The 72,089-nt window shown below is 34.6% G+C and overlaps 1 pseudogene; it reads right to left on the bottom strand.

The window, feature by feature from the left end:
- Positions 1 to 39,478: 39,478 nt before the first annotated feature.
- Positions 39,479 to 39,659, bottom strand: LOC148121137 (Nuclear RNase P; annotated as a pseudogene).
- Between the last annotated feature and the right edge of the window lie 32,430 nt (positions 39,660 to 72,089).

Genomic DNA, 72,089 nt, shown 5'->3' with positions numbered 1-72,089 from the left:
CTATGGAACTTTTACAAGTTGGAATACTTTGAATTATGGTATTGTTATCAGCATTGGTGATAAACAAAAAGGAAAGTTTATAAATTAATAACTGGTATGCTTGTATGCTATATTGACAAGGGATTAAATATGGTGACTATATTTTGTCAATTTTGCACAAATTCACCTGTAGACAGGACTGTGGGGTAATTTCTCGGTTAATAGATATATTAACACATAACATAATAGTGTGGAAGTATACCCTGGGCAGTACCACCGTTATGTTGGTGCTCCTGGATGGTATAAAAGGCAGATTGTGAAATCCACGAAAACAAGCCAATAAGCAACAGTTCTTGATAACTTTGACTTCAGTTCCTGGTTCTGTGTTCTGCCTTGAGTCCATGCCCTGGCTTCCCTACATCCAAGGATCAGAACAACTCTTTCCTCCTCAACTTGCTTTTGGTCTTGTTTCAGCACAGCAACAAAAACCCTTATTAAGATATTGTTCAAACACATCATTTTATTCAGAGTGATAATCAAGGGCTCAGGGGAAAAGTAATAAAGATGAATTATAGTTTAAAGTGTTATTAATGAGAAGTAGATGAAGCCAGGTGGCTGTGGCATACGCCTTTCATCCCAGCACTTGGGAGGCAGAGACAGGCAGACCTCTGTGAGTTCAAGGCCAGCCTGGCCTACAAGAGCTAGTTTCAGGACAGGCACAAAAACTACAAAGAAAACCCCTATCTCTAAGAAAAAAGCGCTTTATTTATATGGCAGTAGTAAATTTTTACTGAAATTTATATTAAATCTGTCGTTCTATCTCTTATTTTGGTTCTTATAAAAATTTCTGGACCTATTATGTTTAAATAATGTCCATATAGTATATAGTATTTATTTTTTACTTTCTTTGCTTTCTTATTAGGGGGCTTCAGTAGAGAACTGCAGCATTACTCAGTAAAATTAGCTGTAAGCTCATCATCTTACTCTGCGTTGTCCAATGTCTTTACCTATTTTCAAATTAACAGAAGAAGAAAATTGTATATTTAGTAAGTGCACATCTTCTTTACTCTCACTAAGTTATCTTTCAACCTAGTCTCAACAGTCTTCAATTCCATTAAAATGTTTACAAAAATCACAACCAAACATAATTATCCATGAAATAAGAATTAGATACTATGTTTAAGGTGTATACTCTTAATTTGACATCTTTCTCTTCTAATTAAACATAAAAATTACTGTATCATCCTTTATAGCTTAGAAAATTTAGGTGATAAAAGTCTAGAGTGGCTGGGAGGTGGTAGTGTGTGTCTTTAATCCCAGTCTTCAATCAAGAATCAATGGCAGGAGGGTCTCTGTGAGTTTGAGTTCCAGGACAGCCAAGGCTACACATGCACACACACACAAAAATAACTGTCTTGGAAAAAAAAGAAGTCTAGACCAATTATTACTATGGCAGATTTTTATGGTTAATCAATGAGCTGAGATATACATGAATAAATGTTACTCTGAAAATTGTTGCAATTATTGTACAAATAACTTCATACGTGTAAAATGAAAGAATGAGACACAAGAGGCTTCATATTACATTTATGTTTGAAATTTGTTTACCACTTCAGGAGTGTATGGAACAAGTCAAATAGCACTGATTGATGTTTAAAATGTAAGAGGCTACCCTTACTGGGCAAACTGAAATGGTAATGCAAACAAATTACTTTTGTGCAAAGGAGGAAATAAAGTATTTAGTTTAAGGGTTCAAAGGTAAAGACTGCTTGTAATGTTTGTAAGCCAAAAGTTGTATAAAATTCATCATCAACCATCTGTTAAAGATGCAACTGAATTTCATTTATAATACTAGTTAATGTAATAGTCTCTTACAACTCTCATAGTTTCCTTGGAAACCAAAGAGCAAGTTAGAGATATAGTGTCATAATTTAGGATACTATATCTTAACAAAGTTCCCCAAGGAACCAAACTATTTCTTTATCGATTTATTTGCAGAGATAAATCAATGAAATACTTGAAAGTGAAGAGGACCTAATACCGATTGGAAACATGAATGAGACAGTGAATCGTCCAGCATGTTTGGTTAGAAGTGGCAGTCAGTATATTTGTCGTTCCTCCTGTCCTTGAGGTTGCTGCTGGATGCCATGTTGAAATGGAATTTATTGTTAAAAATGACTTAACCTGGAAGCCTGAGTACAGAGTGTGCAAAAGGCAAGGAGCTTAGATCCAACCTCTTACAGCTCTGAGAAGATAGACTATAATGGGAAGCAGTCAATAAAATAATTTTTTTGTCAACAGTGAAACTTACAAACAATAGTTTCAAACTGAGCAATGAAGTGTCTGGTAGATAATGCCCACAGTTTTAGTACCGAGAAGTACAGCCATCACCAGAGATTTCATTTAGGCAGAGTCACAGCCCTCAGCTTGATAACAATGGGTGGCCAGTGTTCTGGAGCCAGGTGTATGCTATAAAATTTGTTGCTGTTGGATGCAATCTTTGAATCATTGCTAGTACTTACTTCTTTGGCTTTCTCCTCTATCCAGGTATTTAATGCTGGGCAGGTTTAGAATGCATCAATCTGAATATCTTTTTTTTCTTTTGTGTCTTTTTAAAGTAACATTTGCATTTCCTTACTTTGGCTTTCTCATTGAAAGCTTTGAGCATATTTCTTCTACTTACTTATTTATAAAATATATAATTATTGCAGATGATAATTAGTACAATGTTCAATAACCAAAATAAGTTATTAAATGCATTTAACTGTGTTTGATATTCATTATCCAATATATGTCTATCCACCCTCCTCATCAGTCTTTTGAAACATTACTATAGAATGTAGTAGTTGGATTTTTTGGGTTTTTTGTTTGTGTTTTTTTTATTATTTTGTTTTTTAGAATAGCATGTCACTATGTTGTATAGGTTGGCCTTAAAATCTAGGGCTCAAGAAAGAGATCCTTCTGTACTTGTAGAAGTAGTAGAATTTATACTAAAATCTATGAGTAAAATAGAAGAGAAAAGGATGTTTGGTTCTCTGTTCTGATTCGTTCAGATTGTACTCCATTACAGATCCTTGTGATGTGTTTGTCTTGTGACTCCAAAAGGCTTGTGAGAACTCCCTGCCTAGAATATCAGCCCAGAGCACACAAAATGTGGAATCTTATAACCTAGAAGCCACCACTTTGCCTGAAAATTGCAAAGTAATGTGTTACAATGAAGTACTCATGGTACAAAGAAGGTTGTTTGCTACACATAACAGCTCTTCTGAACATCTGGTGCTTGACCGTTGTGAGTTTGGCTCTAGCTTCAGTATTATGAAAACAAGAGAATTCAAATTCATCTGTCTCTCAATTTAATATAGCAGACACTAATTTAAAGAGAAAATTACTTTGATATTTGATTTTTGCTCTGTGTTTACATTTTTATTGCATTTTAGTAGTATTTTCATTTTTATGAATCTTTTATGTTTTGGCTCCTATTAACTTTTCTTCATTATCTGATGTTTAAACATTTTTCTTTTCTTTCATTTTTAAAACAGTTTTTTTAATTTTAAATATCAATCCCAGGTCCCTCTCTCTCTACTTTTCCCACTTCCCCTATGTACCCCCCACCCTACCCCAACTTCCATCCAATACCTCTGAGAGGTTAAGGCCTCCCATGTGGAGTCAAGAAAGTTTTTCATATCAATTCAGGCAGAACCAAGGCCATTCCCCTTGTATTTAGACTGAGCAAAATATCCGTCCATAGGGAATGGGCTCCAAAAAGGAAGTCACACACTATTTCCACTGCCAGTGGCTACACAAACTGTATTTTTCTTTTATTATGGTGTTAGTTTTATAATATTCCTTTTTTGCATTTTTACAATATTGTTCTTTATTCTTTATTTTCTTGTTTAACCTTTTATCTCTCATTATTTCTTATCCCTCTTCCTTCTTGTCTTTTGTTCAGTTACTCATTTTACTTCTATACTATACCTAACAATCTACATTATTCTTCCATTTTATATCCTACAATCCATGTTAAGGACCTAATAAATTTTAAAGATAATTTTATACTCTAACATTTTAGTGTACTTACTATTACAGTAATTTATTTTCTGCTCCCTGAATGGCACTGGGAATTGAGCCTTCAACAATAAGGTACTTCCTAAGATTTCAAAATAAACCTAAAATTGATACAGAAACAAACAAATGCACTAACTGCAAGAAGGAAACAACGGAAATGTGAAAATTGATGCTTTCTTGAGGCTTCCATGATATTGCAATTCTCAAATTAATGAATCCAGTGACACTTAAGTGACTGAAATGCTATACAAACAATTCATTTGTCTCTAGTTCTAAAACTATTAAATGGGTTCAAAGAGGAAACAGATAAGCAATTAGTGAAGTGAGAGAATCAATTCAGGGTATAAATAAGCACCATAGAAAATCAGAAAAGAAACATGGGTGAATTTCAGGAGTCCATGAGAAAAAGAAGAAATAGAATTAAATCCGAAGACAAAAACTTCTGTTCAGTAACATTGTATCTAGAAGTATGTCAAATCTATAGGAAGAAATGAATAGCAAAGAGGCATTTTGAAATTCAAATAGAAATAACTGGAACTCTTTGCATGGCATATTATATTCAAAATCTCCCAACCATCAAGCAACCAAAACAACATTGAAAGCTAAATGATAAAGATGTTGATTCACAAAGACAAACTCATCAAAGTAATATCCGATGGCTTCAAGAAAAACTTAGAGGACAGAAAACTATAAAATGATACATTGAAAGCCCTGAACACAAACAGCTGTCAAAGAAGATTACTATGTCTATCAAGTTATGTTTTAATTGATAAAAAATACAATGACACGTCAAGAAGGCACCATTTAAAGCAATTCATAATTACCAAGAAACTATCATTGAAGATAGTTAACGCTATACACAGAATGATAAAGAAAGTAAATGTGGGTGACTTCAACATTCCATTTTCATCAGTAGTTATATCATCAAGAAAAAATGAAACTTCATAATGGCTGATGGATCAAACTTATTTAGTATACATTTGATAATATTTTATAAAATGTCTTCAGGATATATAAACACAATATGAAATCAATATACAACTGTTAAAAGAGACCATGAATTATTTTTTAGAGACAAATGATTATGCTTCAAGGTCATAGTTTCAGATTATCATAAATACTACATTTCACCATGGTATTTTATCCTTTAAATGTGTATAATACAAATACAGAAACTGCAGCTCTTTATTTTGTTTTTGTTTTTTGAGACAGGATTTCTGTGTAACATTGGACTTTGTTTTGGAACTAGTTCTTGTAGCCCAGGCTGGTCTCCAGCACACAGAGATCTGCCTTCCTCTGCTTCCTGAGTGCTGGGATTAAAGGTGTGCACCATCACCACACAGTCACAGCTGCTATCTTAAAGGGAATAATAAACATTTTTTTTTCTGGAATCTTTTTGGGTGGTAAAGGCCTGGGAGCACGGATTTATGTTCCTTCAAATCCCATATTCCAACAGGAAAGCGGTTTTATGAAGTTTGTATAGTTTTATAGAACATAGAAAGTCATGTAACAAGGCAAGGTTAAAATCCATTTGTGGGTACTTGAGAGAGGCAGGTATATTTAGAGGAGGAAAGCTTCTCTGCTGGTTCAAGATGCTATCTAACGACATCCTTAGCTTTTGGATTGGTGGAAGATAGCAGTCTGATAAATAAATAAAATCTAACAAGTTTTTGTTTTTTAGTCACAAGATGTTAACTCCAACACAGTGATGTCCAAGGAATGGCTGTTCCAATAAGCTATAACTAGTCCAATGTCCCCATAGTACTGAAATTCTAATGAAGCAATGTCTCTACAGACACAGCTTTTTCCAGGAGTTTTTATCTACAGTATATATTTTTATAGATGACAAAATAGTTAATGAAAATAATCTCCTAAAATGGAAACTAGCATCATTGAGAATATTTTTCAATAGCTACTATAGCTGTCATAATATACCTGTGCATTTATTTATAAAAATACCCTTTATGTCTATGGACCTAGTATGTAATAGTAGGTATACTGCCTATCTTGAGAGGTCACTTCTAATTTTAAAAGAAATTGTCAGACTTTTACTATAACAGTTATAGTTCATTTTTTTCCAACAATGTTTAAGTGTCTCAGTTGTGATTTGGCTCTTAGAATGTGGTTGATTTTAATGTTCTGGAAACAAAGGTCAGCACTTCTTACTGAAGAACAGCAACTGGCATCAGAATCAATGCAAAGAGGTGAATAAGTCTATTGGGAGTATCATCTTAAGAAAGATCTTGGTCAAGCTGATAATAACTGCCTCTGGTGAGTATTGTTTCTCACTACTATCAAAACCATCATGGTTGAAGTTACCATAGGGAATAGATAGAGTCCAATTTTTTAGGAACACACAGGCCAATGGTTACATACAAGATAATTAAGGTCAGATCACTGATTGTTTCATAAAATCTCCATTTCCAAAACATATGCTTTCCAAATGTGGAAGATTATACTAAATTATTTTTCACCGTGTTTTGGCACCACACTTATTAGTAGATATGACTGAATTCAGAGGCCCATCAGATGGGACATCTTGTAATCACCTAGAACTCTGAATTCAACAGGCACCTTGGAATTTGACCTAAATCATCCTCCTCCCCAGAAAGAATTATATGTATGTAGCAAATGTAAAAATAGAGGAGTTACATACTGCTAAGTAGCTTTCTTTTTATAAGTTGTTGAATTAAATTGTTTAAATTTATGAATTAAATATTGGTCTTCCATAGCCATATGGAATATATATAAGTATTTGATTTGGGCATCAGAAAATGAAAGATGCAAAAATCAAGTTGTTCACAAAACTAAAAATTTAGGGAGGTATTTAGGAAATCAGTCTTAGATTTATGCTAAGAAAGAGTAGGAATATTCACCCTCTTTAGCTTTTTTATGATTTGATACAGAGTCTATGTTTTTAGTTCTGCTCTTTTTTCTCTCTGTCTCTGTCTATCTGTTTCTCTGCCTTTATCACTTTTCCTCATTCCTGATTGCTTAATTTGTTTAAGCCTCTCTAAATACCACAATGATATTTATTATACTTCTGTTTCCTATATCAGAAATCAAAACTAAATCAAATTGAATCTTCTAGAGAAAGCAATATTTATTTTTTAACTTTGTCTACATTATCTTATAAACTTGAAATAAATATTTTATAAACTTGAAACAAATGCTTTATCTCTTCAAATAGATTTCTATGCACTAGAAGAAATATTTATGATTTATTGAATCTCAATTTTCCATTTAATTCTTCTCTTTCCTTCATCTTCAACCTAAAATTCACCTATAGTTGCAATTATAATGCAGTGACCTGAGAATCAATAACCAAAACAATTAGTTGCCATGAGATTCTTCATCCAAGAACCATAGATTAATTCTGGCTAAGACATAAGGAAAGAAGTAAAAACAATTAAGGAGAGTTGGCATTTGGAGTCAAGAAATAGAAATATTCCCCTTTGTACCAATTATGCTCAAAAGCTTCTAACAAGCTAAAAGAAAAAGCAAGCACGTTTTCTTCTGATATACACTTACTGAAATAACTAGGTGGCTCTATTTCTAATACAACAAAATTTTTCAATAATGGAGAGTGTACACATAACCATACTCTACATCATGGCTTAATATTTCAGGTATTTGGATGAACATTAATTACCACTTCATATTCAAATGAAGCAGATCATATTTTATGAGAGTAATAGAGAATTTGTTAAGAAAATTGTGACAGTTAATTTCAGTTTGTGACTACTATTTTGAAAGATGAATAGAAGATTGAAAAAGCACATTTTGGATTTGTCAGTTAGGGACTTTCTGGAGATGGTTGAAAGGATAAGAACTATGCATAATAAACATTCCCTAAACGTACAGATTTAATAAAATACAATTAGAGAATGAAGAAATTAATTGAGCTATTATTTTCCTGGAGCTAATGTACCTGTTGTTTTTATCCTTGCCAATAGAAGTAGATACCTCGATGTTCCTGCTTTACTCTTCCTACCTGAACTCACATCTATGACTCACTGAGTAGAACCTAGACAATTGGGATCATACTGGGGCAGCATCATTGCTAGAGTATCAAACCACTGATATTATAATTGACTCAATGCCATCATTTTTATATCATATGTGCTATTTTCTAGGTACATTTGACTGTTGAAAACACAAAAATGCTTTTCTTTTATCAAATGCAATGTTTATGAATAATAAAAATTATTATTTTGAAAATTTTATACCAAAGAATATCCTATATATTCACAGATGAATAATAGCAAAGGAACTTTTAAAATTCTATGTGATTGCCATCTTATTCTTATATTAGAGGCAGAAGATTGACTAGACTCAATTATATATGCTAATGGCATATTTTATTCTTTAGAAATTGATAACAGTCTTATGGAAGAAAAACCAGAGATTTGGTGACAGTTTACTGCATGTGTATTTTACAGGTTGCCTGACTCAGTATACCTTACATGAAAGCTGGAGGTTCTAAGAGCTTGATCTCTAGAAAAATAAAACAGTAGAAGTGGCATTGTTTGTGTACTATAAACTCTGAAGTTATTCAAGTTCCTTCTTTCCATTAAAATGAACTCAAAAAGATCCACATAGGTTCCCAGGAAGAGGACATTGACTGAAACTCTGGATAGGAAACAATTAAATTATTTGAACATATGTTTGATAAACATAATAGAAGGAATGGATAGTTGGCTCAGTATTAAAGAACACTATCTGTTCTACCAGAGTACATAGGTTTGATTCACAGAGCTCACATGGCTACTCCTAACTATTTGTAATTCACGTTACAGGAGATATTATAGCCTATTGTGATATCACAAGCCCATTCACAAGTTATAACATACATAAATACAGGAAAAACACCTATATGCATTACCCTTTGAGAAGTATACAATTGGAAGCATGTTTTTATTTAAACTGTAAATTTATGTAATTTGTAATTTATAATGATAATAACAAACTCCTAATTACTACAGTGTTTTTATGAATTTTATCAAAAGGCTTTTGGCTTTTTCAAGTCTTTGCTATATTTAATCATTTGTTTAAAAGGATTTTTCAACAAGCTTAAATGCCTAAGATAATAAAATTGTTTCAAGAATACCCACTTAAATTTGTTTTATAATTATGGATCTTGTGTTCACAAAATTACAAAGCAATCATGTACATGTACAATAAGACGATATGCATAATCCTTTTCTGCCACTCTCATTGCTGCATTACTCTCCCAACACACTAAAATGCACAGTGATTTTGCACAAATTGAGAGATTTTTTTTTTGGAAAGTGATATTGTGATATAATCTCCCATGGTGTACCATTTCAGATTCTTTTACATTTCACCTGTTAGAAAATAATAATTCAAAAACCATTATCTATTTCCAGAACAATAGTTTAGAAGAACAGGTGCATGTCATCTTGGTCTATCTGGAGTTCATTTCAGTAAACTCAGACTGTCTGCATCTTTTCAAACGACAGCACTATTAGTTGTCTCATTTGTTTTAGACATTCTTCGTAGTTCTCACATCTGTCAAAGTCCACACAAATAGCCCCCTCGAGGAACCAGATGTTACAAGTTAAAATTTAGATGTTTGCTTTGCCTCATAGACAAAAATCTGGACAGTAAACATCCTGGTCTGTTAGGCATCATTATCAAATGCAAATCATTGATGAATTGTTTGTCACTCCTACTGAGATTCTTAGCTCAGTAATTAGTTCTGGGGAGAGAAAAAAAGTATTACTAGAGACCGAAACTTTAAATGGCTATGTAGATAGTACATATATAGATAAAAAAATGGGCAGAAAATTATGTATAAAAATGGACAGAAAATTATGTATAGTTATCAACCTAATATTTGGAAAAGCAAGATCCTATGGTTATATTATAGTGATAAAATAAACAGCAACTTCATGTAATATCTAAATACATCTACTTAGCTGTAAGTTATTGCACCATCTATAGCATTGAATTTAGAAGCATAGGTATGTGAAAGGGAAGTGTGGTATTACAAATACATGTCATGATAGGGCATCTCTTGGGTATATTCCCAAGAGTGGAATTGCTGGGTCCTGAGGGAGGTTGACTCCCAGTTTACTGAGAAACCGCCAAACTGATTTCCACAGTGTCTGCACAAGTTTGCATTCCTACAACAATGGATGAGTGTTCCCCTCACTCCACATCCTCTCCAGCATAGGCTATCATTGGTGTTTTTGAGTTTAGCTATTCTGACAGGTGTAAGATGGTATCTCAAAGTTGTTTTGATTTGCATTTCCCTGATCACTAAGGAGGTTGGGCATGATCTTAAGTGTCTTTTGGCCATTCGAACTTCTTCTGTTGAGAATTCTCTGTTCAGTTTGGTACCCCATTTTTTAATTGGGTTAGAGTTTTAGTGTCTAGTTTCTTGAGTTCTTTGTATGTTTTGGAGATCATACATGTCATGGAATTTTAAAAGAATTTTTGTTCTTTCCTTTTCTTTCATCCTTCAGTCCTTCTCTTCCATCCCCTCTCATTCTTTCTTTTGAGACAAGGTTTTACACAATAGCCTACACTGTGCTAGAACTCACATAATTCTCTCGCCTCAAACTCACAACGGATGAGATGACAGATGAGAAACACCACAGGTAGTGTCTTAATTAGGATTTCATCTGCTAGGACAAAACATGGTGACCAAAAGCGCCATAGACAGGGATACAGTTTATATAAACTTGCATGTTCCAATCAAAGCCCCTCATGAAGGGATTGCAGGGTAGGAATTCAAGACAGAAAACTGGAGATGGAAGTGTGGCAGAAGCTGACTTGGTTCATAAATATAAAAACTACTTGTTTTATTCACAGAGATCACACACAACAATTTGAAGCACCATGACTGCTAGGCATTAGGTTTTGTCAATAGTCTGTAATCAGCCTGTTTGGAGGAAATCTATGTATTGTAATTCAAAACACAAAACCAATATCTTGTGTTACATATTTTGACAGCCAACATTATCTGGAAAAGATATTCTATCCACCTATACCCATTTTAGGATAACTCAAGTATTTTTGTATATATATATATATATATATATATATATATATATAATATGTAAATATTAGGATACATGTCTTAGGTTTCAATATTGCTTGATCCTTTAGAAGTTGTTTTGGGCAGATTGAAAGATAAAGATCTAGGTTTACTTTTATGCGCCATGAAATCCAGGTTTCCAATCACCATTTGTTGAAGATGCTGCCTTTTCTCCAAAGTGATTTGTTTTGTATTGTTTTATTTTTGGTTTGATTCTTTGTCAAGATAAGTCAGGATTGTGTGTTTATTTCGGGCTGCTCCATTCTATTCTATTGGCCAGTATGTCTATATTAATCAGCACTAGAATATGAAATGAATAAATGCTCAAAAGGCTAAATTTAATAATAGATAATAAAATATAACACTTTTCCATAAAATTCCAAGTTAATTCAAAACACTAAATTGAGATTCTTGTAGGTTAAATGTTACATGTATATTCAATATTCAATGAAAATTTAAGTAATTAAGTTAATTCATTATAGCTTGCACATCTTTTATCTTTTAACTAACCTTTTCTCTATCATTAATGTTATCTGTTTCAGATTTATGTAACTATTGATGCACTTAGCATATACCAAATGTTCTCTGAAAAATTATTTACAAATGTCAATGTTGTGTTTAGAGTAGTTGATGTTTCAGTTTAAATACCATGCAGGTTTTATTTCTTTTCTGTGTGTTTCATCACCACATTCTTATTTTAGGCATTTAATTATTTTTTAAAGCAAAAAGAAAAACAAAGCAGAGATAAAATATTAGGTGTCATCTGTCTGTGTGCATAGTTCATGTATGACCAATGAGATTCTATATAGTTTAACTTATTAAGTATTCTTTTGTCTCCAATTTATGGTGTTTATCTTTTTAAATAAAGACAAAATGAATCTTGTACAGTTAAGCAGAAAAGAAACTTGAATCTAGAATTAAGTGATTATTATTATTTAACTTTTAATTCCATCATTATCTACACATATTTGAGACAATAAATGGCAGAACTGTCTTATCACACTCATCAAGGATTTCTTTCTTTAAAATCACATTTTGCCATTTTCACAATTTTTAAATATAATTAAAATTGGTATACATTTAGTAAAGTTATCATACAGCCCTACTATTAAACAACCACTGGGTTTTACTTTCTTATGTATCCTTCCCAGAGATCAAACTAATTATATTCAAATAAATACACTAGTGTCTAAACCTTCTATCATTTTTGTTTTTGTTGTGATGCTGTTTTATGTCTAATTTGCTTTGTACTTTGCTTTGTTATGAAATTTTGTCTAATCTCATCAATTGCATTCATTTAAAATGTCTTCTCTTTCAATTTACCTTGTTTGGTACAAAGATTATTAACTTTATGAAAAGTCAAATTATATTTCCCAGAAAATTCATAGTTCTTAGAACACATTAAAAAGATATATCAATTATTAGCATGTATTCATGTTCAATCAGGAATATGACTTATTTTATTTTTTGAAATTCACAATATATTATTTCCATGTTTATACTAATTATTTATTTATAATTATTCATAGTGTCTTATTTTTATTTTATCCATTAGGATATTACTATATTGTCATCTGTGATAATTTATGCTATGTGTAGATTATACCCATGTCTTCTGCTTCTTCCCTGTTGAAGAGAATATATCTTACTTCATTAAGGGTATTTTTTGTGAAGCTAAAACTGTTACAAATAATAAAGATCCAATTCTACATGTTATTTACTCAGATAAAAATTTTACATGCAAAATTAAAATTCAAAAGATATATATTATTTCACCAATATATTTTATGTAATCCAGTCCTCAGCTCTAATCTGATTAATTAGTTAAATGTTCTGATAACATAATATATTTTCATACACTTCTATTGGTAACCTGTCTATGATAATATACAATTAAGATTTTTACAGATTGTGTCAATAATAGTTAATATTTTAGAACTGTTATATACGTATACCTATTGTTATCTACATACTTGCTAGTGAATCTTTGTATTTACTCTATTTCCACTAAAATATGTTTGCACATGACTATCTCTTCAATACATATATTACAGATCTTCATGCTCTCCATCTTTCATATTCATTGACACTCACTCTACCCAGTCTTTTTTTTTTTTTTTTTTAATATTTATTATTTATTATGTATACAATATTCTGTCTGTGTATGTGCCTGCAGACCAGAAGAGGGCACCAGACCCTGTTACAGATGGTTGTGAGCCACCATGTGGTTGCTGGGAATTGAACTCAGGACCTTTGGAAGAGCATGCAATGCTCTTAACCTCTGAGCCATCTCTCCAGCCCCCCAGTCTTAATTTTGATGCTTTTTGTTATCCCATTATATTTTTAAGTTATAATTCTCTGTTTATTAGTATGAGTATACTTCTTTTCTTTCCAATTAATTTCCTCTGAACACCTACTTATATCACATAATACATTTTAAATATTTGTTAATTCATCATTTATATTTATTTCTTATAGTGCTGTAAGATAGTTGGTGTATATTACAGATAATTTTTATTTAGTATGAATTTTGTGAACATTTTCTCAAAGTTATTTTCTTATTTTAGTATTTGTCTTCATTTTTCCTGCTGTAGTGATAAACCACATGAACAAAATAATAAGCAGAGGAAAGGGTGGAGTTCAACTTATATTTCCAAGTAACTGACATCACAGAGGAAGCAGGGATCAGAATCAGAAGCAGGAAAGGAAGGCAGGAACATTGGAGTAAGAACTAGAGCAGAGACCACAACAAAAGATTAGTTATTGCTTTGTACCCCTTGGCATTGTCCAGTTGGCATTCTTATGAAAACCAGGCCCGTCTGCCTAGGAATATCATTATTAATAGTGTTCAGAATCTTCTTGTGTTAATCTTGAATCAAAAAGATACCCTCATACACATACCCAGGTGATATCAATTCCAATTGTGGCTCTTTTCCCGGGAAACTATTTTGAGTTAAACTGAAAAAGTCATCATTCAGCATAGTAATATATATGCAAAAGCACCAAACCTGTCAATATTGAGATCATGTCCAATCTATAAATGTCTGATAACATTATTATTCTTGTATCTACTTAAGTTTTGCTATATTCTTAGAGTCTGTCCCTTTCTTATCAAGGTTTGACAGTCTTTTTTTTTTTATCCTGCTTGTACTGTCTGGACACCATGTGTTTTATCAGTGGTTGATACATGGGCAGTTTTTCGACCAAAGACCATTTTTGTCAAGAAGAAAGCAAGTTCCAAGTGGAGTGTCTTCGGTACTCACCATTCTCTCAGGAATATAAAGATGTTGCCAGTAGCAATCATAGCTCACGTCAACAAAACTCTAAGTTATTAAAATGCTATTTTCTATAGTTCTTTGAAGTGGTTTAAGATTACCTATCTATGAGGGATGCAATTATATGTATCTAGTGAACCTGATTAGTGTAATTATAAGTATGATAAACATGGATGACTTTTGAACTATAATATTTAATACTTGTCTAACTTAAAGACTAGGGTTTTCTATTAGAATTTAAAAATCTTTAAATGACTTGCAGTAAATGAGGACAATGACCTCAAAATGTAAACAAAGTATAAGTATCTTGATAAGAGGTAGAAATGTATAGTGCAATATGATTAATATATCCTAAAATTGTATCAATATACAAAATATCTTAAGCAGAGGTAGAAGCATGCATATGTACAATATAACAAAATATATTTGTGAAGGTGAACAAATATTGTAAAAAGAAATGGGAGCATATTCAATATAACAAACATAATTTGAATTTGTATCAATATATAAGAATCTATACCAATGTAAATTGTCTATAAATGATAGCTCACAAGTATATACTCTATTACTTACTATTATTATTAGTGTGAATAAGCTCACACTAATCGAACCCATGCCCTCTGAAACTGGTCTAAAAGGTCAGCCCACACATGCTTTTTTACGCAACAACAACTCAATATGGAGAAAAGAGCCTCAAATCAGAAAAAAAAAGAATCAGAGACACATTTACACTATTAGGTGTCCCTCCGAAAGACAAGCTGACAACCATAACATACATACAGAGAATCTGGTGAGACTCATGCTGGCTAGGTGCTTGCCATTTCAGTCTCTGTGAGCCCTTATGAGCTCTGCTTATTGATTCAGTGATCTATGTTCCCCATCTGTCCTTTATCCCATCTGATTGACAATCTTTCCTACTTTTTCTCCACTCTTTTCTGTGGAATTTCTAGAGCACCAAAGGCAGAGAACAGAGTAGCCACCTAGTTTTGGTTTTCTCTCTGCATCAAGTCTTACTGGGAGGGTGTCGTTGCATTTGCTCCCATTGGATGATGGGGCCGTCTCTCTGATGATGACTGTACAAGGCAATGATCTAAGAATATAGCAGAACAGCAGTAGAATTGCTACATTAAATTATCCAGTCATATTTGGTTCTACCAATTGTATCTGTGCTTTATAGTCTCCAGTTCCTGCCATCTACACTGTGTAGGACATGGATGCCTTCTATTTTCTTAACTTCCTAGAAATACTGACATAAAAGTTAGTACCTTTCTACTATAAATAATATTTATATTTGAAGTAGAAAAGAGTAACAACATACCATGTATTGTCTCTTTATCTCTCATAAGGTTCATATACTCTTTCCAGACCTTAAAAATCAATGAAAGAAAACCTTTATACATTAACAATTAAACTGTGAACCACAAACTTAACTTAATATCAACACAAAATTATATTGTATCTAATAACATCACAAATATTTCCCTATTAAATATTACACACATACTTATTTATATCTAATATTTTATATTTCTTTGTTTTTGATAAATGCAAACTTATTTGAAATTCAATACAAATAAATATAGAAATTTTACAATTTTTATGGAAGAATAAATTAAACTGAATATTAAAAATATTACATTGAATCGCTTGTATTTTAATCAGAACAAAGAGTATGTCCAAATTTGCACAGGAAGTCAAATTGATAACAAGAAAAAGTCTAACTATAAGAGCAATTTTTATTTACCATTAATATCCAACAATGAATCGAAGCAAAGCATGGCAAAGAAGACAGAACAATTGAGAAAAAGGAAGAGATAATGAGGCAAATGAAATAATGGAGGGAGAGAGCCACAAAAAAAGATGCGGAAAGGGAGTTAGTGATGAAGGGAGGGAATGCCAATGCAACCTCAAGAGGATGAACAGTAGAAAAAAACAATAGTAAGAATTTTTCTACTTGTTTTCAGTACTTTGGATTTTGTATTTTGACACTTTCAAATCCACTCTGCAAAAGCCCAAACCTGTTGAAGGTCTATATTATAAGACATGTTTATTCATATTGCTGAGCTCATTTCCAGAATTGATTATAGTATATCAGTATTTTAGTACAGATTTCATAATCATTTTCTTATCCTGGAGGCTTTCTTAAAGACTTAGGCATAATAATGTTGATACACACTATTTGATAATGATGAAAAACTTTATTAAGTCAATGACAGACAAAGGAAAGATTCACATGTAGCAAATCTGGCCTAGTATTAGAACTCCAATGAACACAATGAATACAGATCAAGCAAAAGCTAATTTTCTTTTCTAATAAAGTGCTTTTTTTCTATTATAATACATTATCTACAAATTTCATATGATCATGTGTCACATAAATTTGGAATAAGAAGTCCAAATGTCTATTTTATCAAAGTTCCATCTGATTATAATGCAGAATAGCTTTAAGCACAGACCTTCGAGAGACTTGCTTCAACTAATAGAGATGCAGATAAATTATGATCTTTCCTACTGCAGTGCCTATAAGTTATATTGTAGTCAGTTCTATAGCAGAAGCAATGGAATGGAAATGACTTCCTAACTTAATCATTTTTTAATATCAAGGTCATTTTAGTGTGCTAGGAAGTACATAGAATATTAATGACATCAATTTTATGTAATCAACTCATTTAATTTAATTTTGACACAATTTGTGAAATTGTTAAGGTAAATTTAATAGGTAGATGAAAAAAATTGAAAGATATAATACTGAAATACTATAGGATTTGAATTTGTCACAATATGATTTCTGTGTTCACTCTATAAGACTTTGATCACAAATCCTGTGCTGCAAGTCATCTAAGTTTCCTGGAAAGAGGCTTTCTTATAAGAACAGGATTATTCATGGCAACATGCAATTTATCTAATTACGTCTATTTGCTATGTTTTAATTGATCTTTTCTTGACTGAATAGTTTCAATAACAACAAAATATATGATGATTTATACAGTTGATAATTTGATGTAGAATGAATTTGGAAAAGGGTCAACTATTTCTTATTGATAGAAGATGTGGCAATTGGCATTCCATTTTGAAGTAGATTGTTAACATGTGTCAACTCATAAGGTAAATCTATTAGATCAGCTAAGGGTTACAGATCAACAACATTAGACGGGCTAATACAGATGGGAAAAATCATAGGAGGCATCAACCATATACAAAGAATTATTGACATCCACAAAATTCTGAGAACTGGAAAAATAATCATTTAAGGGAAGAGCACACCAATTAGTGAATCAATAATAAATTGTCATCCCCAATGTTAAGACCAAAAATCATACATAAATGTTACATTTTACAGACTGAGCTGGGTATAAGCAACAACACATGTGCACGTGTACACACACACACACACACACACACACACACACAAGCACACGCACACACACATGCACACACAATGCACACACAATGTCAATTCTATTAACATTTAAATATAGGTTGTGAAGTTGAAAAAAAAGCAGGGGGAACAAGTACAGTGAAGAAGTCAGAAGGAGAAAAGGAAAGAATTGAAAGCTGTACTTATTATCTCAAAAATATGTGTAATTAATAGAGCAAAAGAGGCGGTGAATTTGTTAATTTTAGTTAAATTTGTACCGAGATTAAATACAAGACTATTTTCCTCCTCTTCCTATTAGAAATATCTCACAAATTACACACAGTCTCACAATTTCTGAATGAGGTTTGAGAAACAAAAGTATCAGTAATGAAACTGAGAAGATTGACATTTCTCCAATGTCAATGAGTAGGGGAACTGACGTGCCCCTATTGCTGAGCTCCAATGTGTCTTTATCTAATTTGTTTTTCTAGATGCTAAATTCTTTGGGAAATGTAGCAGTCTCACTTTTCCTACTTCATTCTTTCCCTGGTAGAATGACAAAGCTTCAATATTCCTCTTTGTCTAAGGATCATTTTATTCATGGAGTTTGATCAAATAACCAATTGAAGTTTGTCCTCTTATGTTATACTTTTAATAACATTATTTAAAATCTTTCACTAATAGAATTTATCACACTTAAAAGAGTTTATCTCTTTCCTTTTTTGGTTTTGTAATCTCAAAATTGTTGGAAAGCTCATTATGTCAGAAAATTTATTTATATTATGATCCCTGATGATTATTGGTTATTAAGTTTTATTTTCCCATGGAGAGTTTCTTTCCCCAGTGCCCATTACTTTTCATTGAGGAAAAGACCTAGGCTGAAATTTTAGTTTTTATTTTAAATTCATTAGTGGTTTTGGGGAATTTACATCATATCTTTCATTATTTCATGCCCCCTCTTTCTCTCTCAAATTCATGACCTATTTATTTTTATTACAAGTATGAACATATAAACAGACAGATATATAGATGTGTGTGAGAGAGATAGAGAGAAACAGAGACAGAGACAGAGAGACACAGACATACACAGCAGTCTGCTGCTCTTGTTGCTCACATGCATATGTGCTTAGGGTTGACTATTTGGGATTAGATACCTACCAGGAGGGTAATCCTGAAGAAAACTGGTTCTCCCTCACTCACAAGGCATTAATTGCTCGTAGCTCGTCAAGGATGGGTAGACCTTGCAAAGTTTATCCCATCCACATTAGCTTGTCATCTGGGATAGCCACTGTAGAGTTTTTTGTTAAGGTGAGCACATTTTTTGAGATTAACGTGTGTGCAGCTTCCCTGTAATATATCAGACAGTATCTTACCTATCTTACAGTAGACATATTAGTCATTTGGCTTTTACAGTCTTCCATCCCTCTTCCACAATATTAGTGCCTGTTTCTAAGGCATGGAACAACAGCATTTTCAAAGTACTTGTTCAAGTTGAACTTTCCAGTAGTTTCTGTTTAAATCAGTATCACTGGTATGGATAAGTTATAAACACATTTATTTATGGTGTACTCTTGTGATGTTTTCATACAGATACATATATGTGAAAGATTGAACTCATGATATAATCTTACTCTTTTGACATGTTATTATATGTATGGCTCCTTGTGGTTCCTTTTAGATATTATATTCACAGAGAGATAAACATACACTTTCTATTGTACACAGTCAGTCAGGTAGGATTTCAAAGCCATACTTTTTCTGTTTGCACAAAACTATATTGGTTTTCACATAAAAATTTAGAAAGAGAATATTACACTACCTCAAAAAGTAAAAGAAAAAGGAAGGGAGGAAGGAAAGAAGGAAGAAAGGAAGGACGGAGAAAAGAAAAAGAAACTAAACAAAGTAATATTATACATGTGACATATTGTAACTGACCCGTTAATATATGTCAAATCCATGGATACTGACATTAATCATTAACTCTTGAGACTAGAAGAGAAATAAAGGGGTGTTTATATGATCAAGTAATAGAAGTTTTACTGAAAGCAATGGAGGCTTTCTGATTTATTCCTCTCAGAACTATGAATATAAGACCCTAGGAAGTCCAATAGCCTCAGTAACAGGCCAATGACAGAATGACCTGGTAAGTTTATATAACCTGAGCTGTGATTTCAAATACACATTTTAACTTAATTTTTTTGTGATATAAGTGGGTTTCATAGCTAAAAAAATTAAATAAAATAGAGACTTGCATATAACCTTGTCATGGTATAACTCCATATAAATTCTATGTAAAATAACAGTTTTAGTAGTAAGAGCATTGAATAAAAACTACACAATTATGTTTTCTCTCTTCTTTTATTTTTTTGAGATACAGTTTCTTTATATTATTGATGGTATTGACTCATATCATAGCCATTCTTCCTCAGGCTCTCCTGTCCTGGGATAAAAAGTGTGCCCTGATAAGCCAAGGTCCTACTCAGATATCTTATATATACGTCTTGCTATGACAACTGTTTGCAGTAGCCATTAATACAAGAAAAATTTTATAAAATTTGAAAACACACTTATTAATTTCCTTGTGAATAGGTCTTATCACTTATTCAATTTATTTTGAATATGTCATCATTTTATAACAAATGATCAATAAAACATAAAATTAAGTAGATATTATAAATACTAATTATAAAAACTAGACACAATATAAATTTTTTCTATACATATTTTAGTAAGTTTATTTCCCATTTTTAAACTCTCAGAAACATACAATTCAGTGCATGGCATTTGATAAAATTTGCAGTTAATTTAAAAATTGACCAGTAGTTACAGATGAATACTATTCTTCATTTTTCTCCTAGACACTTTAATCAAGACACTGGCACATTGGGATCAATCAATTGAGGCATTCATGCTCATTCATCTTTGTCCTGCTTTTCATTTCATGCCCGCAAAGAGCATGCTGTGTAATTGAATTTGGTTGAAATGTAATATAACAGCAAACTGTGACACAGTATCTTTAATCAGTTTGATTTTAAAACGTGAGCACATGTTTTTGTTAAGGGCTTCTCGGAAAAGGAGTTGGATACTCTGTTCTAGAATTATGCTATAATTGAGAACTCCTGGTAAAATGTAAAAAGTTTGCGTTTGAACACATGTCTGACAGATTCTCATTTGATAATGTGAGAAAAGAAGCAATGACCAAAATTGTTTGAGACGATGTCATTTTCTGTCTATGAGTCTTTTGCTCTGTTTCTTACATACGTTTACACACACACATTCATAATACTTCTGACACAGACTAATCTAGTCATTAATACACACGTAAATGTATATATATATATATGCATATGCACACACACACACACACAGAAAGAGAGAGAGAGATAGTCTTCTTTTTATATATTTAACATATATTAAGAAATGTAGTATGAGTATGTATGTATGTATGTATGTATGTGTGTGTGTATATATATGAATGTATGTGTGTGTGTGTTTACTAACAGGTATCTGTGTGGGCTGAATATTTAACAGTCTGCACAATAAAATATTTGAAGTAATTGTATCAGATATAAAAGAAGTAAATAAATGTCCTTAATACTCAATATTTTTAAATGGAAGTTTGTGTTTCACATAAGATTCAGAATTTAGTTCTAATATTTGTGCACTCATTATCAAGCATCTTATATTAGTTAAATTCATTGTAGATCATTGTCAAAGCTCAAGAAGATTTAACTGTGGGGAATTTCAAGACACATAAGATTATTATAACCATGTCTGTGCTTCTATTAAAAGGATTAAAAACCGTGAAATAGAACAGAGATCATTCAAACACCTATATGCTATATACTGACTTTCAGGTAAATAGGAAATAGTACAGTGGAAAAAAGCTATTTTCCTCAAAGGTTGCTTAAGAAATTGAATATATAATTGCTTATATACATTATAAGCAATGTTTATCTTTTACAATATATAACTGATCCTAAAGCTCTTCAGGAAGCTGTGTAAGAGCTACCAATACCAAAAGTGGTAAAATTAAGATTAAAATGAATAAATTTTTTTAATGTTCAAATTGTAATTTCAGATTGTCTTAGGTAAAGTTTCTATCCCTGTGAAGAGACATCATGACCACAGCAAAAAATCTTTAATGTTTGTGGTTCACTTACAATTTGGAGGTTCTGTCCATTATCGTCATGGTTGTACCTGGTACCATGCAGGCAGACATGACTGGAGAGGAAGCCAATCCTCCTACTTCTTGACTTGCAGGCAAGAAAAAGTGTTCTGAGTGTCACATTGAGGGAAGCTTTACAAAAGAGACCTCAAATCCTACTCCCACAAACAAGTACAACACACTTTCTCTAACAAAGCCACACTTGCATGCACAAGGTCACTCCTCCTAACAGTATCACTTCCTTTGAGGGTCATTTTCTTTCAAACCACTACACAAATGTTCAAATGCTAAGTGTCATCAGTCCACTAATGAAGGCACAGACTGACTTAGTTAATTTAAAAGATTTTCTGTAACTATCTTTTGTCTCCAAGAAAAAGCAAACAAAAACACCCTTAACTATTCAAGACACACGCTATAACAGCTCAGTTGGTAAAGAGCTTATCTCATGAGCATAAACAATTGAGCTAGGGTTCTCAGAAATACAAAGATGTTGAGAATTATGGGAGCATTATGACATACACCTGAATTCTAATACTGGAGAGTTGGAGACAAGCTGATTCCTGAGCCTTTATGTCCAGTCAACCCATATGCATTTGAATAACCAGATTAGTGATAGGAGCAGTTCCAATAAAACGGGGTTCTAGTACCTAAGGTATAATACCTGAGATTGTCCTCTGTCCTCTGTTTAGGCACACATATGTATGTACATCCTATCTTTCACATGCACAATACTTACTCATTTATACAAACAGGTACATACAAGCAAAATTAATAAATGTAGAAGAGCACAGTCTATCTAAAATTAAGTTTTAATCAATAAAAATGGATGAAAATATTTTCCTGTGTTTTGCAAATTACAGTACAGTTCAAATAGAAATAAATAGCAAGGGAAGTTACAGAGATTGTACAAATTTATAGAGACCAAACAATGTACAACAAAAAACAATTCTGTCACTGAATAAACAAAAGAAGGAACTCTAAAAACTTAAAACCAAATGAAAATGAAAACACACTTAACAGAGGGTCTGGCCTCTCCTAATGCAGTTTCAAGAAGAAAGTTTACTGCATTGAGTGCTTGCATTTAAAAACCTGAATAATTTCAAATGAATTTTTTGCTAGTTATGTACTTTTAGGCATAAATAAGAACAAATACAAAATGAAATTGATTCAAGTAATGATAAATCTGGAAAATAATTAGAGAATAATTATACAGTACATAAATCTATGAAAGCATAAACAAGAATAATAAGCACATATCAAGACAGGAAGAAGAGTAAACACTAAAACTTATAAAATTAGAAGCATAAAGGGGAGGCTACCAAGATTCAATGAAATATAGAGAATCATTATTTCAAGTATTAAAAATTCATAACTATAAATTGAAAAATATAGATGGAATTAATTAATTTATAGACATTTGTGACCTACCTGAATTAAATCAGGTGATGTAAATAACTTAAATTTATAACAACCAACTATATGCATTAGCAAGAAATTTGCTGATAAGAAAGTGTCTAAGACTAGATGGATTTAGTAAAAGCATTAAAGAGCCATTAACACCAAAGATCTTCAAATATTTCTTTACCATAAAAAGAAAGAAGCACTAACAAATTAATCCTGTGAATTGAGCTATCTTGATGGTCATGCCAAGTAAGACAAAGTTCATTGATAAATGAGAAACAAAATATTTCAACAAAATTCCAGCAAAATAAATTTAGGAGCACATTAAACATCATAATATTATGTTGGTTTTATTTCAAAAACATAAGAATGGATAAATAATATGCATACAAGTGAGCATAACAAAACACACAAGCCGATTTAAGAATAAAATGTAGAGGAACATTTTAATCTATACAGAAAAGACCTTTGACAAACCTTAGCATCCTTTCATGAAGAAAACAATCAGGATAAAAATAACCTGCCACCTAATATAGAATATAAACAGCAATCTAAAGACACTATTGTACTAAATGGGGAAATCACCATTTCCTCTGCAGACTGTTTTGAAACAAGGATGCCAACTTTCTGCACCGTAAATCAACACAATATTTTAAGTCTTTTCTGGAATTATAAGTCAAGAGATAGAAATAGAAGTGAGGCATATAGGAAAGAAAGGAGTCAATTTATCCCTATTTGTATATGGCATGATGTAATACTGAAAACACCTTACTTATCCTTCGAGAAAGCTCCAAAAACTAATAAATAAAGTATCACAATAATAAGTTTTAAAATCATTCAGAAAAATAGCAACAGAGTTCTTTCTACATGCCAATATTATGAAAACTGAGAAATAAATTAGAAGAACATTTGATTCATAACAACTTTTAAGAAAGAAATTCTTAGATGTCCAGCTCATCAAAGATGTGAAAAACTTGTACAATGAAATTTTAAGAAACTGAAGAAATAAATTTAAGAAGATGCTAAGGATGGAAAAATGTTCCATGCTCATAGACCTTCAGCATCAATATTGAGAAAATAGTTATATTACCAACAATATACCCACCAATTGAATAAAGTTCATATAAAACTTCTGATGATATTCCCACAGAACTGTATTCATATACTAAGATACTTAAAGTACTTAGTCCACAGTTACCAAAACACTTTTAAATCAAAAGAACATTGATCAATGTATCTCAGTATATGGGTTTCAAACTAGAGAGCCATGTAATAAAAATGAGGCATTAGCACAAAAATCAAATTCAGACATAGAGATAAATATAATAAAATAAGGAATCAAGAAATAAACATAGACAGCTATAACCATATAAATTTGACAGAGTTATAAAAAGCATGCACTGGAAAAAAGAAAGCTTCTCTAGAAACAGTGGTAGCAAACCTGTATTTCCATATACAGAAAAATGTGACTTCATCTCTATCGCTCACTTTGTACAAAAACAAAAGAACAACAACAAAGACACCCACCAAGTCAAGATGAGTGAAAGACATTAATGTAAAATATGTAACCTGAAAGCTGAAGGAAAAGCAAAACTCTTTAAGGTTCAGACAGAAGAAGTTTCAAAAAAAGAAAAAACAATAGTATCATATATACATTTCTCAAGGCTTGAAAAATAAGACCACATGGTTAAGAGAATGGAGAGACTGCTAGAAGAATAGGAAAAATACTAATTATATAGTAAATTAGATATTAATATCTGAAATATGTAAACATTGTAAAAATAAACATTGGAAAATAAAAATTAAATCATCAAAAGCATGTTAATAAAATCAGCTACTAAGGACAATAAATGTTTACACATATTCCAAATTTTTTTAACAATAGAACAGTGCAAGTTTTAAGTATATTTATATCTTGCCTCACCAGAGTGACTATTCTTAAGAAGACAAACAAGGACAAATGGTTATAAAAAGCCCTCCTCTGTTCCTGTGCTTCCTATTTTCTCATATTCCTGGTAATACAACCACAAGCTCTTGAGTAACTCCTCAGAAGAATAAAGTAGTCTCTTGGGGTTGAGATCTCTGTGTTTCTTTATGTAAATTCCCTCTGTGAATTCTGACCACTAGCTTTTAAAAACACAACTACTGTATTGTTGATGTATATATTTATTATTCATATAATAAATGTGATTATATACACATGTATTAATGAATTATATATGTTTACATTTCAAGCATCATAGGATAATTTTACCAGTTTTAATATTGCATTTATTTTAGTAGATACCATCATGATTTTTGTGTATAGTTAAGACAATACTAGATTCAGAAATTTAATTATATTGACAGTTTTTAACTTCGAGCTTTTCTTGAGTGACAGATTTTTAAATTTAAAAGAAAATTATAGGCCCATTTAAAAAATGACTGCTTTTAGGCTTTCATTCAACTCTATTTCCAACTACACTAACCAATTACAATTAAGATATTTTAAGTAGTTCTGATAAAAATGGCATATTATTATTTATATTAACCTTAATTTTATCAATAAGAATATGTATATGTCTTGTCCAAATTAAAATTATACAGTAATTTAAATACTTTTGAGTTTACGTTTATGGTCCCCTTTCACTAAGGAATTTTGGACGTATGATTGAAGTTGTAGTTGTTGAATCTTCTTTGGATATATCTTGGTTACATGAAAATTATTGAACTAGTGGATTGAGTTTAAGTGCAGGAAAAATAAGTACACTGTACAACTAAACAATATATTCTTATATGCAGAATATACAATGAAAGATCTGGACAAGAGGATTTAACAAAAGATTCGCATGTGATCACATCCTGGATTATAAGAGTTTCACAGTGTTGTTGAATCAGAAATATCTAGACCCTCAAGGAGCTAGCAGAAGGAGAGAACTCCTTAGGAGTGTCATGTTGGAGCTGTAAAGTGATTACCAAACTGTTGGACAACTTGACAGACCTGTGAAAAAGAAACCACAGCCATCATCCGAGCCTGTGGGCATGTCTCTGGGATATTTTCTTGATGTCTAATCAATGTAGAATGGCTGAGTCTACTGTGGGTTGAACATCTCTAGGTAGACAGGCCCAGAGCTAAAAATAAAGTAGACAGGTGAGGCTTCTAGTTCTTCAGTTCCTGTCTTGGGGTTCCTGACTTGAGTTCTTGCTGTAGCTTCACTGAATGCTGGCTGTCTGTAATCTGTAACAAATAAAGACAAAATCGTTAACAGAAAGTGGCATCTTGCTATGATGGACATGGCTATGTTGGTTTTGTTTTGTTTTGTTTTCCTTTAGAAGGCAGGGGATGCAGAAAAAGTCACCGTGTGCTGTAAGTGCCCAGAGCTGAATGAATTGTTACGGAAACTTAAAGACAATGCCGAGATACGTGCAGATAGTGGGGTCTGGCTTGTGAACTTTCAGAGTTTGTGAGTCCTTCCAAGACTATCAGGAAAATTGTAATACGTGTTTGATTCTGTGCAATGAAGAATTTGAGTTATGGATACAAAGCATTCTGGCAAGCAATCTCCTGTGATTAATAAGATACGAGGAAAAATCATCTGGGCAGTATATCTGCAGGCTCAGCACATAGTAACTATGGTCAGAAGGGGCCGAGAGTGCATGTCTCACAGGCGGAGACTGTAAGAGTCTCCCATACAGTAACGATTGTGAAGAATGAAGAGTAAGGTGATATGGCCGCTGAAAAGGGCACTGTGAAAGGACAGAAATGCCATTATTGAAGTTGCAGTCTTGGTTGCAGTAGAGACCACATTTGACTGGAGACGCTGGAGCAGTGGAAAACCGCAAAAGAAAGTGGAAGTTGTAATGGGGCCATCGTGAACTGTGTGTATTGGAGATGGTAGACCCAGAGAAATCCAACGGCCCAAGACCTTTAGAACCAGGAAGAGCAGTAGTCAGTATGACATGGTGTACATGAATCCTTTTAAACACTCATAGATCTTGGTTTTGATTTGATATGATTGCAACTGTAGCCTTATCCTTTCCTTTTTGAATAATAATTTAATTTGTTTTGCTATTACAAGAAATCACAGTTAAGATTTTTCTATATTTTTAAAAGATTATAAAGTGCTGAAATTTTAAACATTGTAAACGTCTTTCAATAAGAGTATGCTTTATATTTAGTTTGACATTAGCATGAGACCTTGGGTATAAGGAAAATTAGGGTTTAACAAATATATACTTGTGTGTCAAGTCGACAAGAGTTGAATAAATAAATGTTGTTGTCAACTTGATACACCTGGGAAGATATATCCAAAAATGAGAAATTGTCTCCATCAGGTTTATTCATAGACTTGACTGCGGGGCATTTTCTCTAGTGATACAGATATAAGAAAACTAAACTAACTTTGGGTAGTACACCCCTAAGGCATATGAGTCTCATTTACATTAAAAAGCTACCTGAGCTGGCCAACAAAGACTGTATAACAGGCTTATAAATAGCATTCTACCATGATCTCTCTTTCAGTTCAAGCCTTCCATTTCCTACCTTGAATTCCTGACTTGGTATTCCAGAATGATGGACTGCAGCTTACATCTCAAATAAGCACTGTGATTCCCAAGAGTTTTCTTTTAGTTTTTGTTGTTGCTTTGTTTTGTTTTTGTTTTGTTTTTTTACTGATTCTGTTTATCCCAACAAGAAAAAACAAACTAAGAAAAGAAGTGTCAAGACCTTGAAATCAACATCTAATCCACAGAATTGTGAATACATATCTGTTATTTTATGCGATCACAATGTCTTATCACCCCTAAGAAGTTAACACAAAGCCAAGGCCACAACTATAAAGCAAACAAAAATTCTACGTTTAATTTCATTAGAGTACCATCTACACAACTACAGAAAGTTGAACTTTTAATTTATATATCCTTACTTTATTAATAAACTATCGAATTATACTTGTAAATTGTATTTTGAAAATAATAAATTTATGTATTACTCGGATCCCTTGGTAATCTTGTGTGTGTGTGTGTGTGTGTGTGTGTGTGTGTGTGTGCGCGCGCGCGTGCACGTGCACACGTGTTACAAAATTTCAGATTGAAGTCTATACCCCTGAAATCTATATTGTATACCTATTTTACGAAAATTCAAAAGAGGATATTTATTTAATATGGGCCTATTTAGATTGGCAAATAGTTCCAGTTACTTCCTCACATCCCTTTATGTTATTGTCTGTTATGACTTCCTGTTCATTGAGTATGTATGTGCTTTAATTTTTGAGAATGGGTCCACGCGTGCCACAGGACGCAGGTAGAGGTTTGGGGACAAATTCAGGTATCAGTCTTTCTCTTCCACCTTTTCTCAGACAGAACCTATTCTAATTTGTTTACCACAGATTCCAATCATGTTTGATCTCTGCTTCCAATCCTATTAGAGGAGTAGCAGGATTACTGATATCTGTTGCCATGTCCGGCTTTTGTGTGAGTTCTAGACAATCAAACTCTATCCCCATGCTTGTTCAACAAACACTTTACAAACTGATCTATATTTGCTACCCAAACTCTCCTGAGTTAATCACATTTTAATAGCTTTAACATCTTTTCTAATTGACTGTTTCTTATTTGTCCTTCCTTTAATTAATATTGTGACTCAGATGATTCCTAATTTTAATCTGCTTTATTACAAAAGGAAAACACTTCTATAATCTTTAACTTAAGCTATACCTGCCTTATTAATTTATAGTCAGTACTGACTGATCTATATGTGTCTGCCTGGTGCTTTGGAGTAGATATAAATGATTGTGTTTGCACAAATATCAATAATTTTTCCTATACATAATTATGTTTAGTAGATATAATGTGTTGCTTCTGCAATTGAATGATAGCTATAAGTATTCTAACTGTTTTAGAATGTTAAATGACTAAGCGTTCTAATGTTTATTTATTGTACAATGCTTATATTTAACTTGTAAATCATTTTTGGCAAAGAACATTTCAAGTACAGCAAATTAGTCACATAACCATTATTTATATATTATCATCTCTATTTAAAACTTTGCATGTTACCTACATATAAATGTTGTACAGTGTATATAATAATTGTTTTATAAAGTTTTAATTTCAAATTTATATAATTACACAGATCCACCACAATATGATTTACCAGTATTACAATGCACAGTGGAAATTAATTAAAATGCATACCACTTATTCATTATTTTTGTCAGTGACTTTCATTTAATTTCATTCTTTACTTTTATTAATTCTTAAGAATTCCATGCGTATTATTTTGAACATCATCACCCCCCACGTACATTTTACCACTTTTTAACCCTCCGATATTTGCTTCCCACACAATTGTGAAATTGTCATAGACTTTTGAAATCACACTATGATAAAAATATTACTTTGGCTTTCAGAAGCTTTTAGGTTTCAAGAGATCCAATTTATTAATTGCCAATATTATTGCCTGTGATACTGGTGTTATATTTAAGAAGTTTCTCATATTTTATTTAGAAAGTTTCTGAAGTGCCTGTACATTCAAGCTATTCCCTGCTTTATCTTCTATCAGATTCAGTGTAAATGGATTTATGTTTAGTTCTTTGGTACATGAGGTGGTACATATGGTTCTGTTTGCATTCTTCTACATGTCTGCATCTTGTTATACCAGCACTATTTGTTAAAGATTTTTTTCAATGTATAGGTGTGTGGATTGATATTTGTATCTGCATCTTCAATTCCATTCTATCGACCAATCTGTCTATTTTTATGCCAATATCATGTTGTTTTACTACTATAGTTCTTTAGTGGAGCTAGAGATTTTGATAGCTCCAGCAGTTCATTCATTGTAAGGTATGGGCCAAAATTATTTCAGGGCCTGTACCTTGAGGCCTGTAGGACAGAGAAAAGCCTGACTCGAGTTTGAGGGAACCGAATGAGATGAGACAGCAAACTCTAGGTAGACGCCCGTCCACTAGAGGGAGTGCGTGACTGACTCTCATTGGCTGGAGCTACCCCCACATAACCTATATAAGCTGTCCCTCACAGTAATAAATTGAGTTCCTACTTGACTTGACTCCCTATTGCGACTGATTGCCCTGCATTTTGGGGCTGGAAATCTGATTGTCCTGCTTCATGGGGTGCAGAATGAGCGGATAGTGTTCTTACCTTTCCCTGGGAAAAAAAAAAAGGAGGCTAAGGAAACTAGGCAGCACAGGATTGTTTGTTTTAACTATCTTATTTGTTTTGTGTTGCTGTTTTGTTTTATTTTTCTACATGAAGTTAAATATCGTTCTTTCAAGGTCTGAAAAGAATTGTTTTGGAATTTTAATGGGGATTGAGTTGAATGTATAGATAACTTTGGTAAGGCCATTATGTTTTAACATGTTAAGCATACCAATCTGTTGTAGGGAAGCTGCTTATTTGATTCTCTGCCATCCAGACTCCCAAAATAACCACACAAAACTGCATCAATTAAATCACTGCTTGGCCTATTAGCTCTAACTTCTTATTGGCTAGTTTTTACATCATAATTTAAACCATTTTTATTAATTTGTATATTGCCACGTGGTTGTGGCTTACTGGCAAGGTTCTATGTCTGCCTTGTGGCAGCTCCACAGCTTCTCCCTTGACTCTCCTGTCCTAAACCCAACATTCAGATTTATTTTTCCTGCCTAGCTAATTCTGCCTTGCCATAGGCTCATGCCAGCTTTCTTTGTTCATTAATGGTAATTACAGTATACAGAGGGGAATCCCATATCATAGATCCACAAACATGGAAGTTCTTTTCATCTTCTGATATGACCTATTCTTTTTCTTCAAAGACGTGAAATTCTTGACATAAAGTTTTTTCACTTGCTTGATTAGGGTTACTCCAAGATATTTTATATTGTTTGTGGCTAGCATGAAGGGTGTTGTTTCTTTTATTTCTTTTTCAGCCCTTTTAACATTTTTATATAAGAAGACTACTGATTTGTTTGAGTTAATTTTGTATCCAGCCACTGTTCTAAAGTAGTTTATCAGCTGTAGGGGCTTCCTGGTAGGACTTTTGGGGTCATTTATGTATACTACTATTCTATCTGTAAATAGTGATACTTTTACTTCTTTTCCAACTTGTATTCACCTAATCTCCTTTTCTTGTCTTATTGCTCTAGCTAGAATTTTGATTAACATAATGAAAAGATATAGAAAGAGAGAAAGAGTAGACAGTCTTTTCCTGTTCCTGATTTTAGTAGAATTTTTCTGAGTTTCTCTCCATTTAATTTCATGTTGACTCTCAGCTTGCTATATTTTGTTTTTCATTATATTTTGATGTGGGAGTCCCCTCTGTGTGTTGCTTGTATTGGTTAAAGAGTAAATAAACTGCCTTGGCCTGATAGGGCAGAACTCAGGTAGGCAGAGAAGACAGAACTGAATTCTGGGAGGAAGAAAGCAGAGTTGAAGGAGACTCCATAGATCTGCTGCCAGAGATAGACATGTTTTGCCAGTAAGCAACTGCCACATGGTAATACACATATTAATAGAAATGGGTTAAATTAAGATGTAAGACCTAGCCAATAAGATTTTAGACCTAATGGGCCAAGCAGTGATTTAATGAATAGTTTCTGCGTGGTTATTTCAGGGCTAAGCTAGCCGGGTGGCCAGGATGAACAAGCAGTTCCCTGCAACAATATTTAGGTATGCCCCTTGTATCCTTGATCTCTAAGACCTTTATCATGAAGGGATGTTAGATTTTGTCATTGCTTTTCCTGCATCTGGTGAGATTATCTTTTTTTTTCCAGTTTGCTCATATTGTTTACTACATTGACAGAAATTTGGATGTTGAACCATCATTGTGTCTCTGGAATAAAGGCTACTTGATCGTGGTTTATGACCTTTTTGATGTGCTTGTGGGTTTGGTTTGTAAGGATTTTGTTAAATATTTTTGCATCAATAGTCATGAAAGAGATTTGTCTGTAACTTTCCTTTTTTGAGTCTTTGTGTGGTTTGAGAATCAAGGTAGCTGTGACCTCCTAAAAAATTTGGCAAAGCTCCATATGTTTCTGTATTATGAAATAGTTTGAGGAGTAATGGTATTATTTCCTCTTTGAAAATCTGGTAGAATTCTGCACTGAAACCATCTGTGGATAACCACACAGTTCTGTGCCTCCCTCCCAGTACGGATAGCGCTCTCCGTACCTCCCACGAGCTGGGTAAGGGCCTGGGGATTAAACACAAGACACACACACAAGAGTCTGGGTCATTCGCCAAGAGCCGAATGCCAAGTTTATCTAGCTTTTGTCAGGTTAATATGCCTTTGTCCCAGTAAAGGAGATAATTCCTCCCAGCCAGGGGGGCGAGGGGAACTGGAGCCATGTGGGTATCTTCCCAGGGCAGGGGGTGGAGGCAGAGGGAGCAGTGACAGACAGTTAAGAGAGGACTAGGGCGCCATGGAAACTCTTTTGGGCAGGTGGGAAATTACCACTTCAAGGTTTAACAAAGCCTGCAGTTAAAACAACAAGCTAAAAGCAGAGCTAGCCCAGAATTTAGCAGGAAGCTTGGCTGGCTAGCATAAACAGCCTTTGCATATTGCGCCTCAAGGAGCAAGGGGAGACAGGGCCCAACAAGTCCCCCTTTTATATGAATTAAATGACTAGGCCTGTCTTAGGTGGCAATGGACGTCAGGCAAAAACCCCTTATCCATCATGGGAAAGTATCCAGGTCTAAACACATTTCCTGTCTTAGGTTGGGGCAGCCTCCCATAAAACCTACCCGTCTTTGGCTAACTAGTCATTTACCATCAAGTTTAGCCAGATTTACGCTGAGAGATACTCCGGGGCAAATGCTAAAAGGACTTGCCACGTGGCAACATTGACCTGAGCTAGCCTTTGCTTATGGCATCATGAAATCATGAAGATGACGCACCAGTGCACACAAGCATCCCTAAAGGAGACTGTGCCTGCACAATCCTTAAAAAGTCTGCTCAAAATGAAGCCTCTTAAGTAAGGACCCAGCATTGGTGAAAGGTCCCTGATAAGCTAACTAGAACAATAATTAATAGACAATTAGTAAATCTTGTACTCCAGGGTCCATGAAAAACAGCAAAAAGCCTTTTTTTGTGACCAGCAGAGGGAGGTCAAAAACCATAACCAATTGTAAAACTAACTACAGTATTTAATTGTAAATTTAGTACAATTTGAGAGACCACGGTATTTGCAACCTGCCTGAAAGAATAGCCACAGCGTCTGCAGGGGCTGCTGCCTGAATAAGGGAAAATCCGGTAGCATAGCCACTCTGGCAGCCACAGCATTGACTGACAGATCATGGGGAGGGAGGTGGGAAAGGGAGGGGCCCTTGGCTACGGGCCACCACTCTCAGCTTCAGGAATCCAGCAGCTCTTCAGTCTGGCAGGTCGACTACACCTGGATCTCTCGGTTTTGTCCCGTTTTCAGGTCTCTGGACAGGAGAATCCACAGCACAGACCAGGAGCTACAGTACCCACATGGGATGGTCTGCGTCCTGCAGAAAGACACACACCACTCCTCTACCCCAAATTAATACATGGTCTGAACCACACCAGGTGCCAGTCTGCAGATTCTTCCATTTAATGAGAGGCTTCCCGGAGGAATTAGGCTGCCAATGTCGTTCAGCAGCAGTATGGGAGAGGGTATCAACTGTCAGAAAGTTTAGAATGTATAAAATGAAAAACAAATGCTCCCTGGGGGTGGAACCATAATCCCCCTTTTTTGTTTTTTGCAAGTAAGCTTGCTCCATGAGACGCAATATGCAAAGGCTGTTTATGCTAGCCAGTCAAGCTTCCTGCTAAATTCTGGGCTAACTCTGCTTTTAGCTTGGTGTTTTAGCTGCCGGCTTTGTTAAACTTTGAAGTGGTAATTTCCTGTCACAAACTGCCTCGAACCAGAAATGACGACACGACCACAGAGCTCTTCTTGCACGCAGTTTATTCAGGACCTTTGCTTCTCTCTCGCTTCTCTCCCGTTTCTCTCTGTCCCGGGGCAGACCTCTCCCAGCCATTATATAGGCTATGGTCGCCTATCCCGGAGTGCCACGTGGACATTGCCCATAGGCTCAAGCATACGCAAGCGAAACACAATCATAGCAGGTCATGGGCCATCACCATAAAAGGAGTTGTTTATCACAGAGAGTGCTCATTTTCGGGCTCGCGGAGGGTGGCAGCCAGGCCATCTTAAAGGCCCCCCTGGCTGGGAGGAAGTATCTCCTTTACTGGGACAAAGGCATATTAACATGACAAAAGCTATATAAACTTGACATTCGACTTTTGGCGAATGACCCGGACTCTTGTGTGTGTGTCTTGTGTTTAATCCCCAGGCCCTTACCCAGCTCGTGGGAGGTACGGAGAGCACTATCCGTACTGGGAGGGAGGCGCAGAACTGGGTGGTTACCCACAGGTCAGGATGCAAATATGTATGTAAATATATATAATGTGAAATAAAATATTATTATATTGGCAATGAAGGAAACCTCTATATGATGGTAATTTAATAATATAATTAGTAAAATTACCTATAATATTTTGACTTACAAATTTATTAATTAAGGTATAAAAATGCAAGTTATGCTGAGTATGGTAGTACACATCTTTAATTTCAGCACTCAGAAGCAGACATAGACAGATATCTATGAATTCAAGGCCAGCTACATCAACATAGTGTATTCCCTGCCAGTCAAGAGTACATAGTGAGACATTGTCTCAAGAAATATACAGCGAAACAAACAAAAAATAATTGGTGTAGGAGTTTCTTCTGTTTATGTGCTGCTTTCATTGGTTGAATAAAGAAAGTGCCTTGGCCTTTAGATAGGACAGCCCTTAGGTAGGCAGAGTAGAGAGAACTAAATGCTGGGATGAAGGTCAGATGGAGAGTCACCATGGAGCTGCCAGAGACAGACATGCCGAATCTTTCCTGGTAGGCCACTGCCACGTGCTAATATACAGATTAACAGAAATGAGTAAAATCAAGATGTCAGAATTAGCCAATAAGAGGCTACAGATATTGGACCAGGCAGTGTTTTAATTAATAAAATTTCTGTGTGATTATTTCAGGTGTAAGCTAGCTGGGTGGCTGGGACCAAAAACAGGTCCTCTCTCCTTCAAAAATTAATTCACATTATGAATTTGTGGTAGTTAAGTTTTTGTTCTTATCTTTTAAATGACATTAAGATGAGATGGGGAGAGGTGATCGGGCAACATTATTATTATTAACCATAGCATTCTTACTATAAATGAGAATTGGTAAGTAATATTACTCAAAAGTTCATGAACCAGTCAACCAGAGGTATGTACTACAGCGCCAAAAACAGGACAGACACTAACTTGCCTGGAATAAAGTGAGAGTTAATGCAGGAAAGTTGTCCTCAGATTTCTATATATGTGCTGTTGAGCATCCACACACACACAGGCATGAGAGAGAGTGAGAGAGAGAAGGAGAGAGTGTGAGATGACAGGAACAAAAGTAAAAACATTAGAAAACATGGTTAAATAGGTTGTAGAGATGTATCAGAAGTTAAAAGTATATATTACTCTTGCTAATGACCAGAGTTCGTTTCTTAGCACCTTAAACCAGCAACTTATATCCACTTGTAACTTTAGGGCATCAAAACTCTAATGTCCTTTTCTGGACTCCTTGGCAACCTCATGCACATGGCATACACACACACACACACACACACACACACACACACACAAACAAACAAACACAAATATATACACAATTTAAAATGTGAACATTTTTTAACAAAAGATGAAACAAATTGCACACTGTAAAATTAAAAGTAAGAAAATGAAAACTATTATCATAACTCCCAAGTTATGAATGTAGCTATTGAAAGAGAAAGAAAGACATTCAGAAGAAATATAGTTATCAAATGGTTGCTTAGAAACATAATTAATTATCTATATTACTTCTGTCATATATATCCTGAGGCAGAAAAGTATAGAGGAAGGCATTCACATCACACATTGATGTTAATTCTGTCTATTCATTAACAACTCTAAATGTCTCATCTCCACAGCCTTACTTTTAATTGAGAATAATTATAGTTAATTAATCTGGTAAGAACAAAAATAAAGATAAGTATAATTAAACCATGCCATATTTTATGGTCTGTAATTTAAAATGATCTTTTAGGGCTATGGCAGCTAGTTTTATGTGTCAAGTAGGCCAGATGGCAACCCTCATCTATTCAATTGAGCGCTAATCGAGGTTTTACTGTACAGATATTTGGAATGTGTGATTCAAGCCTGTAATTAGTTGAGGTTAAGCTGGAGAGATTATCTCATTTAATTTGTATAGGCAGAATTCCTGCAGGTGAAATAATGTATGAGTACATCCGTGGAGTGTTGGAGGAAGAAAGTATTCCATCCATGGACAGTAACTTCAACTCATGCCTGAGATTTCCAACCTGCCCTTCCTTGTTCTACTTAAACTTCTTGACAATTTTAATAGTCCAAACTAGGCATTCTGTCTGGAGGATGCCTTGGATTTCAAGAAAACAAATCTTCTTATAAATATCCTCAAGAAAAAAAGAAAAATTAAACTAACTCTCAGCATTGGTGAGTCCATAGAACAGACATCCTCTTGATATGATTGCTTTTAAGCATGATTCTTACCCTACAAGTGGACTGGGGGATAATTACCAAAGCAGGAGCAATCAATTCAGAATACATACACAGTTGTTCCCAATAAATTAAAGTTATCTTGGAGCTTCACAGAGCAATCCTGAGATAGGCCACAATCTATCCCCATCCTGAACAAGATATACAGCAATCTTCCCAGCATTAACTCCCACCCATTTCCTTTGCTTCATTTTTCTATAAAATCTCACCGTTCTTTCTAGACTCTAAAGAGCAATCTTTAGTCACTAGACATTTTCCTGGTCTTCCTGTGAGGCTGTGCAATTTAAAGTTTCTCTCCAATGGGCTGACAAGACAGTGGAGAAAGTCCTCCTGCTAAAACTGACCACCAGAGAGAGTCAATACCCAGTTCTGACTTTTCTCTGCCACTGCATTTCTCAATCTCTGAATGGAGGAAACCAATGAAGTTCTCCAGTTTAAATTCTATCTCTCTGTATAATGTCTTGCTGTGGGTCTTTGCACCTGCTCCCATCTGCTGGCATTGGTAGCCTCTCTGATGGTGACTTAATAAGGTACTGATCTATGAGTATAGCTGAGTATTATTAAGAATCATTTTGTTGTTTTGTTTTCTGAGTCATGTTTCATTCTACACAAGATCTCTGAGTTTTCTAGTCTCTTATTCTTGGCCATCTGGCAGTATGGAGATGCTAATATTTAAAAAAAAGCTAGTGATTTAGTGCTAAAATTCTATTAGTGTGTTTTCTGGTTCTCCTGTGAATGGTTCAGGCCCTTACATATGTAATTTAGAAATGAGGATGTCATCATACCCAGGTGACTTTGGATGACTGAACGGAGGATCTATCTTTACTTCTCCCAGCTTAAAGTAGCTGCATTTATGAGTTGGTCTATGGCTCTAAAAATTCAATTTGTGCCTCATACCTCACATAACTTTCTACATGTGTCTCCACATTGTATGCAATTTACAATTAAGCTCGATGAAGCAGTTCACATGATCTTTTCTTTAAATCTTTCATACATTATATTTAAAGATGCTTTCTGGCAAATAACATTATCCATAAATATTCAGAAATTTGAATATAACTGTTGTGCAGTTACCTTTCAGTCTACTGTAGGAATAGGAATAACAGTTTCATTCTGTCTCCCACCAGAAATACCAGAGTAGACACTTTGAAACTATGTATTGAGTTTCAAGCCTAAAATATAACCTGTACTGAGGGGCGCCATCCTGTCCAGCAGGAAAGAACCCCACCAAAAACGAGAATTCCTTCTCTGGTCACATCTTTATTTGGAGCATTCCCTTGAGGAAAATTGGGGGAAGGGACGATAGAGCAGGGACGAGAGAAAGCTTAGAGAGAGCCTTGGGCCCCGAGGCAGCTGCTTTTAAACGGTGGAGCAGCTTGAACGCTGTCCTGATTGGTTAATGCCATTCTGCTGGTCTGAGCATGTGCAGGCAAGGGTGCAGGCAGGGTTGCTCAGCCCCACGTGGCTACCTCCAAACTGCAGGACCACCTGTGCCTCCAGGTGGCTCCCAACATCTCCCCCTAATTATTGTCTTTAAGAGCAATAAGGCAAAACTATTTTCCAATCTGGTCCCCACCTAGACGCAGCATGCCAAGGATATCTGCTCCCACCCATCCCCAAGGAGGGAAAAGGCAAAATAGAGTCAGAGATAAGAGGTTGCACAGGGTGTTGCTCAAGTCGATGGTGTGAAACAGCTGCTCTTGGCACCGCCCAGAAGGTCATCTCTGCTGTCTCCGCACGAATCTTCCACAGCAGGACACTCAGCATCCACTGGGTCGTCTTCTTTATCTCTCTGGTCGGTCTCGCTGGCATCCAGATGTATGTCAGCATTCCTAGAAAAACATAAACAAAACTCTCCTCCCAAATTAAACATTTAAGAGTACTAAAAACTCTCAGTGTAAAAATTCAGCACAATCAGTACTGGAAGTAGGCTGGTTTTGAACTTAGAGACTTGCATGTCTCCGTTTCAAAGAGCAAATCTTGTTTGCCTGTACCAGCAAAATTTTGAATTAAAAATTAAATGTAAAGAATGCAAGAGAAATCCTTTCTCTGGGGGAAGCTGTCACTGGTAGTGTAGTCCCCCTCTTATGTCTAAAAACCAAAGCAGTTGTCACTGGGAATTGAACTCAGGACCTTTGGAAGAGCAGTCAGTGCTCTTAACCTCTGAGCCATCTCTCCAGCTCCCGTATTCAGATGGAAAAACCTCTAGGTAGCATTGTTTATCTCACCAGGTGCCTCAGGCAAAAGGTCCGCCTTTCTTTGTTACCTAGGATACGGTAACCAGGTAAACATGCCTTTATTATGATAATCACGACCAGTTCTTTAAGGGAGAATGGGCGTAGCATCGATCTGGCTACTTCCTGCTGACGAAGGGACGTTGTTTAGGGGATAAATGTTTTTATCTGACTGAATTTTTGGCGACAAATGTTTTTATCTGACTGAATTCTTGGCGACCTTGACTGAGGGCGGCAGCAGCGGAGGCGGCGGCTGCCACAGCTCCGCCTCTGAAGCCCATTATGGCGCGCTCCGCATGGCCCCGCCCCGGGCCGTGCGCGGGCTCGCCGTTTCACCTCAGGCAATGAACTCGCACCGCCGGCTGTGAGCCTTTTCCAAGCTCCGGCGACGGGGGGGCATCCGCCCACCCGTGGAGGGCCCGGTCTGCCCGCGCGCGGAGCCCCGTTCTCTGGGAACTCACCTCCCCGCTCGCCCATGTTGCTATGGAAACACAGTTTTTCCGCAGAGCCGATTCAGCTCCTCTCTGCTTTCTATGGCGCCGCTGCTCACCACACAGCTTCCGCCTCAGTCAGGCGAGTCCGCTCAGGTGCTGAAAAGGTCCTCCAAAAACCATAGCCCCGCCAGAAGGCCGGGACATATAGCCTCTGATGACACACGGACTTTAGCCCGCCCGTCGCCATGGTGACCTGGCTGTTCGTAGACCTCCAGCAAACTCCCCGCCAGCAACTGGTTGCGTCTCCCTCCTGAGTAGCTGGGATCACAGGTGTGCACCACCGTGCCTGGCCCACTTCCGTGTTTCTAATCAGGCATTACCGCTCAAAGGCGGGCCGGCTGCCGCCAGCACTCTCAGCACGATCAAGCAGCTTGTCTTTCTCAGTCAAAAAATTAAAGTTTTTTGTACGTGAGAGCCAGAGACTGAGCTCTCTTAACAAAATTAGGCGAAAATCACCTCCAAAAGCTCTGTGGCTCTTTAAGAACAGGGAAGGCAGTGATCAAGTTTGCCTCCCTACGAGACTGTTGCCTCCAGTCTCTATCAGCGAGTACGCAGGTGGACGGAAAGGGAGCGGAAGCCGCGGTCTCCCGTACCCCATCGTCCTCAAAGTCCCGCCTTAGTTACCTCGCCTTTTTTGCTGCTGTTCACATCCCTCCTGCACTGAACTTAAGGGATTTTTCTTCCCCGTTGCTTTCTGTACCTTCTTTCAGATACCTTAACTTTGATTTTTTTTTGTATTTTCTTTTCTATTTTAGGCCTATCCTTTGAAATTCCTTTTTACATTTCTTTTCCTCCCCTTTCTGGGGATTTCAACCGACGTCACTCACCGCTCCATGTTCTCAGAGTTCTGAAATTCAAGGCTCTCTGTGCTGGTGTCTGATCTTGGCTTTTTCTCCCGGGCTTTCTCAGGGTCCCCCGGCGTAGTTGTCAGGGTCCCTCAGCGTCCCGGAGTTTCGAGCACCAGTTGCGGGGGGCCATCCTGTCCCGCAGGAATGAACCCCACCAAAAACGAGAATTCCTTCTCTGGTCACATCTTTATTTGGAGCATTCCCTTGAGGAAAATTGGGGGAAGGGACGATAGAGCAGGGACGAGAGAAAGCTTAGAGAGAGCCTTGGGCCCCGAGGCAGCTGCTTTTAAACGGTGGAGCAGCTTGAACGCTGTCCTGATTGGTTAATGCCATTCTGCTGGTCTGAGCATGTGCAGGCAAGGGTGCAGGCAGGGTTGCTCAGCCCCACGTGGCTACCTCCAAACTGCAGGACCACCTGTGCCTCCAGGTGGCTCCCAACACTGTACCATAAAGACATAAATAAGTTGAAATACAAAGGAAGATTACTTTCTTATTAAGTTATTTTCAGAAGTACTGAACCATTGTTAGAAAAAAGAAAAACCTGAAAACTTTAAAATATACTAAATTACTGAAAATTTGATAGATGAGTTGAAATATATTATCATGCAATTAAAATGTCTTCTGAATGGTAAACACATATTTAGTTACAAAATATGCAAAATTATAATTAAAATATAAAATAAAAGAACAAATTTAGTATATAAAATACAAAAAATAATTATATATGGAAAGAATGTTCTAACTTTTAATCCAACTTTAGAAATAAGCTGAAATAGCATATGAATGTATAGTTTGTAGTATTTTAATTTTCAATATCATACTATCATAATTTAAATACCCCAAATATTTATAATAGAGGTGTATATTAAAAAATACAAACTGAATAAGCCAAAAAGAAACTATTCCTAGGAATACAATAATATTCTATTTAGCAATTTTTTCTATTAAAAATTAATGTTGCTTTAAAATGTTCTCTCAGTTTAGCTGTTTTCAATGCTAACTGAATTCAGATATACAGCTAACAGTGTGTTCTACTTCAAATGTTGTGAATTCATGACTTTGTTTATTTACATCTGAAAAAATATTGACACATCTTTTTATGCCTTTGATCATTTATCAATCTTTTATATCTAGTTCTCTCTCTCTCCCCCTTGTGTGTTTTGTGGATGAGGTCTGTGCCCACAAACATCAGAAGTTAAACTTAGTCACTTCTCACAAAGAGACTTCTACACTGGTTTTTAAGACGGAGTCTCGCATTGGAATATGGGGCTCACTCATTCGGCTCTGCTAGCTAGCCAAGAAGCATGCGGGATTCATCTTTGCTTCTTTCTCAGTGCTGCATTTACAAATATTCACACTTAGTTTTTGAATGGGTTCTGGGAATTGAACCTAAATAAGTACATTGCTTAGATGGCAGGCACTTTTTATATCTCTTGAATATAAATGTTTTATCTCTCTGAGTAATATTATACAATTCTTTCATTAAAAATTAAGTGAACTTATGTAATCTAAACACAACAAATTAAATAAATCACACTAAATTTACTTCCTGAAAGTTTGTATGCACATGATGTCAATTTTAATAATAATAAATTTAATTTACTTTCTACATACTCATTTAAATTAATGTAAACCAATTTTTAGATCAAATCACTGAAAATATTGTTCTCATCTAAACTAACTTGAGTGTCAATCATGATAGCCATTTGTCTGTATTAGTCATAGTATTAGTAAAATAAACTTTAGTGAACTCATTATTTCTACATTTTGGTTATCACTTTAGTAATTAGAAAGTTTTTCAAAATTTATGAAATTTTTAAGTAAATCAATAACCATGAAAATATAGTGTATGCATTCTATAACGCTATTAAGATTTAGCGAGCTCCTCAGTCTACTCATTTCTTCAATTGATAAATATTAATGACTTATTTAATTTAAAACCTTTGTAATGAAAGCAATGATAAAACATGCACTTTTACCAAGTTCTTTGGCAATTTTAATGTGCCAAAACAATATCCACTTCAATTAAAACAATTTTATTAAATGAAATAAATATCTTAACTTTACTTATACTCTATTTTATAAAGCATGATCAACATGTTAATCAATATATTAAATAAGAAAATGCTTAAACATAACATATATTCCCTTTTTAAATACTTGGTTAAAATATAAACATTTTCCTGTGTACTCAAAAACAAATATGAAAAGGAATTGGACAGTTGAAGTATAATAATAAGAATAGTCTATTTTTTGATATGAGTTTGGATTTGAAGAATATTAGGTAAACAAGCTATTTTATGAGAAAAACTAACTTCCAAATTGCATTTTAAATTATAACACACCTATATTAGTAATATATCTCAATATAGTTTCAGCAGACACCAAAACAATGCTTTTTAAAAAATGTAAGGTGCTAATGTGACAAAGTGTATTTTCATCCAATCCATTCATATTTGAAGCAAAATTAAAGTAATTTAACATTCATCATAAAATCATAAAAATTAATAATTCACTGTTAATTCATCAAAGGAATTGCATTACTCCAAATATCTTTCCTAAACATTTAGTAGGGCTATATAACTTAAATAACATAATCTAATACTTTCTGAAATTTAAAGGAAATAACTAATATAAAAATACTTATCTATCACTTTTTTAATAAGTGTGATTGTAGCAGCCTTAGAAAATAGCCCTGTTGTGTTAATTGGTATGAATTAGCTTTTCCAATTAGCACTTCTCATCAGGAAAATGCTTCATTTTTATTCCTAATAATTTTATAATGTTATGTAAGTATAGAGAAAAAAATATTCTCATACCTTTACGTAAGCGACATTTAGTGACATGCCTATGACCCTCTCAGTTGCCACTAGTGGAAAGGTGTACTGGATATTAACATTGTCTTTCATAATAGAGATAAATTTCAGATACCTGGACAATTACTATGTACAATAAAGGAAATATACATAGTGAAATCCAAATGCTCTCTGATATGTTTTATTTTGTAGCAACTATATTACCATTTAAAAATGATACAGGGTGCTGAAAATTCGTTACTGAAAAATTTTCCTAGAGAAGACAACCAAGTTATATTTCTCCCACCAAATAATACTGAAAAAGTTGTGGTGCATGCCTTTAATCCCAGCACTAAGGAGGCAGATACAGGTGGATCTCTGTGAGTTCAAGACCTACCTGATCTACAATGACCACGATGACCAGGACTGTAACATAAAGAAACTCAGTCCTGAAAACCAAGGAAAAAAAATAATACTGATAAAACCAATGAGGTTTTATTCCTCCTCTCCCTCCAATAATGGGATTGTCTGACAATGCTGGGACACCAAGCAAGCAAACACTTAATTGTCAAGTGGGAATAAGTTGATTATGAGATGGAAAGTTGATGGAAAGTAACAGTTTGAGACCATTTTTGTCAGCAGGATGTCAGCTAAGGAAGCTTGCAAGAGATAAAGCTTAGTGTCCTTTGAAGACTTTGAAGTGTCAGCCATCAGATTCTCTCAAAACTCTTCATCAGAGGACTTTGGAATGCCAACTCAGAGCAGTTCCTGTCAGAATGATTCTTCAGAGAATGGGTTGCAAAAAGATTAGCAAGAACAGCCAGGTACTGGTGGCTCACACCTTTAATCCCAGCACATGCGAGGCAGAGGCAGGCAGTTATCTGTGAGTTCTAGGCCAGGCTCTATAGCTACAGAGAAACCCTGTCTCAAAAAGCCAAAACAACCCTCCCCCTCAAAAAAAATAGCAAGAACAGTAAACCTCTTCATTGCTAGCAGGTCTCAAAGGCTGGTTGCAAGTGAAGTGGCAGTTCTGTGTTATGGTCAAAGTCCATCTACCACAGGTTTTGGGACTCTTCATACTCTGAAGAGCAATTAATGAGTTTGACTTCAAGGTCTCTGGGAAATTTTTTGATAGTTACACTGGAAGCATTATAAATTTGAGATTGTTTTGCTACTCTGCGCCTGCTTTAAAGATTGGCTTGCATACTTTAAAATTAAACAAAGAAATAAAAGGTGGGAGTTTTGGTGAACCATGAACTTGGCTTGCCCTAGTTGCCTTGAGAGGCATGCATCATAGGCTTTTCAGATTAAAGTCCATGACTCTTGGGTCACAATATGTCTTCCAGTTCTTAAGAGAATGAGGAACTCACTCAGGCAGTGAAGGAGTCAGACTATTTTGTGTTTCTCTGTATGTTCTTTTAGTCAAGAAAGCATGGAAGCTTGTCAGGACAATTGGTCTTAGACATTAACCTTGTCAACTCTGTATGACTTGCAAACTTCACTGTCTCCTGGCAACTACAACTGTATTGATCCTTGCAATCACGATTATATTTTGTTTCTGATAAAGGTAAAAAAAAAAAGTCTGATTGCTGACAATAAATATGTCACATTATAACTATTTCTGTAACCCCTATAACCCAAGCCTGGTTTAATTCCCTCTGGACATATCAAGTGACCTTGGATGGGTAAGTAAGCAACTGTCCAAAGTTATGATATAAGAGGAGAGACTGAAAGTAGAAAAACAGAGAATCACCCCTGTGCATTTGTGCATTCTTTCTGACTCCAACAAGAAGCCTCTTGCACTGTCATACCATTCTTTCTAATGTATCAACAATGTGCATGCTGAAATACTACTTAAGACTTCAGAAATTATTTCATAACTTAACTTGGTGTTCTGTGAATATGTACAGAGATTATGTAAAGGAAAAGCAAATATAAGTCTAGTTGCTGCTAATCTAGTAGTTTCTTTGTATGTGAGTGGTTAACGCTGATTTTTGAAGCAAGCTTTTTTTTTTTCTTTTAGATTTGGGACAAATCATTTATGTCATTTTTTTATGCTTTTATTAACTTTTCCATTAGCTTTAATAGCTTCCATCGTGTTGGTACGATTATTCATGTATCCTAAGCAGTCAGAACTGCTGTGTTCCAGCACCGTCAGTCTTTGATATCTAAGACTGAATACACTGCTACTTCACATCTTTAAATCTGTCACTTTTGGAACTATCAGGATGATTAGGAATTACTCTTCTGTGACTGTTGCTTGGAAAGAACAGCTAAACAAAGAATCTGGTCTATAATATTGGAAAGGATGCCAGAAAGAACTTGATCCATCCAGTGATTATCATCTTCACTTTGTAATAATGCTTTTCTTGTCATTTATGGACATAGACTAGTAATTCTGGCTACAAGAAATAATGTACATTTGGCTGTAAAGTAGTCTTTATTTATGGACAAGAAACAACGTGAATATAATTTTGTGTTTCCTGAAACCCTAGGAGTTGTCTCTTGTACAAAGGGAAATAGAATGCAAAGTGTGAAGTGAATAAGTTGGGTAGGGGTACACACACATATTTGTGACTGAAGAAGAGAATGCTGATGATAAAACCTTCTGTGCATTTATAAATTCCTTTAACATGGAATAACGGGGAGAAAAAACAATAAAAAATACATAAATCATATATATTTAAAACTACTTTTTGCTAAGAAGTTGTTGGTACCAGAATGCTCTATAAAGCATTCATTAAAATGTTTTCTGGCTTAAGAGGACCATAGAAAATATAATTTATAGATGATTTCATTTCCTGTATCACCTGGAGTAAATTATCATGAAAGTTAAGAAAATAAAAAAATTATTACTGAGTTCATCAAAAATGTCCAAATATATTATACAGTGAAATGGAAATAATAAATTTTCCACAACTTGAGTATAAAACCATATATATAGATACAATTCTCATTAAAAATCAGTAAGAACAGTGAAATATCTAGAATTTACAAGAAAGTATAACAAATTTACAAGACAACAATCATCATAATACGATTATTGATATACTTTTCAGAATATCATCAACAACACCAGACAAACACTAAACTGAAAGCCATAATTCATATGCAAAATACATTCTTTCTACTCCCTTTCAACAGGGCTCCAAGCTGTGAAGGGAGGGATATGGTTGAGACATCACATTTAGCAATGCATGTTGTAATTTCTCTTTTTCTCTATACAATGTCTGTCCGTCAGTCTTTGTATTTGTTCCCATCTGCTGCAGGAAGAAACTTCTCTGATGATGGCTCAATAAAGCAATGATCTATGAGTAAAGCAGAATATCAATATAAGTGTTTTTATTACTATGTTTATTTTTTGTGGACAAATAATAATCAATATTTGAGAATAGGAAAAACTAACATTATGGAGTCATTTCTTCCTATATTGATTTATAACATAAAACATTCCCAATAAAAAATTTAGCAAATTACTTTCTGTATCAGAAAACTAATATTATAATTATTGTATAAAGTCAAAAAACTCAAACTAACAAGCAAAAAACTTGTTGGAAACATACAAGTTGACTTCATACTCACTATAAAACTACAGAGATGAATTGATATTGGCAATGAACCTGTATTATTCAACAGCAAACAGCAGAAATGCAAAAATAGACATGATGAAATAGTTTCTCCCTCACAAAAAAGTAAATGGAATCCAAGAGAAAAATGCAAATGCTTAAAGTAAGCAACTAGAAATCCATATCTAAAATATATAGGCAGATCTTATGCACTTTATAAAAATCATCCCAAAAGGATCATAAACACAAATGTAAGAAGGAAAACTATTAAAATACAGATGGTAGCATAGTATATAATTTAAAAGACTTAATTAAATTTTGAAGTTTACACATAAAATAACAAAGCATGAGCTATGAAAAAGTTCATAATAAGAACATTATTAAATTTGCTTCTATTATAAAAATAGAACCATTTAAGGGTTAGAAATAGACTTTAAAACCTATTTTTTAATTAGTTAATTTTACATACCAACTACAGTTTCCTTTCCCTCCTCTTTTGTTCCCTCCCCCAACCTTCTATCCCACTCATCCATTCCCATCCTCCTTTCATCAAGACAGAGGCAAGAAATCCTGCCATAGGGAATAGGTTCCAAATAGCCAGCTCATGCATCAGGGACAGGTCCTGATTCCACTGTCAGGGGCCCCATAAAAGACAAAACTGCTTAACTGTAACCCAGATGCAGAGGGCCTATTTTGTTCCTATGCTGTGTCCCTAGGTGTTTGTTTAAAAAAAATTGCAAAGAATAAAATTATTTTGACTTCTAAACAACTAAAAGAAGACAGTATTGTAAACCATGCAAAAATCTGACTTGACATTGTGTTGTAGAAGACAAACATTTGGGAAATAAGTCAAAGAGAACATGTTAAACATTGTGTATCATCATGGAATTGTGATTTGAAACAATTATTACCTAACACTAATAGACTGTGAGATATCTTAGTCTTAGATAACAGGACATATTGTTGAGTATATGTAAGTATGGGAATTTTTCCAGTACTGATAAAATGAAGTCAAAATGTAAAATTTAAAGATATGGAAAATTCAAGATGTCATTGTTTTTTACCGTTGAGTAAAACTCTAGTGTATATATGTTCCACACCTTCTTTAACCATTCTTCTATTGAGGGGCACCTAGGTTGTTTCCAGGTTCTGGCTATTACAAATAGTGCTGCTATGAACATAGTTGAACAAATGCTTTTGTAGTATGATAGGGCATCTCTTGGGTATATTCCCAAGAGTGGAATTGCTGGGTCCTGAGGGAGGTTGACTCCCAGTTTCCTGAGAAACCGCCACACTGATTTCCACAGTGGCTGTACAAGTTTGCATTCCCACCAACAATGGATGAGAGTTCCCCTCTCTCCACATCCTCTCCAGCATAGGCTATCATTGGTGTTTTTGACTTTAGCTAATCTGACCGGTGTAAAATGGTATCTCATAGTTGTTCTGATTTGCATTTCCCTGATCGCTAAGGATGTTGAGCATGACCTTATGAATTTTGCATGCAAATGGATGGACATAAAAAACGCTTTACTGAGTGAGGTAAGCCAGACCCAAAAAGAGGAATATGGTATGTATTCACTCATAAGTGGATTCTAGCCATAATTAAAGGTCTTTGAGCCTATTATTCGAGATCCTAGAGAAGCTAAATAAGAAAGTGAACCTGAAGAAAATCATGTACTTATCCTCCTGGAGACTGGAAATAGACAAGAGTCCCAGGTAACCTCGGGTGCATGGGGGGGGGGGTGGGAGGGTTGTTGGAAGGGGAGAGGGTTAGAGAGAAGGGAGTAGGGGAGGAATGAGGAAAACTCGGGGGGACTGAGATGGGGGGAGGGAGGAAGGATGGATATGGGATCAGGGAAGAATATATCTCAACTAAGGGAGTCATTATAGGGTTTACAAGAGATTTGATTATAAATGGGATCCCAGGTCCAAGGAGAGATCCCCAGAATGTTCTCTAGACAGAGGAGAGGGTGCCTGAACCGGCCTTGGCCTATAACCATACTGATGAAGATTTTGCTTATCACCTTAGATCCTTCATTCGACGATGGATGGCAATACAGACGAAGACCCACATTGGAGCACCGGACTGAGACCCCCATGGTCCAAACGAGGGGCAGAAGGAGGAAGAACATGAAAAAAAAAACTCAGGACCGCGAGGTGTGCGATCACCCACTGATACAAGGGGACTGATCTAATGAGAGTTCACCAAGGCCAGATGCACTGGGACTGAACGAGCATGTGATCCAACCAGATTTTCTGAATGTGGCCGGATTCTCTGAATGTGGCTGGCCCGGAGCCTTTCTGAAAAGCCACTGACAATGACATTGGGACTTGTTTCCTCTGCATATACTGGATTTTTGGGATCCAGTCTGTTTGGATACTCACCTTCCTGGACCTGGAGGGAGGGGGGAGGAACTTGAACTTCCCACAGGGCTGGAAGCCCTGACTGCTCTTAGGGATGGAGAGGGAGAAGGAGAGGGGAGAGTAGGAGGGTGTTGGGAGGAGGGGCGGAAATGGAAACTTTCATTATTTAATAAACTTTGAAAAATAAAATAAAGATATGGAAAACAATTTGACAGTTCCTATGACCCTTTGAGATGATTATAAGATGTTTGAACATTTAGGCACTTATCAAATAGAAATTTATATCCACATCAAATGCTAAACTTAAAGCAGTTTTATTGATTATCACAAGTCTTAAAAATATGAAAATATAGTTGAATAGGAAAACTATCTTAAAATTTTTATGAACTTAATACAATGTATGATATTTTAAATTAATTAAAAATAATTAGACCCAAAAGAAAAGGATAACACACACACACACACACACACACACACACACACACACACACACATGTGTTGCATAGTTAATGAAGTCAGCCTGAAAAGTATGTGTAATTCGTGTTCAGTCTATAGTATTCTACCTGAGCAAATCCATGAAATAGTAAAAAAGTCACGGATTTCTGAGGTTCAGAAAGACAGCAAGAGTGATGAATAGATAGAATGTAGATAAAGTAAGATACAATTTAACAGAAAATAAGATTTGTGACTTTGAGTATTTGCCAAAAACTCTGAAAAAGACTACTGGAATAGTTTCATGAAAATTTAATGCTTCTATGTTCTATATAATATTATCTGAATTTGTAAAAGTGAAGTATATGAAGTGTATATAGTAGACAAATAAATTTTGAAAATTTTCATCTCGAATACAGCAACGAAAAGAAGAATTTATCACTTGCTTTTTCAATTCCCTCAGAAATTTATATTCATTATTCCTACACACATGTACAAACACATGTACACATGCAAAGGAAAAACTGTTCATTTTATATTTGTCTTCTACTTTTGTTTCTTTTACTATCAACAGAAGACTTCCTAAGAGATGTGTTCAAAATTCCACGTTACTGAAACTTTACTTTATCTTTTTCAGAGTTGTTTAGTTTGAGGGACACTATTAAATTTTGATAACATATGTGGATTTTTTTACACTGTATTGTGTTTGTTAGTATATCTTTGGATTTTCATAGTTTGAACATAAATTTGAGGTCTAAATATTGTTCATAAAACTTCATGTCTAAACAAATAGTAGAAGATTTTAAATATTACAGATTGGGTGGAAGAGCAAGAGTAGCAAATGGTTTGGTGATTTGCGATTACTTCCTGCTGTACTTGTGCTTTAGGTAGCATGTTCTAACCATTTAAGACTTGCTGGGTGACATATTAATTAAGCTTTTTATGAGATAATCATAATTTGTACAGTATAACGGAACATATCAGAATGGTTGAGCTTGTATGATATGAGTAGCAAAGCCAAAATTGATAATTTTGAAAACTATGTATCAATAACACTAACACTTGCATCAAACTTTTAATGCTGTTTGGAAATGCGCAAGTAAAGAGAACTTTATACAACAACAAATTTCTCCATTTCAGGGTACTGGATATCATGCTTTTAAATTTCAAAAGAAAAATAAGTAATCAAATAGAATGAATCCCTAATGTCTTTTTTCCATTATCATTGTAAGATTGCTTTGAAACCAACATATAAAGATGAACTTATTCACAAGGACATTGTTACTCATAAATATAGAACTACCATGTGTCAACTCTTTAAATGTAAGAATTATATTTCCACCTAGAATGTAATTAATTGACGAAACATAAGACTTGGAAGTTTTGTAAGCTAGACAGTGCTAATACTGCCGGTTTCTCATTTGCAATTGCACCAAATATCAAACTTACAAAGATTCCTGAAGTACGACATTTACTAATTTTAAAACATTTCACCACAGTTACTTGAAACCATAGAAATTAAAATTATGTCTGTTGTTTAATACAGTGTTTAACTATATTATACAACAGAAAAACTCATGAGTTCTACTATTAAATGCTTGCACCACAAAAATATTAAAATCAAACAAAAATATGAACTAGAATAAGCAACATTTTTTCTAATAATGTCATTAATCTAAAATGTTAGTATACTAAATTAAAATAATGTAAAAACTATAATCTCAAAATTAAGAGAAATAATTGCTTAGGCTTAATTATTAGTTCAATTATTTGTTCCAAAGAGGTAGTTGAAAAATAATGCTGATAGCAAATCACATTTCATGATTTCATGTGTAAGCTTAATTTTTAATTGTTAATTGCTTTCAGATTTGCTGACCTGATTTAGATAACTAAATTAAAGTATGTGAAAATAATTTTGCCACAGACAGTAATTAATAAAAGTATAATTCAACTGTTATTTGAAGTACTAAGATATTCTCATTTAATGTTAATTAATCTTTAATCAGCTAGTAACAACTTTTGTATATAGCTAGCCATTGATGTGTATATATACGTATTTGTATATATGTGTACACACATTCATATATTTTTATGTATACAATACAATATGTGCATATATAGTAAATAGGTGGAACTTTGAAATTTTTCAAGAATTTAAAAATCACAAACAATGAGCTAGAAAATGTGTACTTGAATTATCATGACGTTTATATAGTTTTAGACTCCTGTATCAGTCTTCAAATAGAAAAATGTATTAAATGTCACGACAAGAACATGTTTGAAGTTGACTCTTTCAAAGAGTTTCTGTTCCACACCTCTCATTACTTTTAAACACAACAGCAGACTAACTTATTACCTAATGTAGCATTCTTCCTTAACACGTTTACTTATTCTGAAACATAAATTATTGTTTTGAATGTGGAGAATAAATTTAAGTTATCTTTTTATTACTTGAAAGATGATAAATATGTATGAAAATATAATCAATAATATGATGACATATACCTGTCTCCACACACATACAGATAAACATGTAGACACATACATATTAACTAACTTATCATATAGTTTCAGGTACATTATATACACATGGAAACAGAAATATGTGACAAATTTTATATATGCATTTGCATATATATGTGTGTGTGTGTGTATACTTTCACATATCACATATTTACTCAGAGTAGAGAAATGCATAAACATAAATAACATTATGTTTTTCACTTCATTTATGAAAGTTGCACATACATAAAAATAGATACTTTTCTTCAATCTACAGTTGTACCAGAAGTAAATTCTTGTTCAGGTAAGACTTTCTTCTACTTAATGAGCATTAAGCATATTTTGAAGTATCTATGTCAGAAAAGAAATTGGAAATAATATATAAATTACAGAATGTATGTGAAAATTAAATTCATGAACACAAGTAATAATACTTTAATATTTGTAGGTGTTAGACAATATTATTATGGTATATATATATATATATATATATATATATATATATTCATCTAAGCTAAGAGGTGTGCACTGTGTCATGAGGTAGTGATCCACAGTTGATTTGATTTGTATAATTTGCAATAGCTACACAGATGTAAAAAATTATCCCATGATCTTTGCGACTCCTTTTATAGATACTTCAGTATCCTAACTCCTAGGATTACAGATCCTAATAATATTAAAATAAATTCCAGTAAGAATCTGTTTAACATCTGTAGAAGGATCTGTAATCCTTTCAATGGATGGTGAAGATAAGAAGACCGTAATTTTAATGGGCTGAAGAGATGTCTCAGCCATTAAAAGCTAGGCTCACAACAAAAATAAAAAAAAAAGAAGAGCATAAGTTTAAGATTGGACTTGGTGCTATATGGTCTCACCTGCATGAGCTATCTGAGACACCCTCAAAAGCCAAAAGAAAATCATTTACTATTACATGTATTAAAACATATCTTCATACGCAGCTAATCAATGACTACAATTATTCTTAAAAAGTTCTAAATAAGACTATATTGATGTATTGATATATATGTGTGTATATGTATAGTATAAATATATAATTATTATGTATAGTCTACAAACATACATACATACATATGCATACATATACTACTTTAAATAAAAAGAATAGTTCTGCATGTAATGATCAGAAAATGCATATTCAAGGTGAAAGGCTTACTAGTTCCCTGATCTGGAAATATCCACCAAACTAATTCAAAGCAAGGATTTGTATGATTTTACTGCAGAAAGCATCCTGACCCACGGACACTGTTATATACCTGTATAAATACATGTATAAGCTTACATCAGAATGTGCACAGAAACTGATAATGAATACCTTAGAAAATGTGACAGTTTTGTGGTCATACCATGACACACAAATTGTTGTTCTCTAGATGCAAAAAAATATGATCACACAACCAAAGCCTTTTCACATTATTTCCAGTTCTAGATTACAAAAGTTATAGCATTTTTCTTGAGGCAGTTAATATAAATTAGTATATTGTTCAGCAACCACCACTAGATACCATTACTCTAACTCATGTCCACAGTCTGTAAGAAAAGCATAAACCTTATTCTTTTTAATTTAGTTGTACCTGTCAATGCAATATTATTCACTTCATTGAGTATGTTTCTCCATACCTTAACTTAAGAATTAAAAAAATTACCTCATATACAACTGTATTATAATGCATAGGACATAATAAAGACTTCAGATTGACTAAAACTCCTGACTTTGTTCTATTAAGTGTCTGCCATTGCCACTGGAAGAAAATGTCCATGTAGCTTTCTGTTCTCTGACAAGGAACAGATATCTGGAATAGAGCAACCACATCTAGCAGGCAACACACAAATTTATAAATGAGAGCAGTTTGCCTTAACAAAAGCACAAGTATGATAATGGCTGTTTATTATTGGAGAGCAAAATATACTTACATATGTGTATTCATAGATGGAATAAAATATCCAGTCATTTACAACTAATGATTGATTCCCCTCTGTATGCTGTGAATATGATTTGTTATTGAATAAAGAAACTGCCTTGACTGTTGATAGGGCAGAGTAGAGATAGGTGGGGAAAACTAAATGGAATGCTGGGAGAAAGGAGGCAGAGTAAGAAAGAAGTATCATTTTGGTAGGAGCATCCTTTGGGTATAACCCCAAGAGTAGTGTAATTGGCTCTTGAGAAAGACTGATTCCCAATTCTCAGCAGGAATATTCTGCCATATTGATAACATTGTTTACACTCCCTCAAGCAATGGAGGACTGTTCTTTCTGCTTCATGTCCTTGCCAGGATGAGCTGTCACTTATGTTTTGAACATAGCCATTCTGACAATTGTACACTGGAATCTCAAAGTGGTTTTGATTTTCATTCCCCTGATGGTTAGAGATGCTGAACATTCCTTTATGCACATCTTAACCACTTGGGATTCTTCTGTTGAGAATTCTTTATTTAGACCTGTACATCAATATCTTAACTAGATTTTTTGGTTTGTTGATATCTAATTTCTTATTTAATTGAGAGCTTTGAAGAATATTCATGTACAGCTAACAGTTCTGAAATGATAGCTCTTTGAAAATAAATCCCTATTCTTGTTGCCCAGGACCCCAAATTGATTGTGGCTGGAACTTAACAACTTAATATTTAATGAATGAATGAGTCTGTAAATAAACAAACTATTTGAACAGAAGTCATTTATAAGTTACATAAAAAATAGAAATTAAAAAAACATATTCACAGTCAGAATAGATGACCTTAATTTACATAGCTAAAAGAAATGATGTTATATCTACTCCCATTCTGTAGACATAAGCTTAAGTTACTTAAGAAATTTAAGGCTACTTTATAGAAATATACTGTTCCACACCTGGTAAAAAAAGAATACATCACAAACATGGATAGAATGCCCACTTAACCATTAATAAAAAAGAGACATTAAGACTATTTCTGTTGTACTAAAATATGGAAAAACAACATAAATAAACACTCACTGGCCAACTACAGATGTCCAGAGAAAGGTATACAACTAAAATTGCCTCCAAAGTAATTCATTTGGTAAGAGTTTGTCTAGGATCAATGATTGAAGTTTAATCAATGCTGAGTTGATTAGGAGAATATTAATGGTTTAATATATAAAATATATGAAATAAAGTACATGAAATAAAGTAAAACTATAAAAATAATGACGTACAAACACTTGAAAGAAAACTCTCAGCCAGAATTACTGTGATTTATTAAACAGACACTATGGAATTTGACTGTAATAATAAAATAATGTTTTAATCCATAATAATTCCTACTGTCTATATATGAAATAAAGTAAATATGGAATATGTTTCCCATTATATCAGATGACAACCATTTATTTAAAAAATAAAATGTCAGACTACAGATTATTTACACTTCAGTGATAACTTTGCTATATTTCAATAATATTTAATATTTGCCTTGGAGAAAAAAATGATTCTAAAGAAATTGCATTTCAAATGTAAAGTTCTCAACCAGAATACATTTCATTCCAATTGAAAATGTATTTGTATTTTATTTATTGTTATATTCATGGAAATTCTCATTTCCATTTGCAAAGATAAACAAAGCTAAACTTCATTCAATTTTGTTTCCCACCCATTTCAATCAAAAGTAAGCTAAAGCACTTTTATTGTATTCTTCAAAGTTTTTCTTAGCTGTCATGAGACAATTTTAAAGGCTGTCTTCCTAACAACTTTATTTTAATAGCTTCTTTTATAAAATATTGCTTATTATTCAATATTTTCCCCATAAAAGCAAGAACTCAGTTGAAGCTCTCTTGAAAGTCTATTATAAATGGCCTGAACATTTTTCTGTCAGTTTGTTTAAAATTATACTGCTCATATGTCTTTGTTTACTTAAAGGTATTTCGGCATTTTTAAAAATGTGTAAGCATTTTTAATGTCTGTCTGTGCAGTACCTCTTCAACAAAATCATTTGTTGGGTAATTTACACACAAACACATAAACATGTACACACCACATAATACCGATAACTAGAACATTAAAATTGGCTGCCTTTTTATCTGATCAGGATTTTCTGGTTCTATTCCTTCATTGTAGAAATCAGCATGGGTAGGGGCAAAGGGGAGAAAGCCCTCCGGTCAACAAGCTCAAGCCCATAATGCCTAAGACAATATAAAACCACTTGAATTGTATTCACGTAGCACTGTAAGAGAACACAAAGAAATAAAGGGCATTGGGGAAAACTTAGTTGACATTGTATCTAACAGCATTTCCTCCCCGTCTATAGTGCTCATTTGATGAATATTTGTAAAATTGTTTCATGTGACTATGCTGTTTTTGTTACATGTATGTGGACTTGAGAGTAACAGACATAATTATTCTCTGTTTTGACAAAGACTTGGAAAGGGTACTTGAATAATATACAAATGAACAAAGGCATATTTTGATACTTAGCCAAAAACTAAGAAAAAGTGGAACAAGAAGAAACTAATGGAAGCTCTTAGAGAAAATACTTGAAGCAGGTACTGAGAACTTACATAGCAGGCTTGAGATGGTATTGATTTTTATTATTAAAAAGATACATTTTTCAAAATGTTTGCATTGTATTTGTATTGAATTATTTGCCATTCAATATAATTTAATCATATTTATTTCCCACCTTCAACTCCTTCAAGATTCTTTTAACCTCCCTACTCAATCCACTTCATTTTCTTTTAACTTATTTTCTAATTTTTTGACAGTTTCAGGAACATTGTATTTTACTATTCTCTAATATGGTTTAAAAAAATAAGTTCTCATGTTGAGCTTTCATATGTCTCCAATTTTCCTTAATTATTTGCTAACCTGTTTACTTTTCTCTGTTCCCACTTTCTTTGCTGCTTCCCTCTCAATTTATTTGTCTAAGAAATCAAAAGCTTGCTATTTCTGGTTATCTATTTACTCTCTAAACAGAATTGGTCCTACGAAAGAACATATATGGTTTCACGCAGAGTTTTAAAAGTTTAGAGGCACATACATGGATCTAATCTACATGAGAAGTAGAAAAAGAGAGGATCTCCTGAGTAAATTTTGAGGGTGGGGATCATAGGAGAGGTAGAAAGGGAGGGGAGCAGAGAAAAAAATGTCCAGCTCAATAAAAACCAATAAAATAGTTTAGGGTGTTTTAATCAAAAAGCTGGGAAAGATGTATGTAGATGAAAATATAGCAACAGGCACTGCTGAGGAGCTCTTCCCAGAGAGATCCTTCATCTGCAATAGATGGAGATAGAGACGGGGACCCACGTTGGAACACTGGACTTAACTCCCTTGGTCCAACCGAGAAGCAGAAGAAAGAAGAACATGAGCAGGGAGGGCAAGATCAGAGGGAACCTTCATCCGGCGATGGATGGCGATGCAGACGGAGACCCACATTGGAGCACTGGACTGAGCCCCCCAAGGTCCAAAGGAGGAGCAGAAGGAGAAAGAACATGAAAAAGGAAATCAGAACGGCAAGGGGAGCGATCACCCACTGATACAAGGCGACTGATCTAATGAGAGTTCACCAAGGCCAGTTGACTGGGACTGAAGGAGCGCTTGATCCAACCAGATTCTCTGGAGGAGGCTGGATTCTCTGAATGTGGCTGGCCCGAAGTCTTTCTAAAAAGCCATTTACAATGACTCTGGGACTTGTTTCCTCTGCATATTCTGGATTTTTGGGGATCCAGTCTGATTGGATACTCACCTTCCTGGTCCTGGAGGGAGCAGGGAGGAACTTGAACTACCCACAGGGCAGGAAACCCTGACTGCTCTTAGGGATGGAGAGGGAAGAGGAGAGGGAGTGGGGAGAGTGGGAGGGTGTTGGGAGGAGGGGCGAAAATGGAAACTTTTATATTTTAATAAACTTTAAAAAAAAGAATATAGGATAAAAAGATAAAAAAAAGAAAACATAGCAACAGCAAATATACGACAAGCAAATATCTTTATATTTTGCATTTTTTAAAAATAGGTCCTCTACAGAAAATGTACAAAGCCAAAAGGTACATAGGGTGACTCATAAATTTAATTTTCACCAGCTTGTGTCTCTGACAGAACTATGACACTAAGAACAGAATTGGAATGATTATGAGAGGGAAGGAGGGTGAGTATGCAGGAACCCAGCCAATTAACAGATTTAGGCCTTATGGATCTGGGGAATCTAGTTTAAAGGAAGACACATCTCCAGAATAGAAAAGTAATCTTATTGCACTTATTGTTAAAATTCTTATACATTCATTTTTTATTTATTTCATAAAAAATAGAACCTAATAAAAGATCTGCTTATCTTAGTAGAGCCTATTTAACAAATTTTCAGACTAGGTTACAACTCGGCTCAGTGGCTTTTGGGAGAATTTAGTTCTTTGTTGTTGAAGAGTAAGGTTTTCTTTCTATGTTGGCTATCAGCTCATGGTGGTTCGTAACTGTGAGAAATTATTGTCAGGTCTTTGCAGGTGGTCATCTCCTAAGCCTTCTAACTGCATGGTAGATTAGTTCCTAGAGCTAGCGAGTCAGAGGAGTCTCTCTGAAGTTCAATCTCTCTGAAGTTCTAAGAACTCATCTCATAAATAGTTCTTAGGCTTTCTGAGAAAATCTCTCTTTAGAGTCACAAAAGTCAACTTGTCACTATCCACTCACAAACTGGGTATTTCATCATATTCTTCCCACTTGTCTGTACCCATGAAGTGCTTTATGAAAAAGGAGACTCCTGCGTGTATAAAACATCAGATATCACTTGAAGAGCCTGAGTAGTGTGTATTCACCCTCAACTTTCTGTTTGTGTGTTTAAAAATTAATAATTTAAATGATACCCATTTTAAAAGCAAGCATAGTAGAGGAACAGCGTACAACTATATTTGTATGTGTAGTTGAACTTTGGTAGGAATTTTTATGATTACTCTAAAGTTTTGGAGGATGGAGTGAAAGAGAAAAGGAGAAAAAAACCAGACTCATTAGGCTCATTTGACTTCCATAAAGCTGTCTGAAAGCCTGCTTTGACTAAAGACCGCTTAACAGAAAAACAAAAAGCTAGAAGTTGCATTGAAATGTATTTTAAGACAAATTTGCAATATAGTGTTATTTGTTATTCTTTCCATTTTCTTTCTTACTCAGTTAGTTTTGCAAAGTTCAAAATAGGTGAGGTGTACTTAGAAAATCCTCTTCTCTCCCACTTTCTCTTACTCATTCCTAAACCTTGCAGGGCTCATTTTCCAGGTGAGTGAGTTTAGCAAAAGCAATTTTGTATGCTTCACCTGTCTCTTTCGTACGTTTCTTTCTTAAGTCATCAACTTTTAGCACATGCAGATCACTGTGTGGGAGACCTGTCATGGTTCAGTTCTCTCTGATGCCGAATTTGATACATAGATACAGAAATAGTCATCATTGACTAACTGAAGCAACCATACCACATGTGATTTACAATGATGAAGCAAGATAGAAAATATTTAACAGACCAAGTTTACAAGTTTACAATTTCAAAAGAGTTAGTTCACTTTTTATTTCTGAATTCTGTATAATACAAGGGAGAGTTTTACAATTATAATGGAGTTTTAAAATGTGAACTAAGCTTACTCAGTTCCTGTTTCTGCTGCTACTAATAACTGTGTCCTCTCATTTCTGAGCTACATTTCATTTTTTAGAAGGTTTTCTGCTATCTATTGCCAGTTTAATTTGTTATCCTATTTGACTTTTTATTTTTGAATATTCCATGAGTATTCTCCCACAGCATAATTTCTTAAAAATTCATATTTTTATTGATTCCCACATTCATGGTAAGGTCTCAAATGATAAAGATAATTTCCTTGTAAGAGAGAAAATTATATTTTCTCCATCAGCATGCATTCCACCAGATTCACAAAGAATCACACATTGACATTTTCATGGGATTAATCATATCTTTATTAAACTCTCCTGACTATCATTATATATGTTACATAAGAATAAAAAAAGGAAAGATGTTGTACCTGTCTTGGAATGACTGTATAGCTATTGCATAGCAACAGCAATTTATATTCTTTAAATATTTCATTTTATGATTATAATAGAATTACATAATTTCTTTCCTTTGCTCCTTTCAAACCCTTCTTACACTTTCAAATTCACATCCTTTTTGTTATTAATTGTAGTTACACATATATATTTATGTATCTACATGTGTGCATGTCTAAATATATAATAATATACTTAAAAAATATGAAAATAATAATGTAGAAAAATATTTACAAAATATAAAAATAATGATATAAAATAAATATATAACATATATCATGTATTTAGGCATATATATATAGTATTACATAATATTTCTATGATGTGAGATATCCTTCTGTATATGTGTTCCTTTTATTGGTTAATGAATAAAGTTGCTTTGGCCAATGACAGTGCAGAATATAGCCAGGCTGGATGAGATATATAGAGAGAGTAGACAGAGTCAAAGAGATGCCATGTAGCTACCAAAAAAGAAATATGTCTGTCAGAGTCTACTGGTAGACTGCAGCCTCATGGTATATAGATTAATAAAAATGGGTTAATTTAGTATGTAAGAGTTGGGTAAAAATATGCCTGAGTCATTGGCCAAAAGTGTTGTAATTAATATAGTTTCTGTGTGATTATACAGATCTGATCAGCGGCTTACATGTATATGAATTCAAATGTTCACATAATATGATTTTAAACTTATAAAATTCATAAAATATCTAAAATATGAGTATATGTATGTATGTATATGTATACATGCCTAAATTGAGAATCTGCTCAATTTGTGTTATGTTGCTTGCATGTATGTTTTCATGGCTGAGCATTTGGTATTAGATAATCAGTTGATGTGCTCTTTCCTATAGAGTTCTGAATTGTGGATTCCAGTTCAAACAGATGCATCTACAAATCCTGCATTCAAAGCTCAGGGCTCTTGTGGAGGAGGGGGAGAAAGATTGTAAGAGTCAGACTAGCACAGACTTTGCTATGAGATTGTGTATCTGAAGAATATCAGAAAATGCCCTCTGGAAGTTTCACCAATGTGTGGACCTAAACATGACCCGAACAAGTACAACACACATGCTAATGTAGTAATTTGTGCTTAAATGGTATGTTTCATTTTTTAATGTTTTCAGTCTTATTACTGCAGACAAATAATGGTATGCTAATTGTTCACAACTTTAAAATATATATTAATTATATTTTATAATGTTAATGACCTTTTAAGAATAATCTTATGCTAATATTCAATAAGTATTTACTTTAAACATATGTATAAATAAAAACTGAGGTAAATTATAATTCTGCTTCAAATTTGTTTTACATTGTCATATTTTTCATACTTCCTGAAGATATACAGTCTAATGTGCTTCAGTTAATTCAAGGTTAAATACTGGTAAAGAAATTTCTGTACTTCCAAAATTATAGTTTTTATTTACTCACAACTCTATGCTGAATGTCCTTAATTAGTTCTCATTAGCACACTCTCCTTTGTTAATACATACATTAATTCTATAAATACAGGAATCTTTCTCTGTAAAAGACTTATTAAACTTCAAGCCTCTACAGTAAACATGTTGGTTTGGGCACTCAAATTTTGCAGTTGTAAGTAAGCAGCAAAAATTATATAAGATAAAAAAGGAATTTTGATCTCTAACTAAGAAAGTCATATTGTCAGATTCTAAATCTAATTTGTTCAAATTCTAACTTACTTAGTGCAGCCATAGTGCTTATGTGAGGACTGGATTAATGATTGTAATGCTTCTAGTAACATTGCCATTTATATTTCATTATTTCCCCTGAGCTTACTTCCTTCCAATTATCTTCAGAACATTTATTGCCTTATAATGCATTGATCTCATTCCACAACTTGCATAAAATATGCACCTTTGATTATTGATGTGCTTGGAAGTTTCCTTCACCAATTCTCCCTGTGTCTATTTGGAAAAGGTGTTGCTCTTTAGGCCTTCCTTGTCTTCAGGAGCATAGTTATATTTTTTACTACATTAATCAAATGTAATTCAGCTTCCACTTCTCTTCTTTCACAAAAACTGAGAGCTTTTAGTCTCTATTGCCAAATGATGTGTGATTCCCCTCTATATGCTGTAAATACCACTAGTTAATAAAGAAGCTGCTTTGGGCCTGTTGCTTTGGGCAGAAATTCCAATCAGGTAGAGGAGGAAAGAGCAGACAGAGTCGGGGAAATGCCATGGAGCCACTGGAGGGAAAAGACTTGCTGGTAAACCCAAAGTCTCGTGGTAAAAATAATAAGATAATGGAAATAGGTTGATTTAAGATGTAAGAGTTATCTTAAAATATGCCAAGCTGAAAAGGCCAAGCAGTGATGTAATAATAGAGTTTCTGTGCTATTATTTCAGGTCTGGACCATTGGGAAATGAACAAGCGACCCCTGCCAAAACTCAAGAGAATAGGTGGCTACAAAATGAGTTTTCTATGACTGGGTAGATTGCTGGTAGAACCCTTGCCTTTAAACCACAATTAGACATACACAGAAACATACAGGCACAAACTAACATATATGAACAGCTAACACACACAATCACAAAAAATACAGAAGAGTGGAATTTATTATTTTCTTGTATGTTTCTTTGGTATATGTGTGATTGTTCAGCATAATTTTCAAAATAGTAACATGCATAAAACTTCCTTTGAAAAATTATTTAGTAAACTAATATAGTATAATTGGTAGTTACCTCATTTAATCTTTATTCATTTTCATAACATGCTTTATTTTTATTGTAAAGATTTTAGAAAATGATTTAAAAACTGAATGGTTTCAGTTCTTATCTCTAGAGAAATATGCCCCACAATAAAGATTCAGAACTTTCAATTACACCACTAAGGCTCTATGTAGTAATTAGTGTTGTTTTGCACATACTGCAGGTAGAATTCAGGATTTACCTTCTCAATCCATTTCATAACAGCACCATAACACCAATATTGCCTCTCTTATCTTGAACCCTTTCTTCCTTATATTTATACACAATTGCAATAAGGAAAGATTTACATTTTCTTCATGTACTGCCTCTTCTTTATATTATCTCAGTAAATAAGCAGCAACCAATTTTCTAGTTTATGAGAGATACTAACTTGAAAAATAAAATTACTTATCTTTCATAGTATGAATCTTTCCATTAATTACAAATTACAGTCGACTTTCATAATAATTCTACAAAGACAAAAATTTTTGAGTTTGTAATATAATAAAACAGAAAGTATAATAATACATAATATTTCCTTATTTGGAACATTTCATTTAGCTTATAAAATGTATAAATCTATGGAAGAAATAAGAGGTAGGTAAATATATTTGTTTACATTATATGTATTAAAAGGTATGCTATTCATATTTCTAATATAATTCTTTTTTATTGATTTTTATTGAGCTCTACATTTTTCTCTGCTCCCCTTCCTGCCTCTTCTCTCCCCGCTTCAACCCTCCCCGAAGGACCCTATACTCCTAATTTGCTCAGGATATCTTGTCTTTTGCTACTTCCCATGTAGATTAGATCTATGTAAGTCTCTTAATGTCCTCATTGTTGTCTAAGTTCTCTGGGATTGTGGTTTGTAGGCTCGTTTTCTTTAGTTTATGTTTAACTCCCTAGGTCCAAATGAGAAGCAGAAGGAGGGAGAACGTGAGCAAGGAAGTCAAGACCGCGAGGGGTGCCTTCACCCACTGATACAAGGGGACTGATCTAATGTGAGCTCACCAAGGCCAGTTGGACTGGGACTGAACAAGCATGTGATCAAACCGGATTCTCTGAATGTGGCTGACATGGGGATTGTCTGAGAAGCCATTGATAATGGCACTCGGACTTGTTTCTTCTGCATGTACTGGCTTTTTGGGATCCTAGTCTGTTTGGATTCTCACCCTCCTTGACCTAGAGGGAGGGGGGAGGAACTTGAACTTCCCACAGGGCAGGAAACCCTGACTGTTCTTAGAACTGGAGAGGGAGGAGGAGAGGGAGTGGGGGAGTGGGAGGGTATTGGGAGGAGGGGTGGAAATGGAAATTTTTATGAATTAATAAAAAAAATAAAAACCACTTATGAGTGAGTACAAGTGATAATTGTCTTTCTGTGTCTGGCAAAATTCTTCACAGACCTCAAAAGAACAGTACTCAACTTCAAATGGAAAAGCAAAAAACCCAGGATAGCCAAAACAATCCTATCCAATAAAAGAACTTCTGGAAGACTCATAATCCCTGACTTCAAACTCTACTACAAAGCTGCATATTTTGTATTGCCATAAGAACAGAAAGGAGGATCAATGGAAGCAAATAGAAGATGCGGATATTAATCCACACTCCTTCAAACACCTGATTTTTAACAAAGAAGCAACAAATATCAGATGGGAAAAAGAAAGAATATTTAACAAATGGTGCTGGCATAACTGGATATCAAAATGTAGAAGAATGAAAATAGGCCCATATCAAATATAATTCTTAACAATGCAAGTAATGATTAATGTTTGTATTTATTTTGAGATTTAAGACAATAGAATCATTGAAATGATATACTAAGAAAAATTCCATAATTCTAGTGATTTACTAAATAGATATCTTAATTTTCTCATCTACACTTTTCTTGTTTAACTTTTTAAAAATTTCAAAACGTGTATAAGGAATCAGAAGTATTGAATCTTGCTTTGAGGGTTTTTTTTTTTTTTTCCGGACAGGGTCACAGTATGCTGTCTTCCCTGGACTGGAGCTGACTAGGTGTATCAGGCTTTCCTTTAGCTCACAAATATTTGCTTTCCACTGACCCCTAAGGGATTGAAAATGAAAACCTAGACACCAGCACATAGATGGGATATTTAACATGGTTAATGAGTCTAAGCCACAGCTTCATTCATATGACTGTGGAGATTTAATCTACAGCAAGGTGCTTTTTAAGTCTTATAGGAGTTTAATAAGATATAGCCTGAACACTATAATTCATTTTTGGTTGAATATTCCTTTCCTCTGTACAATACATATGTAGTTCTAGCAAGATAGCTCAACAATTTTTTGGTTCTCATTCAGGATTTTCTGATGTGTTATAGTACCAGACACATGATGGTTAATCATACAGATATACAGATGATAAACGGTCCGTGTTCTCCTCACTCATGTTAGTTCTAGTTCGGGCTGGTTTGGCAGATCCTCCCTCTAGAATACAAAAGCACTTACATGATTCTGTGCTACATACATTTCTATAATTGTACTGGTCAGGTTGCCATTCAGGTTGCCTCTTGTTTTCTCCAGTTGTATATTTCTAGCCACACTTAATTCTTATTTAAATTTATTCACTGATTCCAATTTACTCTTTTGTCATTACCTTTGCAAGCATTGCTGACATTACCATTATAACCCTGACATTTACTTTAACCATAGAAAAGGTTTATGAATTCCTTAGGAAGAATAAATCTCTAAAATGATACATTCTCCCTTATCATTGAGAAAATATAGTGGCAAACTACTTTTGTATAGTGAGTGCTTAAATGGTAATTTCAAAAGTAGCCATCTTTATTCTGAATAGCAATAATCATGAAAAAGAGAGATTACTTTGTGAGTCCATGTCTCTATGCACTTAATATATGTCATTCCACAAAAGTTAAAAAGTTGACATAGTAATGATGGTGGTGGCAGTTTGATTATTTTTAGATCTTGTTCTCCCAGTCTCTGTGAAGAATTTTGTAGAAAAGTGACAGAAGATATCACCAGTGCTCCAGCCTGTCTTTGGACTGGTGAAGACAACTGAAATAAACAGTATTAAGATATGTAAAATCCAAAGCAAAAAATAAATGATAGTCTATGGTACAGAAAATTTTCACTTAAAGTTAATACTCTTATTAAACAAGAAAGTCATTATAAATGAAAGTTATTGGAAAGTTATCATGTAACTCACTAAAACTTTTCACTGAAAGAATCATTTCTTTCTTTCTACATTTCTTTATAAAATGTGCATGAGTGATTTGCTACCTTTTGTGTATGCTTATTTGTACCTGTATGCCTAGTACCCACAGACTTTATAAAAGAGCATTTCATATCCTGGAGCTAGAGATGCAGATGACTATGAACTATCATGTAGGTAGTAGTAATCAATCCCCTGACCCACCGAGCATTCTAGTCCTCTCAGAAAATCATTCTCAAATGCTTGCTTTCTGGATGGAATTTTACTTATTTGTATTCTTTACTTTTAAGGATGGTTTATCCTATGTATCTGCTTCATAGAAGTATGTGCTGATTACAGTCCCAGACTCAAAGCAAAGTGTTAGAACACATATTAATAACCAAAGTAAAAATAGAAGTAGTTGATTTGACTTAAGTAAAAGTTCTTAAAGGATGATTAAGATTTTACTTAAAAACAATAGAAGGAAATTAAAGCATGCACATTGTAAGCAAGGATTCAGAGGGATGGAAGGGAAGGGCATGTAGGGTGGAAAAAAGATCAAATTAAGAGTTTCGCTAATGGTTGTTTTCAAAGGCATTAAGCTATATTAGGCAATGTTAAAGTTATAAAGCTCTCTACAAACAATTAACTCCAAAATCAAGGTAATAACATATCTGTATTGTTAACTTTTTACCCAGAGGTTTGTTCTAAAACAATAATTGATATTAGTCTTAGTCTGATGAATGCTATATCTATCTTGAATATGTTTGTATTAATTTTACATAAAAAATTAACCCTTCAAGTCATTTTTTAAGGTTAGGAGAGTGATGATGAAATGCTTGCTTTCTGGTATTTTTTCTGAAAGACTGCCTACAAGTGACATAATTCTTTTAACTTTAAAAGTTTGTGGTTAACTGTATATATAAATCAGAATATAGGGGCAATTTAAATAGTTGGAATTATGAAAATAAGTACTTAAGAGCAGTGACAACAGAGCCACTTGTGTATCAGAGTTCCACACTGTGTAATATGGTTACAGACACTAGTAAATTGATATAACATACACATTATCTTATTTTGAGTAGTAAATGTCTAGCTAGAGGTCTGTGTACCATTGTTGGATAGACCCTGAATTTTACAGCTAGCCATTTGTTTCCTGGTCATCAAGCCTGAATAAAAACATAGAAACCATATTAATTTCAAAATAGTTTGGCCTTTTAGCTCAAGCTGCTTATTAACTAACTCTTACATCTTAAATTAACTTATTTCTATTAATTTGTAAATTGCTATGAGGCTGTGACATACCAGTAAGGTCCTCTAGTGGTAGTGTTTTTCTCCTTCGGCAGCTACATGGTGTCTCCCTGACTCTACCTACTCTCTCTATCTATTCCTCTCTTCAGATTTTCCAGCTGGCTTTACTCTGCTAAGCCATTGGCTTAAACAGCTTCTTTACTTACCAATGGATATAAAACATATTCACAGCATACAGAGGGGAATCACATATTATCTCCCCTTTTCTGTCTCATTAAAAAGGAAGATTTTAATTTTAACTAGTAAAATTACATATAACAAAATGAGCATCAAGCAAGAATTACAGTTTCATTATTTAGTCCATATACATTTGTCAAATTAAGAAAAATACTCTATCATCTGTCCTATCTTTGAGGTAGAAGGATAATTTGTGAAAGTTTTATTTCTAACTTATTTTTTACCATGACTAAGGAAAAGTGTGACTATTTGTTTTCAACACTTCAAAGACCACAGAAGGATATAATATTACCTAACTAAATGAGAAGTTCATTGTAAGCTACTTCCAGAGTTCTAGAATTGGCAGAAACATCTTACTACCTGAACAATCATCTAAAGTTCTCCTGTAATGATGCAGCATCGGTCTTCAGACTACAGGCACATAGAATCTGGAAGACTTTTCCATGAAGCAGTAAATTTGAAAGACTGTTTCATCTTTCTTGGCAGTTTGTCAGTCATTTTCTTTTGTATCCTGCAGAAAGTCTGGCAGATTATTCTGTGAGTCAGGAACTTTGTAGTATCATACCACCTTTTGGGAAAATTCAGCAGTCACTTTTCTATGGGTCCTGCATGTCCACTTCATATAGCATACCATTATGCAGTCCAAGCACGAGCAGTGACTTGCCCAAATGGCTTGCCTTTACAAATTGAAGACAAATTCTATAACGAATGTCTAGAATGTCCATCAACCTCTCTGAAGTAATTGGTACTGCCAGAAGCAGATATGTGTCACTGTTGAGAAAAGTCCAAGTTCTTAAAACATTTTAAATGCCATGTTCTTTAGGTCTTTGAACTTTTGAAGAATGTCTATCCATCTGAAATATATCTCCATACATCTAGAAAACCTATCTAACATGCCTACAGTTTGACTATTATAGATGAGTATTAATTTGTCTTTCTTAATTATACATTACATTTTCTCTCTTAAATTGAATTAACATAATTGCCAGGAACCCAGGCAGAATGTCACACCTGCTCAACCTATTTATTTTTATTTTATTATTTTATTATTTTTTATTAAAAATTTCCACCTCCTCTCATTTTTCTCCCCCTCCTCCCACTCCCCCTCCCTCTCCCTCTTCAGTCCAAAGAGAAGTCAGGGTTCCCTGCCATGTGGGAAATCCAAGGTCCTCCCCCCTCCATCTAGGTCTAGGAAGGTGAACTTCCAAACAGACTAGGCTCCCACAAAGCAAGTACATGCAGTAGAATCAAATCCCAGTGCCATTGTCCTTGGCTTCTTAGTCAGTCCTCATTGTCAGCCACATTCAGAGAGTCTGGTTTAATCACATGCTCCATCAGTCCCAGTCCAGTTGGCCTTGGTGAGTGTAGGTACCCAGGTCTTTTTCCCTTTTCTTCCTTGGCATTTCACAGGGCTGTTTGATCTCTGGCCCCTGGAGATTCTGCAGGAGCACTGGCTTGAGGGTAGCTTAGAAAGAACTTGGCTGTCTTTGTTATGGTAATTCCACCTGTAAATAAGGCTGCAGCTGCAGGCCCTACACGCCTCCCACGCCTACCTCCCAGTAGCTGATTCTGCCTGAGGTGCTGGGAATGTATCAATCTATTCTACTGCTCCTGATGGAAGGGGGCCTTGCCTCCTGGTATAAATACCCGGCTTGAGTTTAATAAACAGTGGCTTTTTTACTCTCTGGCAAGTGAGCAGGTCTCTTGTGTCTTTGTCTACTTAAACCCTTAGGACAGTTGTCCATTCTCGTGGCCCTGGTTCAGGAAAGCACGCTCCTGGATTAGGCCTGGGTATCCACAGAAAAGTACAGAAGCTAACAGGTGAGCACCCATTAGATCAGCCCTGCTGTCTCAGTGGGTGGGTGCACCCCTCGCGTCCTGACTTTCCTGCTCATTTTCTCCCTCCTTCTGCTCCTCATTTAGACCTTGGGAGCTCAGTCCATTGCTCCAATGTGGGTCTCTGTCTCTATCTCCATCCATCACCAGATGAAGGGTCTATGGTAATACGCAAGATATTCATCAGTGTGGCTACAGGATAGGGCTAGTTCAGGCCCCTCTCCTCAACTGCCCAAGGAACAAGCTGGGGACATCTCCTTGGACACCTGGGAACCCCTCTAGAGTCAAGTCTCTTGCTAACCTTAAAATAGCTCCCTTAATTAAGATATATACTTCCCTGCTCCCATATCCACCCTTCCTCCACCCCACTCATCCCATTCCCCTAAGCTCATCCCATCCTCCCCTCTCCCTTCTCTCTCCCACTCTCCCTTTATTCCCACCCAACCCCCTCCCCCAATCTCCCAATTTTTGCCTGGCAATCTTGTCCAAAAATTTGTTGTTTTCTTGCTAATATAAATTGGAATCATTTTTTATTTTTATTTTTATTAGATTTAAAAAATACCAATCCAAATTTCCACTCCCTCCTCTCTTCCCATTCCCTCCACAGTCTCCCACCTCACCACCTTCTAATCCTCAGAGAGGTTAAGGCACATTGCATTGTGGATAGCCCAAAGCCCTCCCTACTACATATAGGCTGAGCAAGGTATACATCCAAAGAGAATAGGATCTCAAAAAGCCTGTACATGCAGTAGAGATAAATCCTAGTTCCTCCACCAGTGACCCCTCAGTCTGCCCCAACCATACAACTGTCAGCCACATTCAGTGGGACTAGTTTGGTCCTATGCTCATTCCTGCCCAGTCCAGCTGGATTTTGTGAGCTCCTGTTAGCTCAGGTAAACTGTTTCAGTGAATGAACCCTTTATGGTCTTGACCTCTTTGCTCATAGTCTCATTCCTTCTACTCTTCAACTGAACCATGGGAGCTCAGTCCAGATCTCCAATGTGGGTCTCTGCCTCTGTTTCCATCTGTTGTTGGATGAAGGTTATATAGTGATATTTATGAAAATCGTCAGTCTGACTTCAGGGCAAGGCCAGTTCAGGCACCCTCTCCTCTATTGCTTAGGGTCTTAACTGGAGCCATCTTTGTGAATTTCTGAGTATTTTTATAGAGCCAGGTTTCTTGCTAACTTCAGGCTCCTTCAGTCAAGATATTTCTTTCCTTGCTCTCATATCTGTCCTTCCTCCATCTCAAATATCCCATTCCCTCAAGTTCTCCTCAGCCCTCCCCTTCTACCTTTCTCTTTCCCTTCCCCCCTTCCTTCTACCCCTCACTCCCATGCTCCCAATTTTGTCAGGAGATCTTGTAAATTTCAAATTTCCAGGTGGGTCTATATATGTTTTCCTTTGGGTTCACCTTATTACTTAGCTTCTCTAAGATCATGAAATATAGCCTCAATGTCCTCTGTTTATAGGTAGTATCCAATTATGAGTGAGTATGTACCATATTCATCTTTTTGGGTCTGGGTTATCTCACTCAGGGTAGTATTTTCTAATTCCATCCATTTGCATGGAAAAATCAAGATGTCATTGTATTTTACCATTGTGTAGTACTCTATGTACTATAAATGTATAAATGTATAAATTGCCAACTTTCTTTATCCATTCTTTAGTTGAGGGGCCTCTAGGTTCTTTCCAGGTACTGGCTATTACAAATAATGCTACTATGAACTTAGTTGAACAAATGCTTTTGTAGTATGATTGAACTTCTTTTGGGTATATTCCCAAGAGGGGTATTGCTGGCTGCTGAGGTAGGTTGATTCCCAATTTTCTGAGAAACTGTAATAGTGATTTCCAAAGTGGTTGTACAAGTTTGCATTCCCACCAGCAACAAATGAGTGTTCCTTTTACTCCACATCCTCTCAAGCAAAGCTATCATTAATGTTTTGATCTTAGCCATTCTGACAGGTGTAAGATGGTATCTCAGAGTTTCCCTGATAGATAAGAAAGTTAAACGTTTCCTTAAGTATCCTTTGGCCATTTCAAATTCTTCTATTAAGAAGTCTTTGTGTAGTTCAGTACTACATTTTTAATTGGGTTATTAGAATTTTAATGTCTATTTTCTTGAGTTCTTTACATTTTCTGGAGATCAGTCTTATGTCTGATGTGTGGTTTGTGAAGATCTTTTCCCCTTCAGTAGCCTCCCTTTTTGTCTTATTGACTGTGTCCTTTGCATTACAGAAGCATCTCAGTTTCAGGAAGTCCCATTTATTTATTGTTGCTCTTAGTGTCTGCCTACTGGAAGTGGTCTCCTGTGCCCATGCATTGAAGGCTACTTCCCACTTTCTCTTCTATCAGGTCCAGTGTGGTCTGATTTCTACTGAGGTCTCCATTTATAAATGAGCTACATAAACATAATACCTTAAAGCAGAAATAAAAATACACAGTTTAACAGAATCAACCTTATATGTATCAGTAGACCAAGATCCATACCATGGAAAGTATTTTTCTCTATATTATATATTTCCATCCCACCCCCTTTCTGTTTTAGACTGTGACCATTTAACCATTTATAATCAACCCCCTTTAAATGAAAACAAACATTTATAAACAATAATTTTTGGAATTTTGGCATTGTTCTCTCCAAACTCCTTCCTGATTTATGTTGGCTGAGTTATTTTCAGGGGTTCCTGGAAACCTTTTGGTGTGGGGATCTTGTTTCATCCAACCACACTAATCTGGAAGGAATTCA

The sequence above is a fragment of the Myodes glareolus genome, chromosome 8 (assembly GCF_982192425.1).
Source record: "Myodes glareolus chromosome 8, mMyoGla1.1, whole genome shotgun sequence".
NCBI lineage: Eukaryota > Metazoa > Chordata > Mammalia > Rodentia > Cricetidae > Myodes > Myodes glareolus.
The sequence above is the reverse complement of the archived record's forward strand: the minus strand, read 5'-3'. Positions and strand labels throughout refer to the sequence as shown.